Here is a 72,089-nt window from a genome sequence, read left to right on the forward strand (position 1 = left end):
AGAATTCAGAGAAGAACCAAATAATATTCATAGATAATCAAGTTCATAAATCCACAATTCATCGGATCTCGGCAAACACACCGCAAAAGAGTATTACATCGAATAGATCTCCAAGAACATCGAGGAGAACTTTGTATTGAGAATCAAAGAGAGAGAAGAAGCCATCTAGCTAATAACTATGGACCCGAAGGTCTGTGGTAAACTACTCACACATCATCGAAGAGGCTATGGTGTTGATGTAGAAGCCCTCCATGATCGATTCCCCCTCCGGCAGATCGCCGGAAAAGGCCCCAAGATGGGATCTCACGGGTACAGAAGGTTGCGGCGGTGGAAAAGTGGTTTCGTGGATCTCCTGGATGTTTTTAGGGTATAAGAGTATATATAGGCGAAAGAAGTACTTCGGTGGAGCTCCATGGGGCCCATGAGGGTGGGGGCGCGCCTACCCCCCCTGGGTGCCCCCTGCCTCGTGAAACTTCGCGGACTTCCAGACTTGTACTCCAAGTCTCCAGGGTTGTGTTTGTTCCAAGAAAGATCCTTGAGAAGGTTTCGTTCCGTTTGGATTCCGTTTTATATTCCTTTTCTACGAAACACTGAAATAGGCAAAAAACAGCAATTTGCACCGGGCCTTCGGTTAATAGGTTAGTCCCAAAAATAATATAAAAGTGCATATCAAAGCCCATTAAACATCCAAAACAGATAATATAATAGCATGGAACAATAAAAAATTATAGATACGTTGGAGACGTATCACTCGCGGACCAGAGGGAGGTCGCCAGTGTCGACGCTCGTCTGGGCTGCTCCGGCCATCTCCTGTGATGCCTCGGCCATCGGAGTGACCAGGAGAGCAAGCCGCACCCGTCCCCGCACCATACGGATGCCGTGGAGCTCGGGAATGAGACGAACGCGGTCTGCGGCGGAGGAGGGCTTCGGCCGAAGGCGAGGTCGTGGCAAACTGCCACTATAGGAGGAGAAGAGGTGTTGGGGTGTCTCCGGGGTGAGGATGGAGGTCTCTGGTGGTGGTGGAAGTGAGGGAGGTGCTCTAGGTTTCGTGCCAATTTAGGCGGAGGGAACTGGCGGCCATAGAGGTCGAGGAGGGGCTCTGGTACTCGGGGAATAGGATGGGTGGGCTAGAGGAGGTGCAGGAGACTAGTGGTGAGGTCAAGAGGCCTCGGGGTGGGCTTATATAGCCAGGGAGAGGCGGTTGGGCGAGGGCCGGGGTCATGTGCCGCCGCTCGAGCTCGGCCAACGCTCTGGCGCGCTCAGCGAGAACGGGCGGGCACGGCAACACGACGAGGGGTCAATGCAGAGGTCACGGAGAAGAAACCGACGCCGGGGGACAGAGGAAGCGGACGGGAGGAGGACCGGGTCAAGCGGGGCATAGTGCACCCGTGGTCGTGCATTGGCTAGCTCCGGCGAGGAGGCTTCGGGATGGGGCAGGGGGGTCGAGGGCGATGTGAGAGGGGAGGGAAGTCTGGTCGGCATGTCCAGACGCGCGGAAACCGCCGATGCTGGACTGGCCGGCGCGTCTCGACGCCCAGAGCGCGGCCAACGCTGCCAGAGCACGTGAAACGCCATGCCAAGGGGATAGTCACGACGGGCACTGGCACGAAGAGGACGAGCGAGGCTGCGAGGAGTTGTCAAGTGACTAGTCTCTGCATCACTGAGGTTGTGGGAGGGGAAATATAAGTAGAAGAAGCCATAGACAGTTGGGGTTGATCGAGAGAAGTTTGCTGCATCAAACTTGGTAGTGTACTAGTGATCAACAGGAAACTGATTGGGTCAAATGGAGTTGTCTGAAGTGATTATCTTAGGAAGGACTATAATCCTGGAGAGTTTGAGGAGAAATGGATCAAGTATTAATATAGTTGCTTTGCAACTGACATATGGGTCCAGAAACTTGATCAGGAAGGTGCACTCACATGGAGTATCAACTTGAGCTGAAATTGGGTAGATCATGATGATTTGGGCAGGTGATGATGTTGTAAAAATTTCATACCAATTGGACAAGCCAAAATGGTACTTGCTTCACAAACATCCTTACTGACCAGAAACTTGGAATAATTTTGGAGAAATATTGGCTTGATGAAATGGTCCTAAATTTGGTGGAGAGATGTTATAAGGGTAGGATCACGATCTGGTAATTTCTCAGAATTAATGAAGCAATAAAAATTACACTTGTTTGACAACCTAAAAATATTAGCAGAATCAAAGATTTGATGCTGTGCTCACATAGCTGATAGGATGGAGCTAAAACTTGGAGGACTGTGCTAATATGAGCACATGAAGAAGTGCAAAATTTCAACTCATTTGAATAACCCTAGCTATTATTCCTTCACAAAGTCTTTTGTCTGACAGAAACTTTGAAAAATCACTAAGGAAGATTGGCTAGGCAAATAAAGTAGAATTTTTGCATGAGGCAATTATTTGGACATAAAAGAATGCCTAAAAAGTTTGGGAGGAAACAAGATTGGATAGGTGGCACTTCCTTCACAGAAAGCCACACTGGACATAAATGAAGAACAATTATTGGGGAATTATTCTTGGGCTAGGGCAGGAAAGTTTGGTCATATTTGAGCAACATATGACCCGAAGAAATTTTGAGAATTATTTGGGAATTTTTGGATGGACAGAAATATAGGTTGCTTCACAACCTAGGGCACTTGAGGTTATTCCTTTAATAGAAAAGGAATTTTCCCCAAGAAAAAAGAATTATGGAGTTGGGCTAGAATGGAAATGGAATGATATCGGGAAAGTTTTGAGAATCATGAGCCACTTGGAAGAAGATATGAGGATGATCTCCCAGGTTGCAAGGCCACAGAACCACTCCAAAAGGAAAATCCGAGTAAAAACAAATAACTCAAAAAGGAAAAAAGAAAAGGGCCAAAAGCCAGGTTGTTACAAACCTTCCCCCCTTAAAGAAATCTCATCCTCGAGATTTGGTTGCTCAGGGAACAAGTATGACTTGAGGACACCGTTTCCAACTTGTGTATCCATTTCCTTTATTTATTGTTCCCTCGAGAATTTTATATGATTTTCTTACCTTGCTCTGGGGTGGTTTGCATCACCTTTCCAAATTCTGACAGGTCTTTGCTCATATACCAAATCCTCTTGCTGACATTGATTCTCCCATATCTGTGCTGGTATCCAAAGGATCTGAGCATAAATTTCCTTTTTCATGAAAACCTTTTTACTACTGCCGTGTGAACGTCGACTACATGACACTTCACCATATTTCGGTCTAAGAGAATGCATTGTGGAGTAGTTATTATATGATGGGTTGCGAGAGTGACAGAATCTTAAACCCTAGTTTATGCGCTATTCCATAAGGGACCGATTGGATCCAAAAGTTTAATGCTATGGTTAGAATTTATTCTTAATACTTTTCTCGTAGTTGAGGATGCTTGCGAGGGGGTTAATAATAAGTAGGAGGTTTGTTCAAGTAAGAATAGCACCTAAGAACCGGTCCACCCACATATCAAATTATCAAAGTAGTGAACACGAATCTAATCAACATGATAGTGACTAGATGAAATTCCCGTGTACCCTCAAGAACGCTTTGCTTATTATAAGAGACCGTTTTGGCCTGTCCTTTGCCTCAAAAGGATTGGGCTACCTTGCTGCACTTTTGTTACTACTATCATTACTTGCTCGTTACAAATTATGTTGCTATCAAACTACTCTGCTTCTTACAATTTCAGCGCTTGCAGACATTACCTTACTGAAAACCACTTGCCATTTCCTTCTGCTCCTTGTTGGGTTTGACACTCTTACTTATCGAAAAGGCTACAATTGATCCCATATACTTGTGGGTCATCAGCAAGTAATATACCGATGGACAAAGGGAATTATGTATGTTGTCATAACAGTTCGACCGATAAAGATCTTCGTAGAATATGTAGGAGCCAATATGAGCATCCAGGTTCCGCATAGTTCTCGAACCCGTAGGGTCCGCACGCTTAACATTCGATGACGATATAATATTATATGAGTTATGTGATTTGGTGACCGAATGTTGTTCGGAGTCCCGGATGAGATCACGCACTTTACGAGGAGTCTCGAAATGGCCGAGAGGTAAAGATTGATATGTAGGACAATAGTATTTGGACACAGAAGTGTTTCGGGGGGTACCGGGTACTTATCGGGTCACCGGAAGGGGTTCCGGGTACCCCCGGCAAAAGATATGGGCCTTATGGGCCAACAGGGGAAACGCACCAGCCACCAGGGGCTGGTGCGCCCCCCATATGGGCCAAACCAGAGGAGAAGGAAAGAGGGGAAGGGAGAAGGAAAGGGGGGATTTGGCCTCCCCCTTCCTTCCCTCCTCCCTCCTCTTTCCTCCCCCCTCCAGCAAATAAGGAAGGGGGGCACCGGCCATGGGGAGACCCCAAGTAGGAGTCGGCCTACTTGGGCGCCTCCTGGCTGCCTCCCCTCTCCCTCCCACCTATATATATGTGGGGGAGCCCCTAGCACACACCAGACAATTGCCTAGCCGTGTGCGGCGCCCCCTCCACCGTTTTCTACCTCGGTCATATTTTCGTAGTGCTTAGGCGAAGCCCTACGGAGATCACTTCACCATCATCGTCGCCACGTCGTTGTGCTGGCGGAACTCATCTACTACCTCGATGTCTTGCTGGATCAAGAAGGCGAGGAACGTCACCGAGCTGAACTTGTGCAGAACTCGGAGGTGCCGTACATTCGGTACAAGATCGGTGGAGCACGAAGAAAGTTCGACTACATCAACCGCGTTGTGAGACGCTTCCGCTTACAGTCTACGAGGGTACGTAGACACACTCTCCCTCTCGTTGCTATGCATCTCCATGGATAGATCATTGCGTGTGCGTAGATTTTTTTTTGTTTTCCATGCAATAATTCCCAACAATGGCAACTATACAAATACGTGACATGTCCCTTTCTGTCACTGGGATTGAGCACCGCAAGATCGAACGTATCACAAAGCACCTCTCCCATTGCAAGAAAAATCAATCTAGTTAGCCAAACCAGATCAATAGATCGGAGAGAAATACAAAGCTATAATAATAATGCATAAAAGAGTTCAGAGAAGACTCAAATAATATTCATAGGTAATCTAATCATAGACTCACAATTCGTCAGATCCCAACAAACACACCGCAAAAATTATTACATCGAAAAGATCTCCAAGAACATCAAGGAAACATTGTATTGAAGATCAAAGAGAGAGAAGAAGCCATCTAGCTACTTGCCATGGACCCGTAGGTCTGTGGTAAACTACTCACACATCATTAAAGGGGCAGCAAGTTTGATGTAGAACCCCTCCATGGTTGATTGCCCCTCCGACAGAGTGCCAGAAAAGGCCTCAGATGGGATCTGTCGAGAACAGGGACTTGCGACGATGGAAAAAAATATTTAGGGTGGCTCTCTGTTGGTTTCCTGATTTTGGAATGAGGTCAAAAGGGTGAACGTGAGCCCCATAAGCCATCAGGGCGTGCCCTGGTGCCTTGTGGGATACTCCTTCATATTTTGGCCCTCTCCCGAAGCTTCCAGGGTCTCTTCTGTTCAGAAAAAGAATCTCCAAAAAGTTCCGTCGCATTTGGACTTCGCTTGGTATTGATATTCCGAAAAACCGAAAACAGGCAAAAAACATCAACTGGCACTTGGCACTAAGTTAATAGGTTAGTCCCCAAAAATAATATACCAAGATTGATACTATAATAGAATGGAACAATCAAAAATTATATATACGTTGGAGACATATCAAACAGAGACGGCAAGGGGTGGACGGATCAGCAAAAGATTATAGTGGACGAGGGTGGATTGACGAGGACGACGTCCTGCTGTAAATCGAGTGAACTGGTTAGGGTTGCGAGATGCAACAGAAGGTAGTGGGAAGGAGAGGCAAAGGAGAAGCCTTACCTGCGGCGAGAGGGACAGGAAACCTTGACGTTGGGGTATCCTTAAGATTTTGCCTTGAGACCTTGCTAGAGGAGAGGACCTCGCGGAGGAGAGGGAGTGAGACGTGGTGACCTTGGTGGGGGAGAGGAAGCGAGACAGGGCGACAGTGGCGGAGGATAGGGAGAGGGGCGACCATGGCGGAGGAGAGGGAGCAGGGCAGAGTGACCTTGTCGGAGGAGAGGGAACCTGGGAGGGAGACCTCGCCGGAGGAGAGAGTGGTGGCGGGGTGGATTAGTTGGCATTCAGAGAGGGGTCAGGATAGGAGAGTTGCGTCAGGGATTTCAGTCTAAGTGTCGTACCTATCCACTGGATTTGAGAAATGAATTCCAAGGTCCAATTTCGTGACAGCCAAACTAGTTGGGGTCGAAATTCAAAAATGAAATCCGTAAATTTCAGCCCAAATGACAGGAGCCAAACGACCTGTAATAGTTTGCAAAAAATCATTGGTTTTGGAGTATATATTTTTCGTTGCCGAAAATGCAAAACCCTTTACGGGAATGTAATTGTGATTCCGTCCCCTCTACGGGCTAAACCCTTTGGCTTATATATACGCTAGGTAGGTTATCTAGGGTTACATAGTCGGTATTCAGGGGATCACATGGAGGCGCTAGGAGATGTCTTGGATTGTATGTCAAGTCTTCGGTGGACGTAGCCTTGATCCGCTGTGTAGCTACCGGAGTCCATCTCGAAGAGAACTAGGGCCCATCGCTCCATCTGAGGACTACGGGTCGACGGTGAGGAAGAGAAAAAGCTACCATTGCGGAAATCGACAGAGGGACAAAGAGAACGTCTTCAACCACTTCGATTGGGGTGGAGAAGAAAACCCTAGCCATCGGGCCAAGGGATCCGAAATAATCACGTCTACCTTCACTAGCTACTCATTACGAGGCAATGGAGATCTCGCGGAGACATGCTCGTGGAGAGAGGAGAAGACGGCGGTGTTGTGGCTAGGCCACAACAGCAGGCGGCGACGCCCAACCCTAGATTACAAGGTCTACGGCTCTGAAATTGCTTTGGGGGGGTCTGAAATTGCCCAAACATGAGCTAGCAAAGCATGAACCAATGGGCTCATTCAAATTCAAATTCAAATAAATTGCAAAAAGACACCACAATTCCGTCAAGTAGTGCGGAAAGCCATAAAGCACTAAGAGCATCTACAGCCGTAGACAGCAAATCCGACCCCTCAGATCCGTTGCAAGAGCGGACACGCACTTGTGCGAGATGCAGCTCCCGGCGAGGTAGGGCCGCGGGCATCGATGCTACAGATGAGTGTGCAGCCGGCCGGAACCGGGGGTCGTGGCGGTGCTGCAACATGGGGTCGATGACGCTCCGTCCATGCTTCAAGAGAGCAACACGGTGGCTCGCCGTTTTTTTCAACAACACCCTTGCTGCCACCCCGGGCTGCGTGGTGCTCCGGCCGAGTTGCAACGAGCGCCGGTGAGGTGGAATGAAACGCCCCGGGAGCTGCAGTGAAGCATCGTGGGGGTCGTTGGAGCTCCGACGAGGTTGAAATGAAGCACCGCCATGCATCGCTGGAGCTGCAGTGAAGCACCACGGGGGTCATTGGAGCTCCGGCGAGGTTGCAATGAAGCGCTGGACGCCGTCGGTGCTACCCATGGGAGCTGCCTAATTGTACGGCTGCAGTTTGATCGGACGGTTTTAGACTAAAATCATACGGATGATAGTATCCGCACCCTAAAAAAAGATTTGTAGTATCCGCCATATTTTTCTTGTTGCCGAAAACGCAAAACACTCTGTTGATGGCTTTTTGACACAAAAATCTGAGAGGGGGCGGCTCTCATCAGTGCTGACATGGCAAGTAAGAGCAACTCCAATGGGGCGACCCATTTCGTCCGTGGCCGTCCGTTTGGGTCGGCGCGGACAGAAAAGGTGGCCCAACGCGCTGACCAAAACGGACGCGCGTCCGTTTTTCGTCCGCGGGCGACCCATTCCCAGCCCATTTTTTAGCCTGATTTGCGTCGGCGCGGACACACGACGGACGCGCGGGCGGTCGCCTACTCCTGTCCCCGGGCCCGCTGGTCTGTGGCACATTGGCCTCCCTCCCCCCGGCCAACAAGCAACCCTCGCCCCCGCCTCCTCCGTCACCGACGCCGCCGCCCATTTTTGCGGCGACTCTTCCAGCTGCCGCCGCCTCCACATCCGCCCAGCAACGCCGCCCTGCCCCCAGTCGCCCGCCGCCGTCGTTTTGCCGCCGGGGAGCAAACTGGTTCCCGCCGCCGCTTCCCCCACCGCACAGCCGCCCGCGACCAATAAGACGCCTCGCCGCCCTCGCCACATACGACCGGCACGCTCGTCGGACGCCGTCAGCGCAGCTAGCTGGTCTGTGCGTGCCGCGTCTCCCCTCACCAGCCGTCTCCTTCTTCGACGCCCGCAAGCTGTTCGACAGTTTGCCAAGGTACGAAAATGGACTCCGCCGACGAGTTCTTTTTCCACAATTTCATTTGCGACTCCGACGATTCGTCGTCCGTCGACGAGGAGGAGATATTGGCTGCCGTGTTGGTCCATCACCACCTCAACAACCAGCAGCCGTTGTTCCGTGGCTCCATTCCAGGCCACCTTCCGGCGTTGGATCGTAACCGAGAGAGTGGGCATTTCCTTCTCTGGAAGGACTACTTTGATACAACAAACTCGTTGTTCAAACATCACAAATTCCGCCGCCGGTTCCGTATGAGTAGGCATGTTTTCAACCGTATTAGAGAGGGAGTGGTCGGCTATGATGACTACTTCGAGTGCAAAGAGGATGCCGTCGGCAAGATTGGTTTCTCCTCTTATCAAAAATGCACTCCCGCCATCCGGATGCTTGCATACGGAGTGCCCGGTGATCTCATTGACGAGTACGTCCGTATGAGCGAGTCTACATGCCTAGAGTCCCTGTATAAGTTCTGCAAGGCTGTGATTGCTGTGTTTGGCCCTGAGTACTTGAGAGAGCCGACGGCTGCAGATACAGCCCGTTTGTTGGCGATGAATGCTAGCAGGGGCTTCCCGGGGATGCTTGGCAGCATAGACTGCATGCACTGGGAGTGGAAGAACTGCCCTTCTGCTTGGCAAGGGCAGTATAAGGGACATGTCAGGGCTTGCACTGTCATACTAGAGGCCGTGGCGTCTCAAGATCTCTGGATCTGGCACTCTTTCTTTGGCATGGCTGGATCACACAATGATATCTACGTGCTTCAGCGCTCGTCGGTGTTTGCTAGGCTTGCCGAAGGCAACAGCCCACCGGTGAACTTTACTCTCAACGGCCACAACTACGACAGAGGGTACTATTTGGGTGACGGTATCTATCCTCAGTGGACCACTATTGTAAAGACAATACCCAACCCTGTTGGAGAGAAAAGGAAAAGATTTGCCCAAGAGCAAGAGAGCGATAGAAAGGAGCGTGCCTTTGGTGTTTTGCAATCTCGATGGGGCATCATTCGGTATCCTGCTAATACTTGGAGCACGCAGAAACTATGGGAGGTGGTGACTGCTTGTGTGATCATGCACAATATGATCGTAGAAGACGAGCGCCCGGAACGTCTGTACGATCAAGGCTTTCAGTTTCAGGGTGACAATGTTGTGCCTGAGCATAGAGTAGCGGCAACATTTGAGCAGTTCACTCAGTTTCATGAAGACATGCGTGATTGGGAAACTCACGTGCAACTGCAAAATGATTTGGTTGAGCATATGTGGACTCATGTTGGCAACCAATAGATGTATCTTCTTTTATTCGTTTGCAAAACTATGTGAAACATTTTTATTTTTATTTGGCCTGTAAAACTATACTATTTATTTGGGCGGACTATTTTGTTTGTTAAATTTTCATTTCACAATATTTTGAATGCAATGCAAAATTGGGCGGCCAGCCGGCCACGCCTGCACATATGGGTCGGCGCGTTGGGCGCGCTGCCAACCCATATGAAAAACAGGGTGGACGCCGGGCGGGCGGCCGACCCAAACGGACAAAAAACGGACGAAATGGCCGTCCGTTTGGGTCGGCCCGTTGGAGTTGCTCTAAAACCCGCAGCGTTAGGTTGCTGTAGAGAAGAGTCCACTGGTGAGCATCTTAGAGCATCTCCAGCCGTTGAGCCCCCCAGGAGGCATTTTTTTTGCCACCTGGGGGGCTGCCGGCAAATTTTTTTCATAGGAACGAGAAAATGTCCACTCTTTGCCCCCCCCCACGCACTTATCCACTCGTCACCGCAGGGCAGGCCGCCTTCGCCTCGCCTGCCGCTCGCCGCCTCCGCCCTCGGCCCTCCTGCTCGCCGCCCTCGCCACGGCGCTGCTCGCCGCCACGGACAGCAGCGTGGACTCCATCCCCTTCGCGGGAGACCAGGCGCTCCTGTTGGGTAACGTAGCAGAAATTCAAAATTTTCTACGCATCACCAAGATCAATCTATGGAGTAATCTAGCAACGAGGGGAAGGGGAGTGAATCTACATACCCTTGTAGATCGCGATGCGGAAGCGTTGCAAGAACGCGGATGAGGGAGTCGTACTCGTAGCGATTCAGATCGCGGTTGATTCCGATCTAAGCACCGAAAGAACGGTGCCTCCGCGTTCAACACACGTGCAGCCCGGTGACGTCTCCCACGCCTTGATCCAGCAAGGAGAGAGGGAGAGGTTGGGGAAGACTCCATCCAGCAGCAACACGACGGCATGGTGGTGGTGGAGGAGCGTGGCAATCCCGCAGGGCTTCGCCAAGCACCGCGGGAGAGGAGGAGGAGGGAGAGGGGTAGGGCTGCACCGAAAGAGAGACGTTCTCATGTCTATGGCAGCCCCAAAACCTCAATATATATAGGGGAGGGGGAGGGCTGCGCCTCCATCTAGGGTTTCCCCCCTCAAGGGGTGCGGCCAGCCCTAGATGGGGCTTGGGGGGCGGCCAAAGGGGGGAGGAGTGCCTCCCAAGTCAAGTGGAGGCCCTCCCCCTTAGGGTTTCCCCTCTCCCATGCGCATGGGCCTTGGGGGTGCTGGTGCCCCTGGCCCATTAAGGCTAGGGCGCCCCCTTGCAGCCCATGCTGCTGTATTGGACGTGGTGGAACATTTTCCGGACATCCGGACCCCTCCGGAATCCTCCGGAACCTTCTGGAAGCTTCCCGGTACAATACCGAAAAAACCCGAAGTTTTCCCGGAACCCGAACAACAACTTTCCATATATAAATCTTTACCTCCGGACCATTCCGGAACTCCTCGTGACGTCCGGGATCTCATCCGGGACTCCGAACAACATTCGGTAACCACATATATACTTTCCCTATAACCCTAGCGTCATCGAACCTTAAGTGTGTAGACCCTACGGGTTCGGGAACCATGCAGACATGACCGAGACGTTCTCCGGTCAATAACCAACAGCGGGATCTGGATACCCATGTTGGCTCCCACATGTTCCACGATGATCTCATCGGATGAACCACGATGTCGGGGATTCAATCAATCCCGTATGCAATTCCCTTTGTCCATCGGTATGTTACTTGCCCGAGATTCGATCGTCGGTATCCCGATACCTTGTTCAATCTCGTTACCGGCAAGTCTCTTTACTCGTTCCGTAACTCACATCATCCCGTGATCAACTCCTTGGTCACACTGTGCACATTATGATGATGTCCTACCGAGTGGGCCCAGAGATACCTCTCCGTTTACACGGAGTGACAAATCCCAGTCTCGATTCGTGCCAACCCAACAGACACTTTCGGAAATACCCGTAGTGCACCTTTATAGCCACCCAGTTACGTTGTGACGTTTGGCACACCCAAAGCATTCCTACGGTATCCGGGAGTTGCACAATCTCATGGTCTAAGGAAGTGATACTTGACATTAGAAAAGCTCTGAGCAAACGAACTACATGATCTTGTGCTAGGCTTAGGATTGGGTCTTGTCCATCAAATCATTCTCCTAATGATGTGATCCCGTTATCAACGACATCCAATGTCCATGGTCAGGAAACCGTAACCATCTATTAATCAACGAGCTAGTCTCCTAGAGGCTTACTAGGGACATGGTGTGGTCTATGTATCCACACATGTATCTGAGTTTCCTATCAATACAATTCTAGCATGGATAATAAACGATTATCATGAACAAGGAAATATAATAATAACCTATTTATTATTGCCTCTAGGGCATATTTCCAACAGTCTCCCACTTGCACTAGAGTCAATAATCTAGTTCACATCACCATGTGATTAACACTGACAGGTCACATCACCATGTGACCAACACCCAAGAGTTTACTAGAGTCAACAATCTAGTTCACATCTCTATGTGATTAACACTCAGTGAGTTCTGGTTTGATCATGTTATGCTTGTGAGAGAGGTTATTAGTCAACGGGTCTGAACCTTTCAGATTCGTGTGTGCTTTACGAATATCTATGTCATCTTTGTGGATGCTACCACACGCTATTTGGAGCCATTTCAAATAATTGCTCTACTATACGAATCCGGTTTACTACTCAGAGTCATCCGGATTAGTGTCAAAGTTCGCATCGACGTAACCCTTTACGACGAACTCCTTTCCACCTCCATAATCGAGAAAATTCCTTAATCCACTAGGTACTAAGGATAAGTTCGACCGCTGTCATGAGATCCTTTCCCGGATCACCATTGTATCCTCTTGACCAACTCATGGCAAGGCACACTACATGTGCGGTACACAGCATAGCATACTATAGAGCCTACGTCTAAAGCATAGGGGACGACCTTCGTCCTTTCTCTATCTTCTGTTGTGGTCAGGTCTTGAGTCTCACTCAATACTCACATCTTGTAACACAGCCAAGAACTCCTTCTTTGCTGATCTATTTTGAACTCTTTCAAAATCATGTCAAGGTGTGCGTTCTTTGAAAGTATCATCAGGCGTCTTGATCTATCTCTATAGATCTTGATGCCCAATATGTAAGCAACTTTATCCAGGTCTTACTTTGAAAAACTCCTTTCAAACAACCCTTTATGCTTTCCAGAAATTTTACATCATTTCGGATCAACAATATGTCATGCACATATACTTATCAGAAATGTTGTAGCGCTCCCACTCACTTTATTGTAAATACAAGTTTCTAACAAACTTTGTATAAACCCAAAAACTTTGATCACTCCATCAAAGCGTATATTCTGACTCCGAGATGCTTGCTCTAGTCCATGGAAGGATCGCTGGAGCTAGCATACCTTTTAGCATCCTTAGGATCGACAAAAACTTTCTGATTGTATCACATACAACCTTTCCTTACGAAAACTGGTAAGGAAACTTGTTTTGACATCCATCTGCTAGATTTCACAAATGCAGATAATGCTAACATGATTCCGATGGACTTAAGCACCGCTACGGATGAGAAAATCTCATCGTAGTCAACTCCTTGAACTTGTGGAAATACTCTTTGCCACAAGTCGAGCTTCATAGACGGTAACATTACCGTCCATGTCCGTCTTCTTCTTAAAGATCCATTTACCTCAACAGCCTTACGACCATCAAGTAGTGCTCTCAAAGTCTATACTTTGTTTTCATACATGGATCCTCTCGGATTTTATGGCTTCTAACCATTTGTCGGAATATGGGCCCACCATCGCTTCTCCATAGCTCGTAGGTTCAGTATTGTCCAACAACATGATATCTCAGACAGGATCACGTACCACTCTGAAGTAGCACGCATCCTCGTCGTCCTACGAGGTTTGGTAGTGACTTGATCCGAAGTTTCATGATCACTATCATAAGCTTCCACTTCAATTGGTGTAGGTGCCACAGGAACAACTTCCTGTGCCCTGCTACACACTAGTTGAAGTGACGGTTCTATAACCTTATCAAGTCTCCACCATCCTCCCACTCAATTCTTTTGAGAGAAACTTTTCCTCGAGAAAGGACTCGTTTCTAGAAACAATTACTTTTGCTTCCAGATCTGAAATAGGAGGTATACCCAACTGTTTTGGGTTTTCTATGAAGATGTATTTATCCGCTTTGGGTTCGAGCTTATCAGCCTGAAACTTTTTCACATAAGCTTCGCAGCTCCAAACCTTTAAGAAACGACAACTTAGGTTTCTCTAAACGGTGTCGTCTCAACGGAATTGCGTGGTGCCCCTTTTAAAGTGAATGCGGTTGTCTCTAATGCCTAACCCATAAACGATAGTGGTAATTTGATAAGAAACATCATGGTATGCACCATATCCAATAGGGTGCAGTTATGATGTTCGGACACACCATCACACTATGGTGTTCCAGGCGGTATTAATTGTGAAACACTTTCCACAATGTCTTAATTGTGTGCCAAACTTGTAACTCAGATATTCATCTCTATGATCATATCATAGACATTTTATCCTTCTTGTCACGACGATCTTCAACTTCACTCTAAAATTACTTGAACCTTTCAATAATTCAGACTTGTGTTTCATCAAGTAAATACACTCAGCATCTACTCAAATTATCTGTGAAGTAAGAACATAACGATATCCACTGCATGCCTCAGCACTCATTGGACTGCACACATCAAAATGTATTACATCCAACAAGTTGCTCTCTTGTTCCATCTTACTGAAAAACGAGGACTTTCAGTCATCTTGCCCATGTGGTATGATTTGCATGTCTCAAGTGATTCATAATCAAGTGAGTCTAAACGATCCATCTGCATGGAGTTTCTTCATGCATATATACCAATAGACATGGTTCGCATGTCTCAATCTTTTCAAAAACGAGTGAGTCCAAAGATCCATCTACATGGAGCTTCTTCATGCGTTTTATCCCAATATGACTCAAATAGCAGTGCCACAAGTATGTGGTACTATCATTACTTTTGGCATGAACATGTGTATCACTACGATCGAGATTCATTTTAGGTGCGAGACCATTGAAGGTATTATTCAAATAAACAGAGTAACCATTATTCTCCTTAAATGAATAACTGTATTGCGATAAACATGATCCAATCATGCTTAACGCAAACACCAAATCTCGATGGTAGAGGGAGCATGCGATGCTTGATCACATCAACCTTGGAAACATTTCCAACACATATCGTCATCTCACCTTTAGCTAGTCTCCATTTATTCCACAGCTTTTATTTCGAGTTACTAACACTTAGCAACCAAACCAGTATCTAATACCCTGGTGCTGCTAGGAGTACTAGTAAAGTACACATTCATATAACGTATATCCAATATACTTCTGTCGACCTTGCCTGCCTTCTCATCTACCAAGTATCTAGGGTAGTACTGCTTCAGTGACCGTTCCTCTTATTACAGAAGCACTTAGTCTCGGGTTTGGGTTCAACCTTGGGATTCTTCACTAGAGCAGCAAACGACTTGTTGTTTCATGAAGTATCCCTTTTTCCCTTGCCCTTCTTAAACTAGTGGTTTTATTAACCATCAACAATTGATGCTCCTTCTTGATTTCTACTTTCGCGGTGTCAAACATCGCGAGTTGCTCAAGGATCATCATCTATCCTTGATATGTTATAGTTCATCACGAAGCTCTAATAGCTTGGTGGCAGTGACTATGGAGAACCATCACTATCTCATCTGGAAGATAAACTCCCACTCGATTCAAGCGATTGTGGCACTCAGACAATCTGAGCACATGCTCAACGATTGAGCTTTTCTTCCTTAGTCTTCAGGCTTAAGAAACTTGTCAGAGGTCTCATACCTCTTGACGTGGGCACTAGTCTGAAATCCCAATTTCAGTCTTCGGAACATCTCACATGTTCTGCGACGTTTCAAAAACGTCTTTGGTGCCACAATTCTAAACCGCACTGAACTATCACGTAGTCATCAAAACGTGTATGTCAGATGTTTCGTAACATCTACAGACGACGCTGAGGTTTAGCACACCGAGCGGTGCATTAAGGACATAAGCCTTCTGTGCAGCAATGAGGACAATCCTTAGTTTACGGACCTAGTCCGCATAATTGCTACTACCAACTTTCAACTAAATTTTCTCTAGGAACATATCTTAACCAGTAGAACTAAAGCGCAAGCTATGACATAATTTGCAAATACCTATTTGACTATGTTCATGATAATGAAGTTCATCTGATTATTGAACTCCCACTCAGATAGACATCCCTCTAGTCATCTAAGTGATTCATGATCCAAGTCAAACTAGGCCGTGTCCGATCATCACGTGAGACGGACTAGTCATCATCGGTGAACATCTCCATGTTGATCGTATCTGCTATACGACTCATGTTCGACCTTTCGGTCTCTTGTGTTCCGAGGCCATGTCTGTACATGCTAGGCTCGTCAAGTCAACCTAAGTGTTTTGCTTGTGTTCCGAGGCCATGTCTGTACATGCTAGGCTCGTTAACACCCGTTGTATTCGAACGTTAGAATCTATCACACCCGATCATCACGTGGTGCTTCGAAACAACGAACCTTCGCAACGGTGCACAGTTAGGGGGAACACGTCTCTTGAAATTATTATAAGGGATCATCCTACTTGCTACCGTCGTTCTAAGCAAATAAGATGCAAAAACATGATAAACATCACATGCAATCAAATAGTGACATGATATGGCCAATATCATTATGCTCCTTTGATCTCCATCTTCGGGGCACCATGATCATCTTTGTCACCGGCATGACACCATGATCTCCATCATCATGATCTCCATCATTGTGTCTTCTTGAAGTTGTCACGCCAATGGTTACTTCTACTTCTATGGCTAACGCACTTAGCAATAAAGTAAAGTAACTTACATGGCGTTATTCAATGACACGCAGGTCATACAAAAAATAAAGACAACTCCTATGGCTCCTGCCGGTTGTCATACTCATCGACATGCAAGTCGTGATTCCTATTACAAGAATATGATCAATCTCATACATCACATATATCATTCATCATATCTTCTGGCCATATCACATCACATAGCACTTGCTGCAAAAACAAGTTAGACGTCCTCTAATTGTTGTTGCAAGTTTTTACGTGGTTTGTAGGTTTCTATCAAGAACGTTTCTTACCTACGTAAGACCACAACGTGATATGCCAATTTCTATTTACCCTTCATAAGGACCCTTTTCATCGAATCCGTTCCGACTAAAGTAGGAGAGACAGACACCCGCTAGCCACCTTATGCAACTAGTGCATGTCAGTCGGTGGAACCTGTCTCACGTAAGCGTACGTGTAAGGTCGGTCCAGGCCGCTTCATCCCACAATGCCGCCGAAACAAGATAAGACTAGTAGCGGCAAGAAGAATTGACAACATCGACGCCCACAACTACTTTGTGTTCTAATCGTGCATAGAAACTACGCATAGACCTAGCTCATGATGCCACTGTTGGGTAACGTAGCAGAAATTCAAAACATTCTACGCATCACCAAGATCAATCTATGGAGTAATCTAGCAACGAGGGGAAGGGGAGTGAATCTACATACCCTTGTAGATCGCGATGCGGAAGCGTTTCAAGAACGCGGATGAGGGAGTCGTACTCGTAGCGATTCAGATCGCGGTTGATTCCGATCTAAGCACCGAAAGAACGGTGCCTCCGCGTTCAACACACGTGCAGCCCGGTGACGTCTCCCACGCCTTGATCCAGCAAGGAGAGAGGGAGAGGTTGGGGAAGACTCCATCCAGCAGCAACACGACGGCATGGTGGTGGTGGAGGAGCGTGGCAATCCCGCAGGGCTTCGCCAAGCACCGCGGGAGAGGAGGAGGAGGGAGAGGGGTAGGGCTGCACCGAAAGAGAGACGTTCTCATGTCTATGGCAGCCCCAAAACCTCAATATATATAGGGGAGGGGAGGGCTGCGCCTCCATCTAGGGTTTCCCCCCTCAAGGGGTGCGGCCAGCCCTAGATGGGGCTTGGGGGGCGGCCAAAGGGGGGAGGAGTGCCTCCCAAGTCAAGTGGAGGCCCTCCCCCTTAGGGTTTCCCCTCTCCCATGCGCATGGGCCATGGGGGGGCTGGTGCCCCTGGCCCATTAAGGCTAGGGCGCCCCCTTGCAGCCCATGCTGCTGTATTGGACGTGGTGGAACATTTTCCGGACATCCGGACCCCTCCGGAATCCTCCGGAACCTTCTGGAAGCTTCCCGGTACAATACCGAAAAAACCCGAACTTTTCCCGGAACCCGAACAACAACTTTCCATATATAAATCTTTACCTCCGGACCATTCCGTAACTCCTCGTGACGTCCGGGATCTCATCCGGGACTCCGAACAACATTCGGTAACCACATATATACTTTCCCTATAACCCTAGCGTCATCGAACCTTAAGTGTGTAGACCCTACGGGTTCGGGAACCATGCAGACATGACCGAGACGTTCTCCGGTCAATAACCAACAGCGGGAGCTGGATACCCATGTTGGCTCCCACATGTTCCACGATGATCTCATCGGATGAACCACGATGTCGGGGATTCAATCAATCCCGTATGCAATTCCCTTTGTCCATCGGTATGTTACTTGCCCGAGATTCGATCGTCGGTATCCCGATACCTTGTTCAATCTCGTTACCGGCAAGTCTCTTTACTCGTTCCGTAACTCACATCATCCCGTGATCAACTCCTTGGTCACACTGTGCACATTATGATGATGTCCTACCGAGTGGGCCCAGAGATACCTCTCCGTTTACACGGAGTGACAAATCCCAGTCTCGATTCGTGCCAACCCAACAGACACTTTCGGAAATACCCGTAGTGCACCTTTATAGCCACCCAGTTACGTTGTGACGTTTGGCACACCCAAAGCATTCCTACGGTATCCGGGAGTTGCACAATCTCATGGTCTAAGGAAGTGATACTTGACATTAGAAAAGCTCTGAGCAAACGAACTACACGATCTTGTGCTAGGCTTAGGATTGGGTCTTGTCCATCAAATCATTCTCCTAATGATGTGATCCCGTTATCAACGACATCCAATGTCCATGGTCAGGAAACCGTAACCATCTATTGATCAACGAGCTAGTCTCCTAGAGGCTTACTAGGGACATGGTGTTGTCTATGTATCCACACATGTATCTGAGTTTCCTATCAATACAATTCTAGCATGGATAATAAACGATTATCATGAACAAGGAAATATAATAATAACCTATTTATTATTGCCTCTAGGGCATATTTCCAACAGCTCCGCCCTGGGCCGCAGCAGGAGCAGGACCAGCGCGGCCTGCCGGGCGTGTCGAGCAACTCGACCAGCCATGGCTTCTGGACCTGGCGCATGGCGCCCGTCCCACCAGCGCTTGAGCGGGCCGCCCGCGTACTCGGCGGCGAGCGATGGCGCCGACCGGGTCCGCCGGAACGCCCACTCGGCGGACGCGGAGGAGATGGGCTGGATCTTGCAAGGATGGTGGCCATGGGCCCAAGCGAGGAGGAAGGAGATGGTCCGCGAGCCCTGCCCCGGCCATGCGCGCTGTGTGGAAGGAAAGGGAGAGGAGAAGGGAAAGAAAATAAAGAAAGGGGAGGGGAGAGGAGAGAGGGGCTGACGAGTGGCCCTGTGCATGCAAAAGTCATCTGCCGGCGTCCCCAGCTGCCCCCCGGGGGGCTGGGTTTGGGGTGGTAGCGCCGGCCGTAAATCTTGCGAAATCCGGCGAAAAACGTGTCTCTGAGGGCCCGAGTGGGGCGTTTTTTGCGCGCCGACGTCCAAAAAGTGGCTTGGGGAGGCTTGCTGGAGATGCTCTTAATCCTCATCTGTCACATTTGATCAAGCACCTTCCGCGCTCTGCCGGCGGCCACTGCGCGCCATGAAACTGAGCGGAGACGAACAGAGTGTGCGCTGCGGTATTGCCGGACGGCACAGCGGCAGCGAGCTGGAGCGGCGGATACGGGCGTCCTTAGGCATGGGAGCACTGCAGAGCACGGAATGCGGCCGCGCGGTGACCTCGCCGTCCATGGGCACGAAGAGGAAATCGAGCACGGAGCATCGCGGGGAGCTCGGACTCGCCGGAGCGCAGGAGCCCGGTCTCGGCGGCGACCAAATCGAGGCGAGAACCGCAGCCAGCGCAGGGACCTCGGCCTCGCCGGTGCGGGGCGGGCAGAGAAAACCGGAAGAAGGTGATTCTCTGCACTGAGAGGGGTCGGAGTGAAGCCAGAATCATCCTTACATTCACATTGATCGATTGATTGGGCTCCTGCGGAAGCGGACATGCCACATTGGTTGGGCTTCCGGTTTGTAGCAGGGCCGGCAGGCGGGGCGGGGCTTGGGCAGTAAACAGGGCCGCCGCCGGCGGTTGGGCCCCGCGAGACCAAGAACGCAACGGTTCTTGGTTTCTTGAAGTCGGCGCCATCTCCCGCCCCTTCTCTTAGGCCTACATATACCCCACCCAACCGGAACGGAACCGATTGTAACCGCCGCATCCACCCTCCACCGACGACAGCTGACCGGAGCTTCCTTCGCCCCCACCAGAGACGAGAGAGAGAGAGAGAGCACCGAGAGCCAGAGCAGCGCGCGGGCGGGCACGATGCCGCCGCTCGAGATCCAGTCGCTGTGGCACGCGCGCCAGCTGCTCAGCGCGGGCCGGCGCCGCCGCGTCGTCTCCGTGAGCGGGGCGGAGTCCCTCGGTGAGGTCGCCGCCCTGGGACGGCTGCTCCGCCGCGCTCGCGACTGCATCCTCCCGAAGAGCCGACGGTGGGACGTGCTGGGCTACCGGCGCATCCTCAATCTCGCCAGCATCAGCGGCACCCTCGCCAGCCTGCGCCGACGCGACCTCCCCAGGCTCTACGCCCAGCCTTTCGACCAGGCGCGCATCCAGCGCGCCCAGCGCGTGCGCGCTCTCTCCTCCCGCGTCGGCGGCGGGGCTCCAGGCTACCGCAGCCTCGTCCTCGCCGACCGCCTCCTCCTCCTCGTCGACGACGCCGACCGCCTCCGCCTCATCGCCGACGACGCCGACGCCCGGCTCCTCGCCCTCGACCCCTTGCGCCAGCGCATCGAGGACGACTGCGAGGCCGTCAGGGAGGAGCTCGAGCGCGCCGTCGACATGAGCGAGCCCGCTCACTGATGCGCCTCCGGTTGGTAACTTCGCACGGAATCAACACCGACCTCGACTTCGCCCGCGTGTGCTGTTGATTCTTTAGATTTTTTGGCATTCGTTCGTTCGTTCGGGTCGTGCTCTGAGATTGCAGCGTACGTGGTAGAGAAACTTTCGAGTCGGAAATGTAAACAAACATCTGTTTGTTCGTCCAAATTAAACTCCAGATCCATGAACAAATTCTTTTGATTGGCACTCAGAAGATACACAAGTTCTTTCGATACTCTATTCTTGTTCATTTCTCTTTTTTGTTTCTATTCTATACGTTTTTTTGTCATGGTTCGCATATACAAAATCCATACGTTTGTATGTGATTTAGTACACATTCTTTTGGCACATTTCCCGTGATCCAGTGCAATGCAATGTGAAGAAGACCCACGTACAATTCAATTCAGTTATATATATCCTTGCAGTCCAACCAAAGGTTGGTGTCAAAAACATACTGTATTTCCCCATAGGATAAGACGAATCGAATAGGCTTGCATTCTACCATGGTCCTATCTTGACAGGATAGACCAAACCTTCATATCCAAAGCTATTGAATAGTCAAATGAGTTCAACTCAAAACTAACTGTAAACACATCCATATGTCCAACAAGTTTTTTTTCTTAAAGTCATACGTACTGTACTACTCCCTCCGCCCGGAAATATTTATCGGATAAATTGATGTATCTAGAGGTATTTTAGTTCTAGATACATCCATTTTTATCCATTTCTCCGACGAGTATTTCCGGACAAAGAAAGTAGTACTATATAAGAACTTGTTAATTAATTGGCCATTGCATTCTGTATCAAATGCACATCTAAACAAACAAAGATCCGGATCCTCAAAAAAAAAATCTAAACAAACAAAGGATTTGCTTCACGCCACATCCTACCAAAGGTGTAAACCACATTGTCATATTTTGACATATAGAAACACAGTGTTGCAAAGGTCTACACGTGTCTAAATTTTCACAAACCGGGCATTAAATCTGGGTGTCCGGACCAGCGCCACATACTCGTCCAACAATACGGCCCCACTTAAAAACATCTTCAACACAATGACCGGTGTGCTCCAACCTTCTTTCCGGACAGGCACCGCATTCAAGCCGGTCCAGAGCGGACGCGACCACTCTGCAGCATGTCGGGCATTCAAGGGGCACGCCCGAGAGCGTCGCCCACGTCGCGTCCGCTCACTCGCTATCTGCGCCGCGTGCAATGCCGGCTCAGAGTAGCACGACCAGACTGGGCGACGGGACGGCCTCCTACTGCATTGAAGCCGGCTGTTTATCCGTCCGTCTGCCCGGACAAGGCTGTACAACACACCAACTTCAAGAAGAAGAATGACAAGAAGAAAGGTGTTTGTTATGTTTGCGGAGATCCTGACCATTGGGCTCCTAGTTGCCCTAATCTTTATGACAAACGTCATTTTGGGAAAGGCGGCAAGACCGCTAATGTTGTCATTGGTGACACTGACATGAAGGATGCTGGGTATGGTATATTTCCCACTATTCTTTCAGTGTGTCATTCTCCCAATTGGTTGATTGACACGGGTGCTAATGTGCATGTATGCGGTGATATTTTCATGTTTTTGTCTTATCAGACCGCAGGGACTTTCCCGTGCTGATGGGCAATAGTTCAAGTGCTTCTGTTCGTGGTGTTGGCACGATCGATCTGAAGTTTACTTCGGGGAAGATCGTGCGGCTGAAGAACATGCATTATGTCCCCTTCGTCATTAAAAATCTTGTTAGCGGATCTCTTTTGTGTAGATGGTTGCAATCTTGTCTTTAAGTCGAATAAATTTGTAATATTCAAATATGAAATTTTTGTTGGTAAAGACTATAAATCAGAAGGCCTGTTCAGTGTAAAGACCCGTGCAAAATGTTGACGTCCAAAATATATTTCCGATAGGACGAATCAAATAGGCTTGCATTGTACCATGGTCATATCTTGACAGGATAGACGAAACACTCACATCCAAAGCTATTGAAAAGTCAAATGAGTTAAACTCGAAATTAACTGTAAACACATCCATGTGTCAACAAGTTTTTTTTTTTGACTTCCCAAATATCAACAAGTTCATGTCAAAGCTTCACTGATTACGCCTTTCTAAGCGCTGTCGGTGTTCCTTAAAGTCATATTTACTGTACTACTTCCTTCATACGGAAATATTTATCGGAGAAATATATGTATCTAGAGGTATTTTACTTTTAGATACATTCATTTTTATCCATTTCTTCCAGAAGTATTTTCGGATGAAAAAAGTACTATATAAGAACTTGTTAATTAATTGGCCATTGCATTTTGTATCAAATGCACGTCTAAACAAACAGAGACCCCTAAAAAATCTAAACAAACAAAGGATTTGCTTCACGCAACATTCTACGGAAGGTGTAAACCACATGGTCATATTTTGAGAGATAGAAACACAGTGCTACAAAGATCCGCACGTGTCTGAATTTTCACAAACCGGCATTAAATATGGGCGTCCGGACCTCCGCCATGTACTCGTCCAATAATACGGTCCCACTTAAAAACCTCTCCAACACAATAATCGGTGTGCTCCAACCTTCTTTCCGTGAACAGGCACCGCATTCATGCCGGTCCAGAGCGGACGCGACCACTCTACAGCATGTCGGGCATTCAAGGGGCACACCTGAGAGCGTCGCCCACATCGTGTCCGCTCGCTCGCTATCTGCATCGTGTGCAATGCCGACTCAGAGTGGCACGGCCAGACTGGGCGACAGGACGACTTCCTGTTGCATTGAAGCCTGTTGTCTGCCCAACATTGAACATGTGCGGTGGTCAAAACTCACTCTGGCATGCAATAACGGCAAGTGACAACATGATTTTAGAAGCGGCTCTTGCCGGCACATAAGCACAAGATGGCATCCCTTGCAAACGGCTGTCAGGCCCGACGTTCCCGACATATAGACGCCAGCTTGCATCCAAGCTCGCGAGAGGAGAGCTCGGAGGATGACGAACGGATACATGATTAACATGGTTTTTACTTGTTTTTTTATTCTTTTTTATTTGTTTATTCTCTCACCCTTTTTTTTGCTTTTGATGTCAACCTTTTTACATACACATCCAACATTTTTTTCACACATCAGGAACATTTTTAATATACAAAATTAACATTTAACATTTACCAAATACATGATTAATATTTTTTGAAAAAATATATTTTTTGACATCCACCTTCATACACACTGTATATTTTCTAATACATCAGCAATTTTTTTATGTAAATCTTTAACATTCGAAATTCATGATTAACAATTTCTAAAACTCATATGTTTTTATGTCTACATTTTTTTTATACAGCAGGAACATTTTATATGTACACGTTTAACATGTCTCAAATACATGATTAATGTTTCTTTAAACGTATATTTTCAATTTCTACTTTTGTCATACACATTGTACATTTTGTATACATCAGGAAAAAATTTATATACAAGTTTAACATTATGCACTATTAATATTTTTGAAACCTTTTATTTTCATGTCTGTTTTTTCATACACATTGTACATTTTTATACACCAGGAAATTTTTATATAGACGTTTAACATTTTTAAAATACATAATTAACATATTCCTTTTTGATGTCTACTTTTTCTATAAACATTGTACATTTTTTCTACACAGTTGGAACATTTTTCTAAACAATATTTTTTTTAAATATATGACTAACATTATTTAAAACTTAATTTTATGTCTACATTTTGCATAAACATTGTATATTTTTCATACACAATAGAAATATTTTTTATACATGTTTAATATTTTTGAAATACGCAATCAATAATTTTCAACTTTCTTATATCTTATATTTATTATCCTCTATAACACTAAGCTCCTTAGTTTTAAAGAACTCACGTTCAATCGAGGTCCTCACATTCATAATTTCTAAGGTCTCACAATTAATTAAGGTATTCAATTTAGAACTTGGTCATCTGATTTTGACTGGATCAACAATTTCTCAACCACTCCCATTCAATTCTATTAATTCACTATATTTCAAAATTTTGAAGCTCTTTCATTCAGTCGAGGTATTCAATTTTGATTTGGTTTAGGATTTTGACTGGGCCAACGATTTTTCAAATCAATCAACAACAACCGACTTATAAAACATTTCAATCCCGCGCATCCTCCCACCATCTAGAAAAAAAAAAGCGTCACCATGTGATATAGTAGTATCAATATAGTACAGGCAACCACCGACACCAAAATTTTCTCACATAAATATAGGTTGGTTAGCGGACAACACAGAATCTCGCCGGCACAAAAGCACGAGATGGCATCCCTTGCAAACGGCTGGCAGGCCCGACGTTCCCGACATATAGATGCCAGCTTGCATCCAAGCTCGCCGGAGGAGAGCTCGGAGGATGACGACCAGATGATGGAGGAGCCGTTCGATGACGAGACCACGTCAGTTGCCGACTTCACCATGGCGCAAGCACGGGTGCACTTCGAGCCCATCATGGCACAAGAGGAGCATCCGGAGCAGTCTGTGACCTCGATCTCAGTGTTCCGGATGCTGCAAGAGGAGCAACGGTACGTATAACCTGCACCTCCTCGAGCAGCAGCGGCTCCTTAATTCAAATTAGTTGGGATGCTCTAGAGAACATATCTATCACTAGTGTGAATTTGCCCTAATGTTCTACAAACTAGTTTATTTGACAGTCATCAATATGTTTCTCTCATATCTATCACCATTGTGAATTTGCATAACGAACAGAACATAAGTCATGTCTCAGATGAGGCACATTATGCCTATTGTGGAAGAGCCCCAAGCTTCCTCCTGAACTTAAAGTGGTCTCTCCCACACACTCCAATCCAAACCGAAGTAGCTGAACCTAGAACAGGATCTCAAAGAGAAGAGAATCTGAAGAGATGTTGCTAGTTGTATCACACGTGAAGCTCATAACTGTATGTACCCAACATAGAATCAGATAATACTTTCATAGCCATGATCAACAAATGATATACTTACCACCCTTGGTTATTGTGTGCTTGAGCCATCAACAACATTGCAGAGCTAGAAAGTAAATACATATATACAAAGACTTCCATTACATATTTTTTTAGAAAAGCAGGATGACCCCCGGTCTCTGCATCTGGGCGATACACGCAGCCATTTTATTAATTATTCACAAAGACCTTACAAAATAATACATCAGTAAGTCTAAAGCCACCATCATGGCAACATTTGTCGCAACTCCTAACCACTTGATGAAGGGGTGCCGAAAGTCTGAGCCGAATACCAAACAGACCTCGCACCAAAACCTAACATCTAAAGCCGGAGGCTCCAACCAAGCCTCTTGGCGGGTCTGGGACACACACCGGTCCGGCGCACTCTGAGAGGCCACCGGCGCCGTCTTCCATCGATCCATCTTCAGAGCAGGTACTGACGCATTGACCTTGGCAGGTTTGCCGTCGACGCTGATCGAGAAGATGAACAAGTTCTTTGGTTTGACACTCAGAAGATGAACAAGTTCTCTTCATCATTACTCTCTTCTTTTTTTGAGCATACCTTTTCTTGTTTTTTCTTTTCTCTTCTTTGTTTCTATTCTACAATTGCCACGTGACCCCTACACTTTTTGGCATGGTTTACATGTACAAAATTCATACATTTGTATGTGATTTAATAGACATTGATCCAATGCAATGTCAAGACCCACGTACAATTCAGTTATATCCTTGCAGTCCAACCAATTTTGGTGTCAAAAATATATTTCCCATAGGACGAATCGAATAGGCTTGCATTCTACCATGGTCATATCTTGACAGGATAGACGAAACCTTCACACCCAAAGCTATTCAAAAGTCGAAACTAACTGTAAACACATCCAAATGTCAACAAGTTTTTTTTTAAAAAAAAAAGCTTCGCAAATGTCAACAAGTTCATGCCAAAGCTTCACTCATTACTGCCTTTCTGAGCGCCGTCGGTGATTCTTAAAATCATACTGTACTAGTAGTATATAAGAACTTTTACAAACAATGTCACATTTTAATTGCCTATTGCATTCTGTATCAAATGCATCTGTGAACACAGAATCTGATCACCAACAAATGTAGCATACACTGCTTCCATCGACATGGTAAGTGAAATAGCAGGATGATCGAAATTATAGTCTTAGCACGTGCAGATTCTTCCACGGTTCAGGCACGGTACAAAATTACAAGCCAAATAGAAATCCACTAACCACGACAGTATATGTAATTTACAGTGCCGAGACGAATCCAGGGGCATCATCTCTCGGACCAGCGAGTGTCCTGTAGACATACAGCTTCTCCACCTTCTTTGCATCGTTGGCGCCTCCATCTGCCTGGCTGATGACCTCGACGTTGAGGCCTGGCATGGCTGCCGCGAGGGACCTGCAGCCACCCAGGGTGATGTCGCACGACGACATCCAAAGCGAGCGCATCGCCTCGTACCTGTGCGTGCCTGCAAGAAGCGCGGTGTTGCCAAATGGGCAGTTCCTGATCTCCAGCTTCCTGAGATTCTTGCAGCCGTTGAGCACATAGATCATGCCATCATCACTATCTCCTGCAAACGCGACAGAGAGAGTCTCCAGCCTCTCGGCGTACATGCCGATGTACAGGAACACGCTGTCCGTGAGAAGGCCAGACATAGATAGACGCCTGAGGCCCTTGCATGACCGGACGATTGCCCCAAAACCCTCGTCCAGTGGCTGGCCTGTCACGGCATCTACTGACCCATGCAGGCAGATATGCAGTCTGAAGGACGTGATTCGCGAGCAGTTCTTTGCCACCGTAATCAGAGCAGAATTAGTCATTCGACTGCAGGAATAGAGCACAGAGTTTAGCTTCCGACATCCTGAAGATACTGCAACCAGCCCTTCCTCTGTCACACCAGTGCTTGCTAACACATTTGCATTCGCAGGAAATATCCTCAACTCTTGCAGCTCCAGGCAAGAAGAGGCTACAACCTTCAATCCTGCATCGCCAATGTGATCTAGTACCTACAACCATTAAGCCGAAGTGAATAAAACATTTTATAACATGAAATAACCAGCAAGGACGAAACGCAAATGAAAGAAACATATGAACAACAAAGGTTTACTCTAAGAATTTTTTTATCAGAAGTGTTCTGCTCTAACTATTCAAGTAACCTTCCAACACTAGTTACAGAGCTGTTAAGGCCTTTGTACAATGCAAGGTGCTTAGAGGTGGTGCTTAGAAAAATAAATTGGTTTTTCTTAAGCACCGGCGCTTATTTATAGAGGGTAGACGCTTAATTAGGCACCCCTCCTACAGAAATAAGCACTGGTGCTTGAGAAAAGCTCGGATTATTTTACTAAGCACCTCCCCTAAGCACCTTGCATTGTACAAGGCCTAAAACACCCACACAAGGACCTTCTCTGGGATTAGAAACACCCAACAAAGAGACGTTAAAACACCCAAAATTATGTCAGCTCTTTGTGTGGGTGAGCGCGTTAAGTAACACTGACAATTAAGTACAATAGCTATTAGACAATGTTTCCCTAACATCAATGAACCCCATATCAGTTACTCCCTCCGTCCCAAAATTCTTGTCTTAAATTTGTTTAAATACGGATGTATCTAGTTATGTTTTAGTGTTAGATACATCCGTATCTAGACAAATCTAAGACAAGAATTTTGGGACGGAGGGAGTATTACTAAATCATCATTTTGTCTTGGTCATTCTCAAAATACAGTACCATGTTGACAGAATTTTCACGCCTACAACTTCTCCTTGTGCACAGCAAGGCTAGAAATGCATACTATAAAGTATATTGTAGCATTACTGAAGATGCCAAGAGAGGTAAAAAGGGTCTACTCCCAAAATTCGCTGACATTTTTAAGATTATCATATATTGCCACATTCGCAGGGTCTGATATTTTCAAATGTCTATACTGGTACAAACTAGATCGTTAAACAAGTCAACAGATAAACGTGTGTTCTTAACTTCTTATGCAGCCTCTGTTAAAGAGTAACGCATAAGAAGTTGAACTAAATGCATTTTGTGTGTTAAATATACAAAATTCTTGCCTAGTAAGTACAACTTAAAACAGCATATTGGGCAACATTTTCATTACTTGCTAATTGCACTACAGCAGGGTTGACAAAAGCAGAACTTCCAAATACGTAAACATCTCATTTCATAGTCTTGAAGTGAAACAACATCCAACAAAGTAAAGATCTAGTAACTGCATGAAGTAATTTAACATAATAAGAAACAGGCTAAATTTCCATAACACCAGTGCTACTAAACCTTACCCACAAGTGTCGGAGATTCTGACATTGGTGAATAGTTCCAATAAGATCAACTGTCCGAAACATTGGAGCATAGCTAAGGTTCAAGTATGTTAGGTTCTTGCAAATATAATGTATTATTGGAGTAATCCAACGTTGAGAATCCCAAAAGCCTGATAAACTATTCAGAGAAGTGCATTGCTGAATAGCACTGTAGAGACTGGGGAGTGCACCAGCATTATTGCTTTGAGCAACCAATCCTGTACCTAAATCCACCAGCTTAGGAGCGGAAGTAAGAATTTTGGCTAAAACAGCTGGTGGAACTGCACGATTTAACCTTAAGCTTTTAAGATTTGGACTCCTTGCAACAAGACTTTCCAATGCATTAGCACTCACTGCTCCATCCAAGCAAGCAAAATTCAAGGATTCTAATGATGTCAAAGGCTTGGGGAAACAACTCAACCAATGACGGCCTCGAAACTCCACCTGACTCCCTTGTAAGTCAAGTTCCTTGAGAAACCTGCAATGAAGAGTTACAAATTAAGCAATATGACTTGCAATTACTGAAAGAACTTTTCTGAAGCAACACTTAACAAACTGAAAAGAGGCTGAGATGAATTAATCTTCATAGAACAGAACATGTGTATGAGAAAATAACTTCTAAGATACACAAAATTTTGCCAGGTATTAACATTCTAATTGTTATCAACATAATCTGGTTTACGAATGACATCATTGTTGGTGACTCCTGATGCAAACGACCTACCAGTTCTAAAGAAAACAAACGGACAGTGCGCAAACTATTGAATTGCCTTAAAGATGGTATCACCAAATATGTGTCACATAAATTATAATAATTCAATCTGGAGTCACATGGAAATGATGCTTTATGAATAGACATGAGAAAATATGTAAATATGACTGGGAATGTAATAATAGCTGTAATTGTTAATAATAAATATGAAACAACTTTTGAGTGCCTTACGTACATACAGGCTTTACAAATGTCATGGGTGGAGATCAGCACGTGGGGCCTTGGGCCTACATTAAGTGGGCTGCACAATGCAAGTCACAACCATGTACACCTAAGATTAATGAGAAGATATTTTCCACTATCTTAGCCTTCCAAGTCGCGAGAACCGAGCGGTGTTTGGTTGGCTAGAGCACACGCCTGTGAGCTCCCCCACCCGCATTTGAGGCACAGCCTCCGTAGGTGCCTCACTTTTACCTCAACAACGCACAGTTTAGAGAGGGAACCCTTTAACCACTTTTTCTTATCTTTCAAGTTGCGATCTCCAGGTTTCGTTGTGTGTGAGACTAAGGAGTTCCATTGTTTAAGAGGGCAGGCTCACCAATATAAGGCATGCCGTATGACACAGCAACTAAAAATGAAGAACCAATTTGTTATCTCCTACAAAGTTCATTGCCCGCACCTAGGATCTGACTTTATCCTTACCAAGCCGACACTGCCAGTACAAGCTACCCTTCGTTAGTGTTTCCCTGTTGCATACATTGGTAACAAGGATTTGCAATTTATATTGCTGAAATTCCCTAGCCTTAGTAAATACCAATCCGTGGGCACGTGAATCCACCCGCAGAGCTACCAAATTATGCAAATACAGCAACAAGTTTGTGGTGAGATTGAAAACTGAGAGTAAAAAATACGTACGATGATTATGGGTAAGAATAGTGAATAATTACCATTATTCACCTAATTAAGAGTTGGTAGCACTTCAAATGTGAGCCCTTCAAGAGGCTATGGGAGTGGACGTACAACCCACCACCTAGGTTCAAGTCCTCATGGACGTGAATTTATATTCCTAATTTCCTATGTATACTGTAAGGGTTTCCGACAGTTTTCTTAAAAAAAAAGGCGAGCGCTTGTCGAGCCTGCAGTTGCGACTAGTCGCGACTCACGACCCGAGTCGACACGAAGTTGAGTCGACATTTTTTTGCGACTCATCGACTAGTCGACGACTAGTCGCGCAACTCGAAATCCATGCTTCGATTATATTGATGGGAGGGTCGAGAGACTCTAGAGGCATATTTGAAATTGGCAATAAATTACTGGTGAAAGAACCCTTGAGTATTCTAATCCTCCTTTAAATTGGAATGATATGACATAACCAACATTACTACATTAGTGCCTCCCTCTCTTTCCGATGTTATGGTAATGCCACATTGCTATATGTAAATCACCGACAGTCCACATATGTCTTTTAAAGTTACTGATGAAAGAGCTCTCAAGATTCCACTTATATAAGTGCAGCATACCAAACTTTTTTATATTGATCAGATCTCGAAATGTATACATGCAGTCATGAAGATTATATAACACTGGAACCATGGATTGACCCAGTATGCAATGCATTCACAATCTCACAAACAGGTTTGAAGAAACATCCCTTAACTTTAATAAACTGAAATGCATCCACAATCTCAATCATTATTGTTTATCAGAACTCATGGAAAGGGAGATAGAGCAATGGCAACTGCCAAGGACTTATCAAGGTTTTTCTGTAGGATCATTTAAATGTCATTGATAGTTTCTCGGTTTCCATTCTAGGTATCCAAGATTCAAACAATTGTACAAGGATAAACAAGCTTCCATGATCTGGTACAAAATTGTAGAGCATCGAGATAAACTGGGTATGGCAAGAAGGTTGAATATGAATTGCAGTTTATGAGGCGATGCTGGTGATAACCCATTTTACATTCAACGTCTAATGGGAGACACCCACACTCAGTACCATTATCATAACATGAAAAGTAAAAGACTTCCAAGCTTGTAGCATTCTGACCTGCAATTGGTGGCAATAGTAGCAAGGCCATCAGTGCTGAACCCCTCACAGCTAACAAGGACTAGTGACCTCAAATTGGGAAATGAGTGAGCAAGGTGATTGAGGCAACCATCAGTGATAACCATCCGCTTCAGGCGGAGCTCTTCAAGGCCAGGGCATGCACGGGCACACGCATCCACCCATGGCTCCGCTGAGGCACCCCACCCCGCAGGGACAAGGTTGAAGTCAGCAAAGCGTGGTTTGCCCTTCACGGTCAGTGAGCGCAGGCAGGGGAAACGTGTGTGCACACGCTCTGGGCGCACCGCATAGCAATTGGAAATGAACACGGAGCGGCGAGTGAGGCCCTCGATGCGGTACCACGCGTGGCACACGAGAGATGCAGCATCGCGGTCACGGTGCGACGATACGAAGCCAAGGATGTGCTCCACCACTTCATCTGGGAAGTAGGGCATGTTGCCGCCTCCCAGAATCCTAATAAGCCGCCCTTATTTTCTGCAGCTTCCGGTTGTGACCTGTTCACAGTCACACACACACAAGAAACGGAACATTGTGTTAGGACTGGGTATCACTTTAGGACCATTTGCTTGAATTGTTACCCGACTCTTTGCTATGTGCTATATACTCACTCAAAGAAGTATTTGATCATAAATTCCCAAGAATTAACACAAGTTAGAGCGGGTTCCGGACAGAGTACAGTAAACTAAGCAACCGGTCACATGAAATTTTGCGTCTTTCTATAAATAGAAAAGTAGTCGGAAGAAAAAGCACGCCATGAAACTGAGAGAAAATACCCAAGGTCGTTGAGAAATCAGAACACTGAAGACGAATCCAAAACCCGGGAAAGGGATAGAAGTTGTCAGCTCCAAGATCGAAATCGACGGACCGAACCGCAGAAAGATGTCCTCTGTGGGGTTCGGCTGGACTGGAACCCCAAATTTCCTTGTATTTTTTGTTTTTCTTTTGGGGAAAGGAACTCGCTGCTATCTATCATCAGCTCACCAGGAAGCAAAAGAATCCGCGGGTGGATTCGAGTGTCTGGGTTAGATTGATCACATAAAGGAAAGAAAAGACGAGATCGAAATCATCCGGACAGTAATAAAAGCAAGTTAGGGTTGGTCACCAGCAAGGAACCGGTCCCCGTCCGGCCGGACGGATCGCCAGTCGAGCGGAGCGGAGAAGATGGCGGCGGAGGAGGACGGCGACGGCCGTGGAGTGAGAGGAGAGTTCCTTGGAGGCGGCGTTCCTCGGAGGGAGGAGACCTTGACCTGGGGGTGCTCGGCCGGACCGTCAGAGGGGAATGAACGAGGGGGATGGAGCTATGTTATTATCGAATCGTTTTTTTTATTCGCTTTATTATTATCTCACCCACCCCGCCTCCCTCTCACTAACAGGTGGGCCCTCACTGACAGAGCCCTCTCCAGCGCCTCTCGCTCCCTCTCTCTCACGCGAGTCACCAACAGAAGAGCGGCGGCGGCGAGGTGCTGCCCCTCTCCTCTCTCTCTCCATCTCTTCCCCTTGTGGCTGCTCTGCCCCGTCTCTCTCGGACGTCCTCATGGGTGGCCGACGGCGGCGGGGCGGCGGATGCCCTCTCTCCCTGCTCTGGTTCCCCCTCTCTCCCCTGATCTGTTTTTCCTCTCTGGGCTGCAGCGCAAAAGAGGACAGGGACGAGCGGCAGGTCGGCGACCAGCAGCACCTCTCTCTTCTTCGTTGGTGGTTTGCCCCCCAGGTATAAATAACCCTATCTACCTGTTCGATCAGCTTGGGCAGTAGATTGGCTGATTGTGTGCGTGCTGATCTGAAGTGCTGTTCGTTTGTGATTTGTGTGTATGCGATGGCTCGTGTTTATACCTTTTTTGTATGGCATGCTTCTTTCTAATTGGTTGGCTGCAGTTTGTAGGACGACATGGTTCAGTTTTGTGCATGTCATATCTTCAAGTTACTTTTTCTCTGGTTTCAATTTTCTGTTGTAGATGGACAGTAAGGGCCAGTTCTTTTGGCTCAATTGTGAAGAATTACTGCCCTGCCCCAGGAATTGCCCACGATCATCTCACAACTCCAAGTGTAATCTAGAATGACCAATTTCTGGCAAAATAAAACTGTTCGTTTTAAACAAGTACTCTACCGCTATTGGGCACTGAAATTACGGCCAAAATGCCACTCCCCGACCCAACAGACCCGAGCGCAACTCCTTCCTCCTGTCCTGTGCCCGCAAACTCCTTTCGTCCCCAACCTTCCTTCTGCTAGGGTTGGCGCCGCCAGGCTGCTCCCCGCCGCCGCTGCTCACCACGGAAGCCCCTCCCCAAGTCCTTCCCCGCCCGACCCGAGCTCCAACGCGAACCGCCCCGACCCGGCCGGCCCTCCCTTCCCTCCGCCCGGAAGCAGGCCGCCACCACCGCGCCCAGCTGCCCCGTCTCCTCTGCGGCCAGCCACCACCGCGCCCGCTGCTGGTGAGTTCCCCTCTGTCTCCCTCGAATATGGATTGATGGATGCAGTAAAAAAATTAGAAAGGTTTGGATATGCTGCCCCTCTGTCTCCCTCGAATGTATCTAAGTGCCTCTTTTCTTCTCTCTATTATTCGAATATGGATTGTTGGCTGCAGTAAAAAAATTGGAATAGGTCTACTGGTTAGTTAAATTGTACGTTAACTTGTTAGTTAAAGTGTATTCGAATTCGAATATGCCCCTCTGCCCAGACACCACCTATTTGGAATGCAGTAAAATAATTGCATGTTAACTTGTTAGTTAAATTGTATTTACTGGTTTGGATATGCAACATTTAGCAAAAAACAATCTGTAAGGAATGTACTTCTTTAGATTAAAACATTGACATGTGAATGTTGTAGATGGATAAAGGGAAGCAGAAAGCAATTTGGGATGCTGCTGCTCATTCCATATATATATGGATGTGTGCGTAGAGGAGGTGCGAGCAAACCACCGCGCCATAGGAAACACCACTTTATCCAATGTAGGACAAGCTAATTTGTTTACTAAGTTCAATGAGCGCTCCAAGGGAAACTATTGTAATATTATATATTTTATTGATGAGATTTGCAGCTCGTTTTCGTGTTCATGTTAGACATCAAACTGACCGAAATAATTAAGTGTTACCAATTCATCACTCACTTCAATCTAGGGGCATTACAGACATTTCAATAGACAACTCATACAACAATCACAGGCTAGAATCACAGAAAAGAACTGGACAGGCAATTCTGTAGGCAGTTTCCTAGAATTATAATTCTCCAGAATTATGAGGCGGAAAGAACTGGCCCTAAGAGGAAGATGCTAATTTAAGCAGCTGTGTCACATGTTCTTATTTCCATGTCACACATGTTGCTACTATAACTAAGCTCGGCTAGAACAATAAATATGCAGGGATGCAGACTATCTGTAAAGAAAAAGTAGCCAAATGGCCTAAATCAAAATATGCACTGCTCAGTTCTTGATTTAGGCCGTTTGGTTTATATCAAATATATACACATACACCATATATACAAGAGTCTTCTGGTTATTCAGTTCTTATACATTTTCCTTTGATTTCTTGGCTTGCTCCTCGATTCCATGTCAATCCCTAGCGGGATCTGACACTGCTGCTGCTGCTGACTCAGATGGCTGAATAGTGGATCGATGCCTCTCATCTCTGTATCGTTCCAATTTTAGCGGATGTCCCCGAAGGAACGATACCTCTCATCTAGTTACCACCCTTTGTATAGCCTGAGGTTACAGAGAGTAACTTGAAAATAGAAATAATAACTGCCCATGTAGAATCGCCCATGTAGCTGCTGAAGTCATATTTCTATGCCCGTCTGCATACAATGCTAACTTCTTTTTTAACCCAAGTGTTCTAGTGCCCAAAAATGACCACAATGAGTCGAGGATTTTAAAGTACTAGTACCATTTATAATCTCTCTGCAATCATGTGACCGAACCTTTTTTTGGATGTGTTGCTCCTGCTATATTGCAAACTTGGAATAATTGTTATGATAGGTCCTACATTAATCATGGTGTATGCTTTCTTAAGGAAATCATGGCGAATGTTGATCATGATTTTGTAAGTAATATTTTTGAGAGGTGAATGCTGATCATGTTTTTGTAACTTACGCGTATCTGTTGAGGAAATGGATGTTTCTTTCATGGTTAACATCTGGAAAGCCGATAATAGATATGTATTACTATTTCGTCCCTTTTGTCTGATGACCTTGCGTGCGATTACAGGTTGGAAGGATGAGGAAGGGACTACATCCTCAGATGCAGTGGATCTCATACGTGACGCAGAGCGGCAGGCTGATCAACATCATGATGACCAAGGTGAACCACACCGGCAAAGTGTACCACATGAGGGCGAAGCGGCAGATGGCTCAGAGCCTGGGGCAGATCGCCAAGTTCAAACGCCGATACGAGCAGGACGCGCCGGAGGAGAACCAAGACAAGTAGGGCATTGCTGTTTGCAAAGGAGATATACATTCTCCTTAGCCTTAAGTTGCATCGTCAGATTTTAGTTAATGAACTTTATTCGTGGAATTTTGTTTCCATTCTCAGGGATAATGCTGTTTAAACCTCTGCAAGTTCGTGTCACTTGCATGTTGGGATTCTCAGAGCCATAAAACAAAAGGAAATTTTGAACCCAATTAGTTTCTGTTTTGGCATCAGTTAATGGTTGGGCATGACAACGTGTCTTTGATTTAGTTCTGTTTCTACTGTATTACTAGTTTGTTTCAGAACATGTCTTTGAGAGATCAACTGGTATTGGTATCGTTGCTTGAAATCCTTGCTGTAGTTGAGAGATCGATGTGAACAAAGCTTGGGGGTTCTTTGTGCTGCTTAGCTTGCAGGCTTTGCACAACGTGAGCCTCTGAGGACCGAGTTCAACAGCTTTGGTTACTTCAAGATGATGAGTTTTGCCAGGATGGTGATTGGCTAAATTTTGATTTAGTTTAGCCTGGAGGAGGAAGATGAAGAGAAGACACAATTATACGAGAACAATTGGTAAAACATCCATCAGTAAAACACGCTGGCCTCTTCTAATATCGTTCATTTCCTGTTCATTTTCGAACGTGAAATGAACAAAATCTTGCGTAACAGCCAGCACATGTTCATTTTCCCCACTTTATCTGTCTACATGAAACATTAGCACAATTTCACATCATAAAAACATTCGGCACTTGTGTTGTGATAAATTTTAAGAAACAAAGTACGGCTATCAAATTTCACACAACTATCGTTGGCCCATTCTGATAGTTTGGAATTAACGCATCATAAACAATACACTTTGGCATGATTCAACATTGCACATTGCCAATTAGGCATCTAAATGTTATTTCAAAAGGCATCTAAATGTTCAACAGCATGGCACCGACTGCAAGGCTCCACGACTTTTAGCACGACTCTTGACGGAACCTTCCCCTCGACGTGTGTTCTGATAGCCAAAAGCACCCTGGGAGCCTCCATGACCATGAGGATATCCCTCCCCATAGGGAGGCATCTGTCAGGTGGGGCCCAAGTGCGGATACTACTCCCTGTATAGTACACTCTCCGATATTTATTGACGCTACACCCTCCAGAACTGTGACAGCCATGAGTGGTGTCCAAAGTGAGGCGCTCCAGCGATGACGCGTTCTCCACAATGTGGCATGTTAGCTCAACCAAGCTCTTCGCGGAACAGAAGCCGACGATCGTCACACTCCTTAGGCTGTTGTGGTGGTATTGCGGTAGCCGCTTCAGACACGAGGTGTCCCCGATAACTGAATCATGCTTCATGTCAGGTTGCCGTACCTATAGAGAAAGCCAAGATGCTCGCATCAGCTATTCCACAATTGGCACTAGGTATGATTGCAAGATGAAACGTAACTTACTTCGAAGATGAAAGTCTCCAGGCAAGGAGAAGCTTCAAGAAAAGAAGCCAGAGAAAGGTAATCATAATCTGGTGAAATAGCTTCATCTCCAATTAGAGAAATATGCAAGTACTTTGAGGCGGCAGAATTTGCTAGGTAGCATTGGCGTGCTGATCATCTGTTGGAAATATGAGCAATTTACCAAATGATTTTATTAACAGAAAAACTAGATAAAGCATGACTAATATAGTAGAGATAAAATAAGTCATGCGTTCTAACAGAGAGAAGGTAAATGGCATATGTAAATATGAACTGTAGCCTAGCAAATCTAGAGCAGACAGTAGAGGTAGTTGCATATACGATGTAGAACCTAATATATCTAGGGCAAACACCAGAACAAAGTACTGTAGCAGAACCTCGAACAGGAAGGAGAAGATCACATACGGGACAGCAGCAGCAGTACTGGACTTGGGGTCAACATCCTTGCCAGCCATGTCGTCGAGAAGGTTGTCGACGTTGGGGAAGAAGTCGTCGTCGGGGAAGTAGTCGTCGGAGTCCAGAGCGTCCGTGACGAAGGAGTCAGTAGTCGCGCAGAGCGCTCCCCAAAAACCTTATCACCCTTCTCCCATACAGGACTCAAAAGGTGCGGTTTCGGAGGCCTACTGTCCCGAGCTACGGTGCACGCCGCAAGCCGGGATGGGGAAGATCGTAGCAGCAGCGCAGTGCTCAGGAACCTTGTGGCGAGAGGAAGAGGATCTTCTGGTGTGTCCCTCTGGAGAGGAGCGACCTCTCTTATATAGGCACAGGAGAAGGACGCGAACAGGCTGCGGCGGGAGGTGAAGCAATGGAGGGAGACGAAGCGAGCAGGCAGAACGCGAAGAGGTGCGCCGTTCGTATTCAGTCTCCACTACAGCAAAACGTTTCAGCTCCCGTGTGACCGTTCGTATACCTGTCGTGCGTAGCAAAAATTTAGACATCGGCTCGTTCCCGCAACCCGCGGCGCGTCGTGACGAGGCGAGGCGAGGCGGGCGGCGGAGGAGGAGCGCGCGTGGATGTCCCTCTTGTTCTCATGCTCATACATGTGGGGAAAGAACCTCCCTTATAAAGAGGTCCAACTCCCTCTAAACTAGCAATGTGGGACTAAACTTTAGTTCCACCTCTTGCCTTGCACGAATGGGCTGCGTGGGCCTCTAGGATTTATTAGGAATTTCTGAAACTGCTATTGGGCTGGCCCAAAATAGACAAAATTCCAGCAATCCCCCACCAGATCCCAGAGGCACACAAAATTTGCCTTTGGTTCCAAAAACACTGTTTTATATACCGGTACTGCAGTGGAGACTGTTAAGTTGAACTTCCACCTAGAACTCTATGCTACACTAGTAAGCAACTTGAACAGTGGACTGGGCCTTGAACTGCAAGTTTTCTGCTAATCTAGCTTCACATAAAGTCTTGACCGATACGTGGCTACCGTGGGTCTTCCCCGCGGGTAGAGCTTATGCGTCATACTCTGAGACGTTTCATGAGTTTACTAGAGAGAACCCTACTCTCATAGATTGCGACGTTTAACAATCAGACTCATATAGGTGTGTTCTTCAAAAGATGTTCTGCAGGACAACATCTCTGCTTCAATGAGCCACTTAGAACACATTAAGATATACATCAACCTGCCATGCAGATTAGGAGAGTATTGCATCTTCATGGAGTGGTATTGTTAATAGTAAGGATACTCTCCTCTCAGTTGACCAACAGCTTGTCTTCCACATCTAATTCACGGGATCTCCGATCACAAAGAATAGGTTACCACTGTGAACAACTCATATTGTGGGTCTCATACCCATCTCCTTTGATGCATTATCTATCACATTACGTGATAGACCCTTAGTAAAAGGATCTGCCAGATTTTTAGACGTTTGGATATAATCCAATGCAATAACTCCGGAGTTTCTCATTTTCCTGACAGACTTTAACCTTCTCTGAACGTGTCTTGATGACTTCATGTTATCCTTTGAGCTGCTCACTTTCGTGATCACAGTTTGATTGTCGCAGTTCATAAGGATACCCGGTACAGGTTTCTCAACAACCGGCAAGTCATTCAAGAGCCGACGAAGCCAATCTGCTTCGACCGTAGCTGTATCTAGTGCTGTGAGTTCTGCTTCCATTGTTGACCTCGTTAAGATGGTCTGCTTGCAAGACTTCCAAGAAACAGCGCCACCTCCATGAGTGAATACATATCCGCTCGTGGCCTTTATCTCATCAGCATCTGAGATCCAGTTTGAGTCACTATACCCTTCAAGCACCTTTGGGTGCCCGGTGTAGTGAATTCCATAATTCGCAGTGCCTTTCAAATAACGCAAAACTCTCTCTAGAGCTTTCCAATGCACATCTCCTGGTTTTGAGACAAACCGACTCAGTTTGCTAACAGCAAAAGAGATGTCAGGTCTTGTAGCACTGGCTAAGTACATAAGCGAGCCAATAATCTGAGAATATTTCAATTGATCTCTAGCAATTCTTCGATTCTTTCGAAGTAACACACTCGCATCATATGGTGTTGGAGAGGGCTTGCAGTCACTATAGCCAAAGCGACTCAAGATCTTTTCCACATAGTGAGATTGAAGCAATGTAATCCCACCATCATCGTCTCTCAACAACTTGATGTTCAGAATGACATCAGCCACTCCTAAATCCTTCATCTCAAAACAACGAGATAGGAAATCCTTGACCTCCTTAATAACATTCAGATTTGTTCCGAAAATCAGTATGTCATCAACATACAAGCAAAGGATAACTCCCTCGCCCCCACCATGGCGATAGTACACACATTTGTCAGCTTCGTTTACAACAAAGCCTGCAGCTGTTAAAGTTCTTTCAAACTTCTCATGCCACTGTTTGGGTGCTTGCTTGAGTCCATACAAAGACTTCAGCAACTTGCACACTTTTCCTTCCTGACCATCTAGTACAAACCCATCTGGTTGTTCCATATAAATTTCCTCGTCCAACTCTCCATTTAGGAAAGCAGTCTTAACATCCATTTGATGAACGAGAAGACCATGTGAGGCAGCTAGTGAAAGTAGAACTCGAATAGTGGTCAGTCGAGCCACAGGTGAGTAAGTATCAAAGAAGTCTTCACCTTCCTTTTGGGTATAACCCTTAGCCACGAGCCGAGCCTTGTACTTTTCAATAGTACCATCAGGCCTAAGCTTCTTCTTGAATACCCATTTGCATCCTATAGGTTTGCACCCATAAGGACGATCAGTTATCTCCCAAGTTTCATTCGCCAAGATGGAATCCATCTCGCTACGAACCGCTTCCTTCCAGTAGTCAGCATCTTCAGATGCATAGGCCTCTGAAATAGAACTGGGAGTGTCATCTATGAGATACACAAGAAAATCATCACCAAAGGACTTTGCAGTCCTCTGTCTCTTGCTCCTAAGTAGAACTTCATTGTTCTCCTCCACAGGACTTTCAAAGTGTTCCATCGAAATGGCAGGTTCGGTAATTGTAACTGTTCCCTGATTCGATGAACTAGGCATCTCCTGATTAGATGAGGTAGCCATATCCTCATGGGAAAGATTCTTCTAGAAAGTCGCATCATTCGACCCATGATTTACCGCATGCATGTCAGTACCTCAGATTTACAACAGAATCTATAGCCAATGCTATGAAAAGCATATCCCAGGAAAACACAATCCACAGTCTTTGGTCCAAGCTTCCGCTTCTTTGGAATTGGAACATTGACTTTCGCCAAACAACCCCATGTTCGTAGATAAGAGAGTTTTAACCTTTTCTTCTCTCATTCCTCGAATGGAGTTATCTCTTTGTTCTTTGTGGGGACTCAGTTTAGGACATGATGTTGGGGAACGTAGCAGAAATTCAAAATTTTCTACGCATCACCAAGATCAATCTATGGATTAACTAGCAACGAGAGAGAGGGGAGTGCATCTTCATACCCTTGAAGATTGTGATGCGGAAGCGTTGCAAGAACGCGGTCGGTGGATTCGTACAGGAAGCGATTCAGATTGCGGCCGAATCCGATCTAAGCACCGAACAACGGTGCCTCCGCGTTCAACACGCATACAGCCCGGTGACGTCTCCCGCGCCTTGATCCAGCAAGGGAGAGGAAGAGGTTGGGGAAGACACCGTCCAGCAGCAGCACGACGGCGTGGTGGTGGTGGAGGAGCGTGGCACTCTAGCAGGGCTTCGCCAAGCACTGCGAGAGACGAGGAGGGAGAGGGGTAGGGCTGCGCCAAGAGAGAGGGAAACTCGTGTCTTCTGCAGCCTCAAAACCCCCACTATTTATAGGAGGAGGGGAGGAGGGTGCGCCCCCTCTAGGGTTCCCACCCCTAGGGGTGGCGGCCAGCCCTAGATTGGATGGAGGGGGCGGCCAAGAGGGGAGAGAGGGGGGCGCGCCCTAGGGTGGGCCTTAGGCCCATCTGCGCCTAGGGTTTCCCCTTTTCCCTTCCAAGCTGCGCCTTGGGCCCTAGTGGGAGGCGCACCAGCCCACTCAGGAGCTGGTCCCTTCCCATTCTTGGCCCATGCAAGCCTCCGGGGCTGGTGGCCCCTCCCGGTGGACCCCCGGAACCCTCCGGTGGTCCCGGTACATTACTGGTGACGCCCGAAACTCTTCCGGTGGCCAAAACCTCACTTCCTATATATTCTTTCACCTCCGGACCATTCTGGAGCTCCTCGTGACGTCCGGGATCTCATCCGGGACTCCGAACAACATTCGGTACCACGTATATCTATTTCCCTATAACAACCTAGCGTCATCGAACCTTAAGTGTGTAGACCCTACGGGTTCGGGAACCATGCAGACATGACCGAGACGTTCTCCGGCCAATAACCAACAGCGGGATCTGGATACCCATGTTGGCTCCCACATGTTCCACGATGATCTCATCGGATGAACCACGATGTCGGGGATTCAATCAATCCCGTATACAATTCCCTTTGTCAATCGGTATGTTAGTTGCCCGAGATTCTATCGCCGGTATCCCAATACCTCGTTCAATCTCGTTACCGGCAAGTCACTTTACTCGTTCTGTAATGCATGATCCCGTGACTAACTACTTAGTCACATTGAGCTCATGATGATGCATTACCGAGTGGGCCCAGAGATACCTCTCCGTCATACGGAGTGACAAATCCCAGTCTCGATTCGTACCAACCCAATAGACACTTTCGGAGATACCTGTAGTGCACCTTTATAGCCACCCAGTTACGTTGTGACGTTTGGTACACCCAAAGCATTCCTACGGTATCCGGGAGTTGCACAATCTCATGGTCTAAGGAAATGATACTTGACATTAGAAAAGCTCTTAGCAAACGAACTACACGATCTTGTGCTATGCTTAGGATTGGGTCTTGTCCATCACATCATTCTCCTAATGATGTGATCCCGTTATCAATGACATCCAATGTCCATGGTCAGGAAACCATAACCATCTATTGATCAACGAGCTCGTCAACTAGAGGCTTACTAGGGACATGTTGTGGTCTATGTATTCACACATGTATTACGGTTTCCAGTTAATACAATTATAGCATGAATAATAGACAATTATCATGAACAAGGAAATACAATAATAACCATTTTATTATTGCCTCTAGGGCATATTTCCAATAGTCTCCCACTTGCACTAGAGTCAATAATCTAGTTCACATCACTATGTGATTGTAATGAATCCAGCACCCATGGGGTTTGTTCATATCTCGCTTGTGAGAGAGGTTTTTAGTCAACGGGTCTGAACCTTCCAGATCCGTGTGTGCTTTACAAATCTCTATGTCATCTTGTAGATGCAGCTACCACGCGCTACTTGGAGCTATTCCAAATAACTGCTCTACTATACGAATCCGGTTTACTACTCAGAGTCATCCGGATTAGTGTCAAAGTTTGCATCGACGTAACCCTTTACGACGAACTCTTTTACCACCTCCATAATCGAGAAAATTCCTTAGTCCACTAGTTACTAAGGATAAGTTCGACCGCTGTCATGTGATCCATTCCTGGATCACTCTTGTACCCCTTTGAAAGATCATGGATGTCACCTAGAGGGGGGGGTGAATAGGCGCTTTAAAATAATTACGGTTTAGGCTTGAACAAATGCGGAATAAACCTAGCGGTTAATTTGACAAGCACAAAACCTACAACAACTAGGCTCACCTATGTGCACCAACAACTTATGCTAAGCAAGATAAACAACTAAGTGATAGCAAGATATATGACAAGAAACAATATGGCTATCACAAAGTAAAGTGCATAAGTAAAGGGTTCGGGTAAGAGATAACCGAGGCACGCGGAGACGACGATGTATCCCGAAGTTCACACCCTTGCGGATGCTAATCTCCGTTTGGAGCGGTGTGGAGGCACAATGCTCCCCAAGAAGCCACTAGGGCCACCGTAATCTCCTCACGCCCTCGCACAATGCAAGAAGCCGTGATTCCACTAAGGGACCCTTGAGGGCAGTCACCGAACCCGTACAAATGGCAACCCTTGGGGGCGGTCACCGAACCCGTACACTTTGGCAACCCTTGGGGGCGGTCACCGGAACCCGACAAATTGCTCGGGGCGATCTCCACAACCTAATTGGAGACCCCGACGCTTTCCCGGAGCTTTACACCACAATGATTGAGCTCCGAACACCACCAACCGTCAAGGGCGCCCAAGCACCCAAGAGGAACAAGCTCAAGGGCACCAAGCACCCAAGAGTAATAAGCTTCTCAACTTGTAACTTCCACGTATCACCGTGGAGAACTCAAACCGATGCACCAAATGCAATGGCAAGGGCACACGGAGTGCCCAAGTCCTTCTCTCTCAAATCCCACCGAAGCAACTAATGCTAGGGAGGAAAATGAGAGGAAGAACAAGAAGGAGAACACCAAGAACTCCAAGATCTAGATCCAAGGGGTTCCCCTCACATAGAGGAGAAAGTGATTGGTGGAAATGTGGATCTAGATCTCCTCTCTCTTTTCCCTCAAAAACTAGCAAGAATCCATGGAGGGATTGAGAGTTAGCAAGCTCGAAGAAGGTCAACAATGGGGGGAAGAACACGAGCTCAAAGGATAAGGTTCATTGGGGAAGAAGACCCCCTTTTATAGAAGGGGAAAAATCCAACCGTTATGTGCTCAGCCCGCACACGAGCGGTACTACCGCTCCACGAGCGGTACTACCGCTCTGGCGGAAGAAGCAGGGAAAAAGGAGCAACCAAACATGAACCTTGGGGCGGTAGTACCGCTTATAAGCGGTACTACCGCTGGAGGAGCAGAACACGGGACCAAAAAATGCAGTAGCGGTACTACCGCCCGACCGGAGCGGTACTACCGCTTACAGGCGGTACTACCGCCCATCGGGGCGGTACTACCGCTTATAGGCGGAACTGCCGTGCCTTACTGCCGTGCAACTACTGCAAAACTCGACACGAAAAATGCAAGACCCAAAATCGAGGCGGTACCAGCGCGGAACCGTAGCCGTACTACCGCTTATGGCCATAGGCGGTACTACCGCTTTGGACAGCGGTACTACCGCTGTTGGGGAACGTAGCAGAAATTCAAAATTTTCTACGCATCACCAAGATCAATCTATGGAGTAATCTAGCAACGAGGGGAAGGGGAGTGAATCTACATACCCTTGTAGATCGCGATGCGGAAGCGTTGCAAGAACGCGGATGAGGGAGTCGTACTCGTAGCGATTCAGATCGCGGTTGATTCCGATCTAAGCACCGAAAGAACGGTGCCTCCGCGTTCAACACACGTGCAGCCCGGTGACGTCTCCCACGCCTTGATCCAGCAAGGAGAGAGGGAGAGGTTGGGGAAGACTCCATCCAGCAGCAACACGACGGCATGGTGGTGGTGGAGGAGCGTGGCAATCCCGCAGGGCTTCGCCAAGCACCGTGGGAGAGGAGGAGGAGGGAGAGGGGTAGGGCTGCACCAAAAGGAGACTTTCTCGTGTGTGTATGGCAGCCCAAACCTCAAGTATATATAGGGGGGAAGGGGGCTGCGCCCCCCTTAGGGTTTCCACCCCCAAGAGGAGGCAGCCAGCCCTAGATCCCATCAAGGGGGCGGCCAAGGGGAGGAGAGGGGGAGGCGCCCCACTAGATGGGCCCTAAGGCCCATCTGGACCTAGGGTTTGCCCCCTCCCACTCTCCCATGCGCCTTGGGCCTTGGTGGGGGGGCGCACCAGCCCACCTGGGGCTGGTCCCCTCCCACACTTGGCCCACGCAGCCTTCTGGGGCTGGTGGCCCCACTTGGTGGACCCCCGGGACCCTCCCGGTGGTCCCGGTACATTACCGATTTCACCCGAAACTTTTCCGGTGACCAAAACAGGACTTCCCATATATAAATCTTTACCTCCGGACCATTCCGGAAGTCCTCGTGACGTCCGGGATCTCATCCGGGACTCCGAACAACATTCGGTAACCACGTACATGCTTTCCCTATAACCCTAGCGTCATCGAACCTTAAGTGTGTAGACCCTACGGGTTCGGGAACCATGCAGACATGACCGAGACGTTCTCCGGTCAATAACCAACAGCGGGATCTGGATACCCATGTTGGCTCCCACATGTTCCACGATGATCTCATCGGATGAACCACGATGTCGGGGATTCAATCAATCCCGTATTCAATTCCCTTTGTCTAACGGTATGTTACTTGCCCGAGATTCGATCGTCGGTATCCCTATACCTTGTTCAATCTCGTTACCGGCAAGTCTCTTTACTCGTTCCGTAACTCACATCATCCCGTGATCAACTCCTTGGTCACATTGTGCACATAATGATGATGTCCTACCGAGTGGGCCCAGAGATACCTCTCCGTTTACACGGAGTGACAAATCCCAGTCTTGATTCGTGCCAACCCAACAGACACTTTTGGAGATACCCGTAGTGCACCTTTATAGCCACCCAGTTACGTTGTGACGTTTGGCACACCCAAAGCATTCCTACGGTATCCGGGAGTTGCACAATCTCATGGTCTAAGGAAGTGATACTTGACATTAGAAAAGCTCTGAGCAAACGAACTACACGATCTTGTGCTAGGCTTAGGATTGGGTCTTGTCCATCACATCATTCTCCTAATGATGTGATCCCGTTATCAACGACATCCAATGTCCATGGTCAGGAAACCGTAACCATCTATTGATCAACGAGCTAGTCTCCTAGAGGCTTACTAGGGACATGGTGTTGTCTATGTATCCACACATGTATCTGAGTTTCCTATCAATACAATTCTAGCATGGATAATAAACGATTATCATGAACAAGGAAATATAATAATAACCTATTTATTATTGCCTCTAGGGCATATTTCCAACAGTCTCCCACTTGCACTAGAGTCAATAATCTAGTCCACATCACCATGTGATTAACACTCATAGGTCACATCACCATGTGACCAACATCTAAAGAGTTTACTAGAGTCAACAATCTAGTTCACATCACTATGTGATTAACACTCAATGAGTTCTGGTTTGATCATGTTATGCTTGTGAGAGAGGTTATTAGTCAACGGGTCTGAACCTTTCAGATCCGTGTGTGCTTTACGAATATCTATGTCATCTTGTGGATGCTACCACGCGCTATTTGGAGCCATTTCAAATAATTGCTCTACTATACGAATCCGGTTTACTACTCAGAGTCATCCGGATTAGTGTCAAAGTTCGCATCGACGTAACCCTTTACGACGAACTCCTTTTCACCTCCATAATCGAGAAAATTCCTTAGTCCACTATATACTAAGGATAAGTTCGACCGCTGTCATGTGATCCATTCCCGGATCACTATTGTACCCCTTGACCAACTCATGGCAAGGCACACTTCATGTGCGGTACACAACATAGCATACTGTAGAGCCTACGTCTGAAGCATAGGGGACGACCTTCGTCCTTTCTCTCTCTTCTGCTGTGGTCAGGTCTTGAGTCTTACTCAATACTCACACCTTGTAACACAGCCAAGAACTCCTTCTTTGCTGATCTATTTTGAACTCTTTCAAAATCATGTCAAGGTGTGCGTTCTTTGAAAGTATCATCAGGCGTCTTGATCTATCTCTATAGATCTTGATGCCCTATATGTAAGCAGCTTTATCCAGGTCTTCCTTTGAAAAACTCCTTTCAAACAACCCTTTATGCTTTTCAGAAATTTTACATCATTTCGGATCAACAATATGTCATTCACATATACTTATCAGAAATGTTGTAGCGCTCCCACTCACTTTATTGTAAATACAAGTTTCTAACAAACTTTGTATAAACCCAAAAACTTTGATCACTCCATCAAAGCGTATATTCTGACTCCGAGATGCTTGCTCTAGTCCATGGAAGGATCGCTGGAGCTAGCTTACCTTTTTAGCATCCTTAGGATCGACAAAACCTTTCTGATTGTATCACATACAACCTTTCCTTACGAAAACTGGTAAGGAAACTTGTTTTGACATCCATCTGCCAGATTTCATAAATGCAGCTTATGCTAACATGAATCCGACGGACTTAAGCATCGCTACGGATGAGAAAATCTCATCGTAGTCAACTCCTTGAACTTGTGAAAATACTCTTTGCCACAAGTCGAGCTTCATAGACGGTAACATTACCGTCCATGTCCGTCTTCTTCTTAAAGATCCATTTATCTCAATGGCTTGCCGATCATCGGGCAAGTTCACCAAAGTCCATGCTTTGTTCTGATACATGGATTCTATCTCGGATTTCATGGCCTCGAGCCATTCGTCGGAATATGGGTCTACCATCGCTTCTCCATAGCTCGTAGGTTCATTGTTGTCTAGCAACATGACTTCCAAGACAGGATCACGCATTACTCTGAAGTAGTGCGCATCCTCGTCATCCTACGAGGTTTGGTAGTGACTTGATCCGAAGTTTCATGATCACTATCATAAGCTTCCACTTCAATTGGTGTAGGTGCCACAGGAACAACTTCCTGTGCCCTGCTACACACTAGTTGAAGCGACGGTTCAATGACCTTATCAAGTCTCCACCATCCTCCCACTCAATTCTTTTGAGAGAAACTTTTCCTCGAGAAAGGACTCATTTCTAGAAGCAATTACTTTTGCTTCCAGATAGGAGGTATACCCAACTGTTTTTGGGTATTCTATGAAGATGCATTTATCCGCTTTGGGTTCGAGCTTATCAGCCTGAAACTTTTTCACATAAGCATCGCAGCCCCAAACTTTTAAGAAACGACAACTTAGGTTTCTATAAACGGTGTCGTCTCAACGGAATTGCGTGGTGCCCCTTTTAAAGTGAATGCGGTTGTCTCTAATGCCTAACCCATAAATGATAGTGGTAATTTGATAAGAAACATCATGGTATGCACCATATCCAATAGGGTGCAGTTATGATGTTCGGACACACCATCACACTATGGTGTTCCAGGCGGTATTAATTGTGAAACACTTTCCACAATGTCTCAATTGTGTGCCAAACTCGTATCTCAGATACTCATCTCTATGATCATATCACAGACATTTTATCCTCTTGTCACGACGATCTTCAACTTCACTCTGAAATTGCTTGAACCTTTCAATAATTCAGACTAATGTTTCATCAAGTAAATACACTCAGCATCTACTCAAATCATCTGTGAAGTAAGAACATAACGATATCCACTGCATGCCCCAGCATTCATTGGACTGCATACATCAAAATGTATTACTTCCAATAAATTGCTCTCTTGTTCCATCTCACTGAAAACGAGGCCTTTCAGTCATCTTGCCCATGTGGTATGATTTGCATGTCTCAAGTGATTCATAATCAAGTGAGTCCAAACGATCCATCTGTATGGAGTTTCTTCATGCATATATACCAATAGACATGGTTCGCATGTCTCAATCTTTTCAAAAATGAGTGAGTCCAAAGATCCACCTACATGGAGCTTCTTCATGCGTTCTACACCAATATGACTCAAGTGGCAGTGCCACAAGTATGTGGTACTATCATTACTATCTTATATCTTTTGGCATGAACATGTGTATCACTACGATCGAGATTCATTTTAGGTGCAAGACCATTGAAGGTATTATTCAAATAAACAGAGTAACCATTATTCTCCTTAAATGAATAACCGTTTTGCGGTAAACATAATCCAATCATGTTCAACGCAAACACCAAATCTCGATGGTAGAGGAAGCATGCGATGCTTGATCACATCAACCTTGGAAACACTTCCAACACATACCGTCATCTCACCTTTAGCTAGTCTCCATTTATTCCGCAGCTTTTATTTCGAGTTACTAACACTTAGCAACCGAACCAGTATCTAATACCCTGGTGCTGCTAGGAGTACTAGTAAAGTACACATTCATATAACGTATATCCAATATACTTCTGTCGACCTTGCCTGCCTTCTCATCTACCAAGTATCTAGGGTAGTACTGCTTCAGTGACCGTTCCTCTTATTACAGAAGCACTTAGTCTCGGGTTTGGGTTCAACCTTGGGATTCTTCACTAGAGCAGCAAACGACTTGCTGTTTCATGAAGTATCCCTTTTGCCCTTGCCCTTCTTAAACTAGTGGTTCTACTAACCATCAACAATTGATGCTCCTTCTTGATTTCTACTCTCGCGGTGTCAAACATCGCGAATAGCTCAAGGATCATCATAACTATCCTTGATATGTTATAGTTCATCACGAAGCTCTACTAGCTTGGTGGCAGTGACTATGGAGAACTATCACTATCTCATCTGGGAGAATAACTCCCACTCGATTCAAGCGATTGTGGCACTCAGACAATCTGAGCACACGCTCAACGATTGAGCTTTTCTCCCTTAGTTTGCAGGCTTAGGAAACTTGTCAGAGGTCTCATACCTATTGACGTGGGCACTAGTCTGAAATCCCAATTTCAGTCTTCGGAACATCTCACATGTTCTGCGACGTTTCAAAAACGTCTTGGGTGCCACAATTCTAAACCGCACTGAACTATCACGTAGTTATCAAAACGTGTATGTCAGATGTTTCGTAACATCTACAGACGACGCTGAGGTTCAGCACACCGAGCGGTGCATTAAGGACATAAGCCTTCTGTGTAGTAATGAGGACAATCCTCAGTTTACGGACCCAGTCCGCATAATTGCTACTACTAACTTTCAACTAAATTTTCTCTAGGAACATATCTAAACCAGTAGAACTTAAAGCGCAAGACATAATTCGCAAAGACCTTTTGACTATGTTCATGATAATGAAGTTCGTCTGATTAATGAACTCCCACTCAGATAGACATCCCTCTAGTCATCTAAGTGATACATGATCCGAGTCAAACTAGGCCGTGTCCGATCATCACGTGAGACGGACTAGTCATCATCGGTGAACATCTCCATGTTGATCGTATCTGCTATACGACTCATGTTCGACCTTTCGGTCTCTTGTGTTCCGAGGCCATGTCTGTACATGCTAGGCTCGTCAAGTCAACCTAAGTGTATTGCGTGTGTGCCGAGGCCATGTCTGTACATGCTAGGCTCGTCAACACCCGTTGTATTCGAACGTAAGAATCTATCACACCCGATCATCACGTGGTGCTTCGAAACGACGAACCTTCGCAACGGTGCACAGTTAGGGTGAACACTTTCTTGAAATTATTATAAGGGATCATCCTACTTGCTACCGTCGTTCTAAGCAAATAAGATGCAAAAACATGATAAACATCACATGCAATCAAATAGTGACATGATATGGCCAATATCATTTTGCTCCTTTGATCTCCATCTTCGGGGCACCATGATCATCTTTGTCACCGGCATGACACCATGATCTCCATCATTGTGTCTTCATGAAGTCGTCACGCCAACGATTACTTCTACTTCTATGGCTAACGTGTTTAGCAACAAAGTAAAGTAATTTACATGGCGTTATTCAATGACACGCAGGTCATACAAAATAATAAAGACAACTCCTATGGCTCCTGCCGGTTGTCATAATCATCGACATGCAAGTCGTGATTCCTATTACAAGAATATGATCAATCTCATACATCACATATATCATTCATCACATCTTCTGGCCATATCACATCACATAGAACTTGCTGCAAAAACAAGTTAGACGTCCTCTAATTGTTGTTGCAAGTTTTTACGTGGTTTGTAGGTTTCTAGCAAGAACGTTTCTTACCTACGTATGACCACAACGTGATTTGCCAATTTCTATTTACCCTTCATAAGGACCCTCTTCATCGAATCTGTTCCGACTAAAGTAGGAGAGACAGACACCCGCTAGCCACCTTATGCATCTAGTGCATGTCAGTCGGTGGAACCTGTCTCACGTAAGAGTACGTGTAAGGTCGGTCCGGGCCGCTTCATCCCACAATGCCGCCGAAACGAGATAAGACTAGTAGCGGCAAGAAGAATTGACAACATCGACGCCCACAACTACTTTGTGTTCTACTCGTGCATAGAAACTACGCATAGACCTAGCTCATGATGCCACTGTTGGGGAACGTAGCAGAAATTCAAAATTTTCTACGCATCACCAAGATCAATCTATGGAGTAATCTAGCAACGAGGGGAAGGGGAGTGAATCTACATACCCTTGTAGATCGCGATGCGGAAGCGTTGCAAGAACGCGGATGAGGGAGTCGTACTCGTAGCGATTTAGATCGCGGTTGATTCCGATCTAAGCACCGAAAGAACGGTGCCTCCGCGTTCAACACACGTGCAGCCCGGTGACGTCTCCCACGCCTTGATCCAGCAAGGAGAGAGGGAGAGGTTGGGGAAGACTCCATCCAGCAGCAACACGACGACATGGTGGTGGTGGAGGAGCGTGGCAATCCCGCAGGGCTTCGCCAAGCACCGTGGGAGAGGAGGAGGAGGGAGAGGGGTAGGGCTGCACCAAAAGGAGACTTTCTCGTGTGTGTATGGCAGCCCAAACCTCAAGTATATATAGGGGGGAAGGGGGCTGCGCCCCCCTTAGGGTTTCCACCCCCAAGAGGAGGCAGCCAGCCCTAGATCCCATCAAGGGGGCGGCCAAGGGGAGGAGAGGGGGAGGCGCCCCACTAGATGGGCCCTAAGGCCCATCTGGACCTAGGGTTTGCCCCCTCCCACTCTCCCATGCGCCTTGGGCCTTGGTGGGGGGGCGCACCAGCCCACCTGGGGCTGGTCCCCTCCCACACTTGGCCCACGCAGCCTTCTGGGGCTGGTGGCCCCACTTGGTGGACCCCCGGGACCCTCCCGGTGGTCCCGGTACATTACCGATTTCACCCGAAACTTTTCCGGTGACCAAAACAGGACTTCCCATATATAAATCTTTACCTCCGGACCATTCCGGAAGTCCTCGTGACGTCCGGGATCTCATCCGGGACTCCGAACAACATTCGGTAACCACGTACATGCTTTCCCTATAACCCTAGCGTCATCGAACCTTAAGTGTGTAGACCCTACGGGTTCGGGAACCATGCAGACATGACCGAGACGTTCTCCGGTCAATAACCAACAGCGGGATCTGGATACCCATGTTGGCTCCCACATGTTCCACGATGATCTCATCGGATGAACCACGATGTCGGGGATTCAATCAATCCCGTATTCAATTCCCTTTGTCTAACGGTATGTTACTTGCCCGAGATTCGATCGTCGGTATCCCTATACCTTGTTCAATCTCGTTACCGGCAAGTCTCTTTACTCGTTCCGTAACTCACATCATCCCGTGATCAACTCCTTGGTCACATTGTGCACATAATGATGATGTCCTACCGAGTGGGCCCAGAGATACCTCTCCGTTTACACGGAGTGACAAATCCCAGTCTCGATTCGTGCCAACCCAACAGACACTTTCGGAGATACCCGTAGTGCACCTTTATAGCCACCCAGTTACGTTGTGACGTTTGGCACACCCAAAGCATTCCTACGGTATCCGGGAGTTGCACAATCTCATGGTCTAAGGAAGTGATACTTGACATTAGAAAAGCTCTGAGCAAACGAACTATACGATCTTGTGCTAGGCTTAGGATTGGGTCTTGTCCATCACATCATTCTCCTAATGATGTGATCCCGTTATCAACGACATCCAATGTCCATGGTCAGGAAACCGTAACCATCTATTGATCAACGAGCTAGTCAACTAGAGGCTTACTAGGGACATGGTGTTGTCTATGTATCCACACATGTATCTGAGTTTCCTATCAATACAATTCTAGCATGGATAATAAACGATTATCATGAACAAGGAAATATAATAATAACCTATTTATTATTGCCTCTAGGGCATATTTCCAACAGTCTCCCACTTGCACTAGAGTCAATAATCTAGTTCACATCACCATGTGATTAACACTGACAGGTCACATCACCATGTGACCAACACCCAAGAGTTTACTAGAGTCAACAATCTAGCTCACATCTCTATGTGATTAACACTCAATGAGTTCTGGTTTGATCATGTTATGCTTGTGAGAGAGGTTATTAGTCGATGGGTCTGAACCTTTCAGATCCGTGTGCTTTACGAATATCTATGTCATTTTTGTGGATGCTACCACGCGCTATTTGGAGCCATTTCAAATAATTGCTCTACTATACGAATCCGGTTTACTACTCAGAGTCATCCGGATTAGTGTCAAAGTTCGCATCGACGTAACCCTTTACGACGAACTCCTTTCCACCTCCATAATCGAGAAAATTCCTTAATCCACTAGGTACTAAGGATAAGTTCGACCGCTGTCATGAGATCCTTTCCCGGATCACCATTGTACCCTCTTGACCAACTCATGGCAAGGCACACTACATGTGCGGTACACAGCATAGCATACTATAGAGCCTACGTCTAAAGCATAGGGGACGACCTTCGTCCTTTCTCTATCTTCTGCTGTGGTCAGGTCTTGAGTCTCACTCAATACTCACACCTTGTAACACAGCCAAGAACTCCTTCTTTGCTGATCTATTTTGAACTCTTTCAAAATCATGTCAAGGTGTGTTGTCTTTTGAAAGTATCATCAGGCGTCTTGATCTATCTCTATGGATCTTGATGCCCAATATGTAAGTAGCTTTATCCAGGTCTTCCTTTGAAAAACTCCTTTCAAACAACCCTTTATGCTTTCCAGAAATTTTACATCATTTCGGATCAACAATATATATACTTATCAGAAATGTTGTAGCGCTCCCACTCACTTTATTGTAAATACAAGTTTCTAACAAACTTTGTATAAACCCAAAAACTTTGATCACCCCATCAAAGCGTATATTCTGACTCCGAGATGCTTGCTCTAATCCATGGAAGGATCGCTGGAGCTAGCATACCTTTTAGCATCCTTTAGGATCGACAAAACCTTTCTGATTGTATCACATACAACCTTTCCTTACGAAAACTGGTAAGGAAACTTGTTTTGACATCCATCTGCCAGATTTCATAAATGTAGCTAATGCTAACATGATTCCGACGGACCTAAGCATCGCTACGGATGAGAAAAACTCATCGTAGTCAACTCCTTGAACTTGTGAAAATACTCTTTGCCACAAGTCGAGCTTCATAGACGGTAACATTACCGTCCACGTCCGTCTTCTTCTCAAAGATCCATTTATCTCGGATTTCATGGTTTCTAACCATTTGTCGGAATATGGGCCCACCATCGCTTCTCCATAGCTCGTAGGTTCAGTATTGTCCAACAACATGATATCTCAGACAGGATCACGTACCACTCTGAAGTAGCACGCATCCTCGTCGTCCTACGAGGTTTGGTAGTGACTTGATCCGAAGTTTCATGATCACTATCATAAGCTTCCACTTCAATTGGTGTAGGTGCCACAGGAACAACTTCCTGTGCCCTGCTACACACTAGTTGAAGTGACAGTTCTATAACCTTATCAAGTCTCCACCATCCTCCCACTCAATTCTTTCGAGAGAAACTTTTCCTCGAGAAAGGACTCGTTTCTAGAAGCAATTACTTTTGCTTCCAGATCTGAAACAGGAGGTATACCCAACTGTTTTGGGTTTTCTATGAAGATGTATTTATCCGCTTTGGGTTCGAGCTTATCAGCTTGAAACTTTTTCACATAAGCTGCGCAGCCCCAAACTTTTAAGAAACGACAACTTAGGTTTCTCTAAACGGTGTCGTCTCAACGGAATTGCGTGGTGCCCCTTTTAAAGTGAATGCGGTTGTCTCTAATGCCTAACCCATAAACGATAGTGGTAATTTGATAAGAAACATCATGGTATGCACCATATCCAATAGGGTGCAGTTATGATGTTCGGACACACCATCACACTATGGTGTTCCAGGCGGTATTAATTGTGAAACACTTTCCACAATGTCTTAATTGTGTGCCAAACTCGTAACTCAGATATCTCTATGATCATATCATAGACATTTTATCCTCTTGTCACGACAATCTTCAACTTCACTCTGAAATTACTTGAACCTTTCAATAATTCAGACTAGTGTTTCATCAAGTAAATACACTCAGCATCTACTCAAATTATCTGTGAAGTAAGAACATAACGATATCCACTGCATGCCTCAGCACTCATTGGACTGCGTACATCAAAATGTATTACTTCCAATAAGTTGCTCTCTTGTTCCATCTTACTGAAAACGAGGACTTTCAGTCATCTTGCCCATGTGGTATGATTTGCATGTCTCAAGTGATTCATAATCAAGTGAGTCTAAACGATCCATCTGCATGGAGTTTCTTCATGCATATATACCAATAGACATGGTTCGCATGTCTCAATCTTTTCAAAATGAGTGAGTCCAAACCCCCAAGAGGAGGCAGCCAGCCCTAGATCCCATCAAGGGGGCGGCCAAGGGGAGGAGAGGGGGAGGCGCCCCACTAGATGGGCCCTAAGGCCCATCTGGACCTAGGGTTTGCCCCCTCCCACTCTCCCATGCGCCTTGGGCCTTGGTGGGGGGGCGCACCAGCCCACCTGGGGCTGGTCCCCTCCCACACTTGGCCCACGCAGCCTTCTGGGGCTGGTGGCCCCACTTGGTGGACCCCCGGGACCCTCCCGGTGGTCCCGGTACATTACCGATTTCACCCGAAACTTTTCCGGTGACCAAAACAGGACTTCCCATATATAAATCTTTACCTCCGGACCATTCCGGAACTCCTCGTGACGTCCGGGATCTCATCCGGGACTCCGAACAACATTCGGTAACCACGTACATGCTTTCCCTATAACCCTAGCGTCATCGAACCTTAAGCGTGTAGACCCTACGGGTTCGGGAACCATGCAGACATGACCGAGACGTTCTCCGGTCAATAACCAACAGCGGGATCTGGATACCCATGTTGGCTCCCACATGTTCCACGATGATCTCATCGGATGAACCACGGTGTCGGGGATTCAATCAATCCCGTATTCAATTCCCTTTGTCTAACGGTATGTTACTTGCCCGAGATTCGATCGTCGGTATCCCTATACCTTGTTCAATCTCGTTACCGGCAAGTCTCTTTACTCGTTCCGTAACTCACATCATCCCGTGATCAACTCCTTGGTCACATTGTGCACATAATGATGATGTCCTACCGAGTGGGCCCAGAGATACCTCTCCGTTTACACGGAGTGACAAATCCCAGTCTCGATTCGTGCCAACCCAACAGACACTTTCGGAGATACCCGTAGTACACCTTTATAGCCACCCAGTTACGTTGTGACGTTTGGCACACCCAAAGCATTCCTACGGTATCCGGGAGTTGCACAATCTCATGGTCTAAGGAAGTGATACTTGACATTAGAAAAGCTCTGAGCAAACGAACTACACGATCTTGTGCTAGGCTTAGGATTGGGTCTTGTCCATCACATCATTCTCCTAATGATGTGATCCCGTTATCAACGACATCCAATGTCCATGGTCAGGAAACCGTAACCATCTATTGATCAACGAGCTAGTCAACTAGAGGCTTACTAGGGACATGGTGTTGTCTATGTATCCACACATGTATCTGAGTTTCCTATCAATACAATTCTAGCATGGATAATAAACGATTATCATGAACAAGGAAATATAATAATAACCTATTTATTATTGCCTCTAGGGCATATTTCCAACAACCGCTTGGGGCGATACGCGGTACTGCCGCTCTGGCCGCGGTACTACCGCTAGGAGACCAAAACTGCCATAACTTCTGCATATGAGCTCCGAATTGAGCAAACTCAAGCTTGTTGGATTGAGAAAGACGAGTAGCATCAAAACAGGCAGGGGAGGTATGCCAAAAATATAGGAGTGAAACCTCCAACCGAGAAGAACCGGCATAACCTCCAACATCATAGAAGATGCGAGTGAACTCCGTTTTCGATGAACTCGAGCTTGTCATCAAGATGACCATAAGCTCCAAAACTCACAAAGAGAAGAACCAAACAAGAACCAACAAAGATGATGCAAGGATGCAATGGTTTGAGCTCTCTATGAACGATACGATCAAGCTACTCATCGAGAGCCCCCCCTTGATAGTACGGCAATCGATCCTATAACCCGGTCTCCCAACTACCATCATGAGACCGGTAAAATAGAAAACCTATCAAGAGCAAACCTTTGCCTTGCACATGGTCCACTTGAGCTAGGTGATGACGATCTTGACTCCCTCAAGTTGGACCACCTTTCTTGGTTGTGTTGGCTCGATGAAGACTAGTTGATTGCTCCCCCATACTCCACTATGGGTGAGCCACTCTTCCGCACATCTTCACAAGTCCATTGTCACCACAATGGACGGCAAGCTTCAAGCATTTGATCTCTTCATGATGCTTCACTTGAACTTGCACACCGCAACATCTTCACAAGTCCATTGTCGCCACAATGGACGGCAAGCTTCAAGCATTTGATCTCTTCATGATGCTTCACTTGAACTTGCACACCGCAACCTAACCCCACAAAGAACTCTCACGAAGATCATGGGTTAGTACACAAAGCGTAATTGACAATGCTTACCACACCATGGGATCGCTTGATCCCTCTCGGTACATCTTGTGCGCTTTGTGTGTTGATCAACTTGATTCACTCTTGACTTAGTCTTGATCAACCTTGACTCTTTCCAACTCTCTTCATTTGGATGATGTCTTGAAGGTAAACATGAATGATCACACAATCTTCTTCTTCAAGACATGCTTGCAATAAGCTCTACTCTCACATGACCAATCTTTGGATAATTCCTTAATAACACCTTGGTCACCACATAAACTCCTTGAAACCAACACATGGACTTCAAGAAAAGCCTATGGACAAATCCTTCAAATATAACTCAAGGCAACCATTAGTCCATAGGGATTGTCATCAATTACCAAAACCAAACATGGGGGCACCGCATGTTCTTTCACCCTTGACTGACTCATGGCAAGGCACTCTTCAGGTGCGGTACACAGCATAGCATACTGTAGAGCCTACGTCTAAAGCATAGGGGATGACCTTCGTCCTTTCTCACTCTTCTGCCGTGGTCAGGTCTTGAGTCTTACTCAATACTCACACCTTGTAACACAGCCAAGAACTCCTTCTTTGCTGATCTATTTTGAACACCTTCAAAATCTTGTCACGGTATGTATTCATTTTAAAGTACTATTAAGCGTTTTTTATTTATCCTTATAGATCTTGATGCTCAATGTTCAAGTAGCTTAATCCAGGTTTTCCATTGAAAAACACTTTTCAAATAACCTTGTATGCTTTCCAGAAATTCTACATCATTTCTGATCAACAATATGTTAACAACATATACTTATCAAAAATTCTATAGTGCTCCCACTCACTTCTTTGGAAATACAAGTTTCTCATAAACTTTGTAAAAACCCAAAATCTTTGATCATCTCATCAAAGCGTACATTACAACTCCGAGATGCTTACTCCAGTCCTTAAAAGGATTGCTGGATCTTTGCATACTTGTTAGCATCTTTCAGGATTGACAAAACCTTCTGGTTGTATCACATACAACCTTTCCTCAAGAAAATCGTCGAGGAAACAATGTTTTGACATCCTATCTGCAAGATTTCATAAATAATGCAGTAACTGCTAATATAATTCCAACAGACTCTTAGCATCGCTATGAGTGAGAAAGTCTCATCGTAGTCAACTCCTTGAACTTGTCAGAAAACATCTTAATGACAAGTCGAGCTTTCTTAATGGTGATACTTACCATCATTGTCCGTTTTCCCTTTAAAATCCATCTGTACCCAACAACCTTACGACCATCAAGTAGTTCTTCCAAAGTCTATACTTTGTTTTTATACATGGATCCTCTCTCGGATTTTATGGCCTCGAGCCATTCGTCGGAATCTGGGCCCACCATCGCTTCTCCATAGCTCGTAGGTTCATTGTTGTCTAGCAACATGACTTCCAAGACAGGATTACGTACCACTCTAAAGTAGTACGCATCGTTGTCGACCTACGACATTTGGTAGTGACTTGATCCGAAGTTTCATGATCACTCTCATAAGCTTCCACTTCAATTGGTGTAGGTGCCACAGGAACAACTTCTTGTGCCCTGCTACACACTAGTTGAAGTGACGGTTCAATAACCTCATCAAGTCTCCACCATCCTCCCACTCAATTCTTTCGAGAGAAACTTTTCCTCGAGAAAGGACTTGTTTCTTAGAAACAATCACTTTGCTTCCAGATCTGAAATAGGAGGTATACCCAACTGTTTTGGGTATTCTATGAAGATGCATTTATCCGCTTTGGGTTCGAGCTTATCAGCCTGAAACTTTTCCACATAAGCGTCGCAGCCCCAAACTTTTAAGAAACGACAGCTTAGGTTTCTCTAAACCATAGTTCATACGGTGTCATCTCAACGGAATCGCGTGGTGCCCTATTTAAAGTGAATGCGGTTGTCTCTAATGCCTAACCCATAAACGATAGTGGTAATTCGATAAGAGACATCATGGTATGCACCATATCCAATAGGGTGCAGTTATGATGTTCGGACACACCATCACACTATGGTGTTCCAGGCGGTATTAATTGTGAAACACTTTCCACAATGTCTTAATTGTGTGCCAAACTCGTAACTCAGATATTCATCTCTATGATCATATCATAGACATTTTATCCTCTTGTCACGACGATCTTCAACTTCACTCTGAAATCACTTGAACCTTTCAATAATTCAGACTTGTGTTTCATCAAGTAAATACACTCAGCATCTACTCAAATCATCTGTGAAGTAAGAACATAACGATATCCACTGCATGCCTCAGCACTCATTGGACTGCACACATCAAAATGTATTACTTCCAACAAGTTGCTTTCTTGTTCCATCTTACTGAAAACGAGGCCTTTCAGTCATCTTGCCCATGTGGTATGATTTGCATGTCTCAAGTGATTCAAAATCAAGTGAGTCCAAACGATCCATCTGCATGGAGTTTCTTCATGCATATATACCAATAGACATGGTTCGCATGTCTCAATCTTTTCAAAAACGAGTGAGTCCAAAGATCCATCTACATGGAGCTTCTTCATGCGTTTTATACCAATATGACTCAAATGGCAGTGCCACAAGTATGTGGTACTATCATTACTATTTTATATCTTTTGGCACGAACATGTGTATCACTACGATCGAGATTCATTTTAGGTGCAAGACCATTGAAGGTATTATTCAAATAAACAGAGTAACCATTATTCTCCTTAAATGAATTACCGTATTGCGATAAACATAATCCAATCATGTCTATGCTCAACGCAAACACCAAATAACAATTATTTAGGTTTAACACCAATCTCGATGGTAGATGGAGCGTGCGATGTTTGATCACATCAACCTTGGAAACACTTCCAGCACATATCGTCATCTCACCTTTAGTTAGTCTCCATTTATTCCGTAGCTTTTATTTCAAGTTACCAACACTTAGCAACCGAACCGGTATCTAATACCCTGGTGCTACTAAGAGTACTAGTAAAGTACACATTAATATAATGTATATCCAATATACTTCTGTCGACCTTGCCTGACTTCTCATCTACTAAGTATCTAGGGTAGTTCTGCTTCAGTGACCGTTTCCCTCATTACAGAAGCACTTAGTCTCAGGTTTGGGTTCTACCTTGGGTTTCTTCACTAGAGCAGCAACTGATTTGCCGTTTCATGAAGTATCCCTTCTTGCCCTTGCCCTTCTTGAAACTAGTGGTTTTACTAACCATCAACAATTGATGCTCCTATTTGATTTCTACTTTCGCGGTGTCAAACATCGCGAATAGCTCAAGGATCATCATATCTATCCCTGATATGTTATAGTTCATCACGAAGCTCTACTAGCTTGGCGGCAGTGACTTTGGAGAACCATCACTATCTCATCTGGAAGATTAACTCCCACTCGATTCAAGCGATTGTAGTATTCAGACAATCTGAGCACATGCTCAACGATTGAGCTTTACTCCCTTAGTTTGCAGGCTTAAGAAACTTGTCGGAGGTCTCACACCTCTTGACATGGGCACGAGCCTAAAATCCCAATTTCAGCTCTTGGAACATCTCATATGTCCGTGACGTTTCAAAATGTCTTCGTGCCTTAATTCTAAACCGTTTAACATTACGCACTGAACTATCACGTAGTCATCAAAACGTGTATGTCAGATGTTCGCAACATCCAAAGACGACGCTCGAGGTTCAGCACACCGAGCGGTGCATTAAGGACATAAGCCTTCTGCGCAGCAATGAGGACAATCCTCAGTGTACGGACCCAGTCCGCATAATTGCTACTGTCAACTCTCAACTAAATTTTCTCTAGGAACATATCTTAAACGTAGAACTAAAGCGTAAGCTATGACATAATTTGCAAAAACCTTTTGACTATGTTCATGACAATTAAGTTCATCTGATTATTTAATGAACTCCCACTTAGATAGACATCCCTCTAGTCATCTAAGTGATACATGATCCGAATCGACTAGACCGTGTCCGATCATCACGTGAGACGGACTAGTCGTCAACGGTGAACATCTCCATGTTGATCGTATCTACTATACGACTCATGTTCGACCTTTCGGTCTCTTGTGTTCCGAGGCCATGTCTGTACATGCTAGGCTCGTCAAGTCAACCTAAGTGTTTCGCATGTGTAAATCTGGCTTACACCCGTTGTATGCGAACGTTAGAATCTATCACACCCGATCATCACGTGGTGCTTCGAAACAACGAACCTTCGCAACGGTGCACAGTTAGGGGGAACACATCTCTTGAAAATTTAGTGAGGGATCATCTTATTTATGCTACCGTCGTTCTAAGCAAATAAGATGTAAACATGACAAACATCACATGCAAATCATAAAGTGACATGATATGGCCAATATCATCTTGCGCCTTTTGATCTCCATCTTTGAGGCGCGGCATGATCACCTTCGTCACCGGCATGACACCATGATCTCCATCATCATGATCTCCATCATCGTGTCTTCATGAAGTTGTCTCGCCAACTGTTACTTCTACTACTATGGCTAACGGTTAGCAATAAAGTAAAGTAATTACATGGCGTTTTTCATTAACACGCATATCATACAATAAATTAAGACAACTCCTATGGCTCCTGCCGGTTGTCATACTCATCGACATGCAAGTCGTGATTCCTATTACAAGAAGATGATCAATCTCATACATCACATATATATAATTCATCACATCCTTTTGGCCATATCACATCACATAGCATACCCTGCAAAAACAAGTTAGACGTCCTCTAATTGTTGTTGCATGTTTTACGTGGCTGCTATGGGTTTCTAGCAAGAACGTTTCTTACCTACGCAAAAGCCACAACGGTGATATGCCAGTTTCTATTTACCCTTCATAAGGACCCTCTTCATCGAATCCGATCCGACTAAAGTGGGAGAGACAGACACCCGCTAGCCACCTTATGCATCAAGTGCATGTCAGTCGGTGGAACCTGTCTCACGTAAGAGTACGTGTAAGGTCGGTCCGGGCCGCTTCATCCCACAATGCCGCCGAATCAAGATAAGACTAGTAATGGCAAGAAAATTGAACAAATCATCGCCCACAACTACTTTGTGTTCTACTCGTGCATAGAATCTACGCATAGACCTAGCTCATGAGGCCACTATTGGGGAACGTAGCAGAAATTCAAAATTTTCTACGCATCGCCAAGATCAATCTATGGATTAACTAGCAACGAGAGAGCTGGGAGTGCATCTTCATACCCTTGAAGATCGCGATGCGGAAGCGTTGCAAGAACGCAGTCGGTGGAGTCGTACACGAAGCGATTCAGATCGCGGCCGAATCCGATCTAAGCACCGAACAACGGTGCCTCCGCGTTCAACACACATGCAGCCCGGTGACGTCTCCCGTGCCTTGATCCAGCAAGGGAGAGTGAGAGGTTGGGGAAGACTCCGTCCAGCAGCAGCACGACGGCGTGGTGGTGGTGGAGGAGCGTGGCACTCTAGCAGGGCTTCGCCAATCACTGCGAGAGACGAGGAGGGAGAGGGGTAGGGATGCGCCAAGAGAGAGGGAGACTCGTGTCTTCTGTAGCCCCAAAACCCCCCACTATTTATAGGAGGAGGGGAGGAGGGTGCGCCCCCTCTAGGGTTCCCACCCCTAGGGGTGGCGGCCAGCCCTAGATTGGATGGAGGGGGCGGCCAAGAGGGGGAGAGAGGGGGGCGCGCCCTAGGGTGGGCCTTAGGCCCATCTGCGCCTAGGGTTTCCCCTTTTCCCTTCCAAGCTGCGCCTTGGGCCCTAGTGGGAGGCGCACCAGCCCACTCAGGGGCTGGTCCCTTCCCAGTCTTGTCCCATGCAAGCCTCCGGGGCTGGTGGCCCCTCCCGTTGGACCCCCGGAACCCTCCGGTGGTTCCGGTACATTACCGGTGACGCCCGAAACTCTTCCGGTGGCCAAAACCTCACTTCCTATATATTATTCTTTACCTCCGGACCATTCCGGAACTCCTCGTGACGTCCGGGATCTCATCCGGGACTCCGAACAACATTTGGTAACCACGTATATCTATTCCCTATAACCCTAGCGTCATTGAACCTTAAGTGTGTAGACCCTACGGGTTCGGGAACCATGCAGACATGACCGAGACGTTCTCCGGCCAATAACCAACAGCGGGATCTGGATACCCATGTTGGCTCCCACATATTCCACGATGATCTCATCGGATGAACCACGATGTCGGGGATTCAATCAATCCCGTATACAATTCCCTTTGTCAATCGGTATGTTACTTGCCTGAGATTCGATCGCCGGTATCCCAATACCTCGTTCAATCTCGTTACCGGCAAGTCACTTTACTCGTTCTGTAATGCATGATCCCGTGACTAACTACTTAGTCACATTGAGCTCATGATGATGCATTACCGAGTGGGCCTAGAGATACCTCTCCGTCATACGGAGTGACAAATCCCAGTCTCGATTCGTACCAACGATGTAGTGCACCTTTATAGCCACCCAGTTACGTTGTGACGTTTGGTACACCCAAAGCATTCCTACGGTATCCGGGAGTTGCACAATCTCATGGTCTAAGGAAATGATACTTGACATTAGAAAAGCTCTTAGCAAACGAACTACACGATCTTGTGCTATGCTTAGGATTGGGTCTTGTCCATCACATCATTCTCCTAATGATGTGATCCCGTTATCAATGACATCCAATGTCCATGGTCAGGAAACCATAACCATCTATTGAGAGCTCGTCAACTAGAGGCTTACTAGGGACATGTTGTGGTCTATGTATTCACACATGTATTACGGTTTCCAGTTAATACAATTATAGCATGAATAATAGACAATTATCATGAACAAGGAAATACAATAATAACCATTTTATTATTGCCTCTAGGGCATATTTCCAACACATGACATGCTGTCAATATCGCCTCCCCCCACCATGCCTTGGAGAGACCCGATGTGTCTAACATGGCATTAACCAAATCAGTTAGAGTACGGTTCTTTCTTTCGGCCACCCCATTTGACTGAGGTGAATAGGGAGGCGTCCTCTCATGGATTATACCATGTTCCGCACAAAAAGCATCAAATTCATTGGAAAAATACTCTCCACCACGGTCGGACCTAAGCCTCTTGATTTTTCGATCAAGTTGGTTTTCCACTTCAACTTTATAGATCTTGAAAAAGTTCAAAGCCTCATCCTTAGATTTCAGAAGATACACACGGCAGTATCTAGTGGAGTCATCAATTAACGTCATGAAATATTTCTTTCCACCTTTTGTCAAAACACCATTCATTTCACATAGATCTGAATGTATGAGCTCTAGTGGTGCAAGATTTCTCGTTTCCGCAGTCGTGTGAGACTTACGAGGTTGCTTAGCTTGCACACACACTTGACACTTAGATCCCTTGACAGTGGTGAAACTAGGGATTAAGTTCAACTTCGCTAGTCGTGACATGCAACCAAAGTTAACATGACAAAGACGTGAATGCCACACATTTGATTCACTATTGTTGCAAATATGATTAACAACTTTCTTGCAAACGTCTGATAAGGATAAACGAAACAGGCCTCCTGACTCATAACCTTTACCAACAAAGGTTCCATACTTGGATATTACAAATTTATTCGACTCAAAGACAAGCTTGTAGCCATCTCTACACAGAAGAGATCCGCTAACAAGATTTTTATTGACGGAGGGAACATAATGCACGTTCTTCAGTCGCACAATCTTCCCCGAAGTAAACTTCAGATCGACCGTGCCAACACCACGAACAGAAGCACTTGAACCGTTGCCCATCAGCACGGTTGAAGTCCCTGCGGTCTGATAAGACGAAAACATGGAAATATCACCGCATACATGCACATTAGCACCCGTGTCAATCAACCAATCAGGAGAATGACATACTGAAAGAATAGTGGGAAATATTCCATACCCAGCATCCTTCATGTCAGTGTCTCCAATGACAACATTAGCGGTCTTGCCGCCTTTCCCAGGATGACGCTTGTCATAGCGATTAGGGCAACTAGGAGCCCAATGATCAGGATCCCCACACACATGACAAGCATCTTTCTTCTTGTCATTCTTCTTCTTGAAGTTCGTGTGTTGCACAGCCTTGTTCTTCCCATCAAACTTTGCTTTACCATCAAACTTGCCCTTGTTCTTGAACTTGTGGGGCTGGAAGTTCTTCTTCTGTACCAGATTGGCACTAGATCCTCCCTCAATACCTCGAGCACGTGTGTCCTTTGCTCTCGCCTTTTCTTCCACATCAAGAGTACCAATGAGATCCTGGATGGAAAACTCCTGTCTCTTATGCTTTAGTAAGGTAGCAAAGTTCCTCCATGAAGGAGGAAGCTTAGTGATAATACCTCCGGCAACAAACTTATCCGGTAGCATACAATTGAAGTGCTCAAGTTCTCTAGCAAATGACTGTATCTCATGAGCTTGCTCAACCACGGAGCGCTCTTCAGTCATCCTGTAATCATAGAATTGCTCCATGATGTACAGCTCAGTGCCAGCATCCGAGACCCCAAACTTGGCCTCGAGTGCGTCCCACATATCTTTTCCATTATCAATTGACGCATAAGCATCAACTATGTTCTCACCAAGAACACTCAAGAGAGCAGCCTTAAACAGAGTATCCATTTTCTGAAAAGCTTATGCCTGTTGAGCATCAAGCTCTCCTTCAGGTTTGCCAAGAGTGGCGTCATAGCAACTCATGGTTTGAAACCATAAGACTGCTCTCACGCGCCACCTCTTATAGTGGATACCCTCAAACATAGGAGGTTTCATGGAAGCAGCAAAACCACTCGGGGTAAATTGCCTATAATAAGGTTTTTGGATTGTTGGAAATATGAGCAATTTACCAAATGATTTTATTAACAGAAAAACTAGATAAAGCATGACTAATATAGTAGAGATAAAATAAGCCATGCGTTGTAACAGAGAGAAGGTAAATGGCATATGTAAATATGAACTGTAGCCTAGCAAATCTAGAGCAGACAGTAGAGGTAGTTGCATATACGATGTAGAACCTAATATATCTAGGGCAAACACCAGAACATCACATACGGGATAGCAGCAATAGTACTGGACTTGGGGTCAACATCCTCGCCAGGCATGTCGTCGAGAAGGTTGTCGATGTTGGGGAAGAAGTCGTCGGAGTCCAGAGCGTCCGTGACGAAGGAGTTAGTAGTCGCGCAGAGCGCTCCAGACGAAGCGAACAGGCAGAACGCGAAGAGGTGCGCCGTTCGTATTCCCGCAACCCGCGGCGTGCCGAGGCGTGGCGGGCGGCGAAGGAGGAGCGCGCGTGGATGTCCCTCTTATTCTCATGCTCATACATGTGGGGAAAGAACCTCCCTTATAAAGAGGTCCAACTCCCTCTAAACTAGCAATGTGGGACTAAACTTTTGTTCCACCTCTTGCCTTGCATGAATGGGCTGCGTGGGCCTCTAGGATTTATTAGGAATTTCTGAAACTGCTATTGGGCTAGGCCCAAAATAGACAAAATTCCAGCATCATCTGCATAAAGATAATCAGATTAATTATATGACAACACATGGCATAAATACTGCTATATGCAAATAGCTAGTCTATATTCATCTAAGCTTTCAGAATATACCTCATTAGGTGAGGATATCGCAAGTGTTTCAACATTTGGTGCATAGGACAGAAGCTTCGTGCGAGCATGCAAGACAATGTTGAACTGACCGAATTCTTAACACTCTACCTTTGAAGTGAAAAGTGGAGATATTTGGAGCACTGCTGTCTATCACTTGCAGATTTCTGCATAGAGACACTCTCAGGAACGTAAGCCGCTGCAGCATACGAGGTACCTTCAGGCAAACGATCTCACGGCAATTCAGGAGTCTCAAAAGCTCCAATGCAGGACAATTGGAAAGAAGGCCCTCTAGCTCATCGTCAGCAATCCGTACATTACTCAGACATAACCGTGTCAAGCTTCTCCAGCAACCAAGCTCGGCTGTGGGACAGAAGGCACAGATGGCTATGTGAAGATACCGAATTGAGCTTTCACTCCCATTAAATAAAAGCGAGCATGGTAAATTGTATGGTTCCCTAGGAATATGAGGCAGAAAAATCTCGAGTTCTTCAATTCCTGCTGTAACAACAATATGAAGCCAACTATTAATATAATAGGAATCAACCTTGTTACACTCAACAAGTTCAAGTCTTAGTTTCTTCATGCCGACGCCTGAGTGGTTTTTTAAGAATATGATCAACTTTGCTGACGAGATCCCTTGTCATTGCATCCTTAATGGAACCTGTGATGTAAACAAGCAGGGTGGGACTATTAATAAGCAGGGTGAAACTATTAATTGAAACATGTGATGAAATAACAAACGAACGAAGCTAGGCAGGAGGGTCTGCAACGCCCGCGAAGGCCCAGCGGGGTGACCAGAAGACAAGCAAGCGGCGTTGAATAGGTTTTTCTCATTTATTTTTGGACTGCAGGTTTCTTTTCATAAAGTGAAGGGTTTTTCTGTAAAAGTGCATGACGTACTATCAGAAGCAATAAGCTCTTTATTATTAGGTAAAGATACCACAGTCACTTTGAAAAAATGGGCTATGTGAACTATCAGGACAATTTCAATAGTTGTCTGACGCAGCATGGAGCGGCATCTCGTACTTCTTCGGCAATTTCTTTTGTTTTTGGGCTCGCTAGACGCAAGAGACGAGGAGACGGTCAAACAAACGAATCGGTGGATATTTTTTTATTTGATATATCTTTATCTTTAATCTTTAACTAATAATAAATGGACTATTGATTCTGACCGCACATCAAGAAAATTGCGCCCGAAGTTGCCACGAATTACTCACTATGCCATCCATAAGTAAAAAAATGTGTTCTTTTCTTTTTACAAGTCGCTGCACCGAACAGGGTTTATTACCCAGCGGTCCACAATTTGCTACACTTTTTTGTTTATTTTTTAATCGAGCATATTTAAATATTTTTAAAAATATTCATATCTTTTTAATCCTAACTCAAAATCTGGCATATTATATATGAAAATTTCTTAGAAAACTGTGTAAATTTCAAATATGCTATCGTCTTGTTAATCATTTCTAAAGTTTGATTTAAAATGCAATCTTAATTAATACCTTCTTTATATGGGGTATTCTGAAAATGACTATTATATATCTTCATATACCATTTAAATTAGCACAAAAGCTATTACTGGCACAATAGGGGATGTTGATTCCAATCAGCTACCATATGCTAAAGGTTACAACAAGTATATAATTATTCTCTCTACTTCGCACAGTGCACAATAACCGATCCATATACGATGATGTACACTAAACTACTAATATATTTGCAACTAAATTAAATCTTGACTTAGATTGCAGTTGCAAACGCATATATCAGCAAGAAAAAATGATATGCACAAGTTATCGTTGAATACTAAAATGTACTGTAGTACTCCCTCCAAATATGCTTTTATATTAGTTTACGGAGGAAGTACTTTTTTATTTTCATCCTAATGCAAAAATTTATTGGGGGAGGAACGACAACAAAGGCATTCAGGGAACCGACTAGGACTCCATCTATATATACCTGGTGAACCGTGCAATCTGGATCGACCCGGCTCCCCATTTAGGCAGCCCCGCATTTAATCCCCCTCCAAGACGTCCCATCGCCGCAGTTGGTAGCCCTCCACCGCCTCTCGCGCTCAAGGCCGCCCGCAGCCCTCCGCCGCCACCCCGCGCTCAAGGCCTGCGGCAGCTCTCCGCCGCCTCTCGCGCTCAAGGCCGCCGGGAGCCCTCCGCCGCCAAGCCGCGCTCAAGGCCTGCGGCAGCCCTCCGCCGCCTCTCGCGCTCAAGGCCGCCGGGAGCCCTCCGCCGCCAAGCCGCGCTCAAGGCCTGCGGCAACCCTCCGCCGCCTCTCGCGCTCAAGGTCGCCGGCAGCACACCGTCCCCAACCCGCGTCTCTCAAGGCAGCTCTACCATGGGTGGGCCGTTCAGCGACCCCACCTTCTTCTCCTTGGAGCAGGCCAAGGCGTTCGTCGGCTTGAACCCGAATCTCTCGGGGGCTCGGATCACCGTGAGCGGCGTACACGTGCGGGAGTGTCAGCTATGGTGGGTTTGCTGAGCGAGAAAGAAGAGAGCTATGGATGGGAGATCGAGAACTGCCATCGTCTGTACAGCGAGGGAGATCGAGAACTGCCATTGACTGCCAACCATGTACGTGTATGGAGCCAACTGATTCTTCGACGCCAACCATGTACGTGTATGGAGTGAGAACTTTATATCTTTCTGTGCAATGTCATAGCATGTATGTTGTGAGGTCAGATCTTCCTTTTAGAAGGTCAAACTTTATTAACTCAGCGCAATGCATGCTTACCAGATGGGTGATCTTTACATCTCGATCTCTATGCAATATCATAGCATGTATGTTCTATGTTGTGAGGTCAGATCTTCCTTTTAGAAGGTCAAACTTTATTAACTCAGCGCAATGCTTACCAGATGGGTGATCTTTACATCTCTATGCAATGTCATAGCATGTACTCCCTCCGTTCGGAATTACTCGTTCAAGAAATGAATATATCTAGATGTATTTTAGTTGTAGATACATCCATTTTTGTGACAAGTAATTCCGAACGAAGGGAGTATGTTGTGAGGTCAGATCTTCCCTTTAGAAGGTCATCATGCCTAAGGCATAACTTTATTAACTCAACGTAATGCTTACCATATGGATTAATTACTGCGATGATCTCACTAGTAGAAAAAGGTCAAATGTGAAGCACATTAGTGCTGGTTTGATTTTGAGCCGGCACTAATATGTCCATTAGTGCCGGTTCCAACGGCTAGGCGGGAGGAGCTCTTTAGTACCGGTTCGTGGCAAACCTTTAGTACCGGTTCGTGCCATGAACCGGTACTAATGAGGCTGTGGCCCCACGAGCACCTTTAGTACCGGTTCGTGGCATGAACCGGTACTAGAGTTTCTTACTAAGCTGTTTTTTAGTTCCACCTCACGAAGAGAGAGGCACTAGGAGCGGTTTATAAGCCCTGAGTGCAGAGACGATGAACAAGAGGCGCAATGCTCACCTTCACGTTGCTTAGCTTCAAGCCTTAAGGAATAGGGTAGACTGCATGGAGCTATGTGCAGTGCAGTCTACACTATTCCGAAAGGCTTGAAGCTAATTAACGAGCATTGCGCCTCTTTTTTATTTTTAATAACTTATTACAACTCCGGACTTCTTGTGTTACAGCAAAAACTAGATTATTTTTAATAACTTATTACAACTCCGGACTTCTTGTGTTACGGCAAAAACTGGATGCACTTCGTGTACAAACTGGACAATACGGCAAAAACTGGATGCACTTCGTGTACAAACTGGACAGTCTCTTTCGAAGTATCAGGGCCGGTTTCGGACGAAAACTCATCTGTTTTTTAATAACTTATTACAACTCCGGACTTCTTGTGTTACGGCAAAAACTGGATGCACTTCGTGTACAAACTGGACAATACGGCAAAAACTGGATGCACTTCGTGTACAAACTGGACAATCTCTTTCGAAGTATCAGGGCCGGTTTCGGACGAAAACTCATCTGTTACACCGGCACTT

General features: G+C 46.0%; 2 protein-coding genes and 1 pseudogene across 5 annotated transcripts; 1 reads left to right on the forward strand and 2 right to left on the reverse strand.

The window, feature by feature from the left end:
• Positions 1-26,853: 26,853 nt before the first annotated feature.
• LOC123122036 (transport inhibitor response 1-like protein Os11g0515500) lies at positions 26,854-33,300 on the reverse strand. Of its 2 annotated transcripts, XM_044542162.1 has the most exons (5): positions 33,014-33,300; positions 32,685-32,877; positions 31,894-32,405; positions 29,117-29,612; positions 26,854-27,836 (listed from the first exon to the last, which is right to left on the reverse strand). In XM_044542162.1, exons 3-5 carry the CDS (start codon positions 32,343-32,345, stop codon positions 27,075-27,077), a joined length of 1,710 nt encoding a protein of 569 aa, XP_044398097.1. In that variant the 5' UTR covers positions 32,346-32,405; positions 32,685-32,877; positions 33,014-33,300; the 3' UTR covers positions 26,854-27,074. The 2 variants fall into 2 exon arrangements, with proteins under 2 accessions (XP_044398097.1, XP_044398096.1); XM_044542161.1 differs by lacking the exon at positions 32,685-32,877 and having other exon boundaries at positions 33,014-33,227.
• LOC123122037 (uncharacterized) lies at positions 33,273-36,577 on the forward strand. Of its 3 annotated transcripts, XM_044542165.1 has the most exons (3): positions 33,273-33,371; positions 33,541-33,619; positions 36,108-36,577. In XM_044542165.1, exon 3 carries the CDS (start codon positions 36,117-36,119, stop codon positions 36,324-36,326), a length of 210 nt encoding a protein of 69 aa, XP_044398100.1. In that variant the 5' UTR covers positions 33,273-33,371; positions 33,541-33,619; positions 36,108-36,116; the 3' UTR covers positions 36,327-36,577. The 3 variants fall into 3 exon arrangements, with proteins under 3 accessions (XP_044398100.1, XP_044398098.1, XP_044398099.1); XM_044542163.1 differs by having other exon boundaries at positions 33,358-33,619; XM_044542164.1 differs by lacking the exons at positions 33,273-33,371; positions 33,541-33,619 and adding an exon at positions 34,025-34,340.
• A 30,967-nt stretch (positions 36,578-67,544) lies between these two features.
• LOC123120705 (putative F-box/LRR-repeat protein At3g28410) lies at positions 67,545-68,766 on the reverse strand (annotated as a pseudogene).
• Between the last annotated feature and the right edge of the window lie 3,323 nt (positions 68,767-72,089).

This window comes from Triticum aestivum, chromosome 5D (genome assembly GCF_018294505.1).
Source record: "Triticum aestivum cultivar Chinese Spring chromosome 5D, IWGSC CS RefSeq v2.1, whole genome shotgun sequence".
Classification (NCBI taxonomy): domain Eukaryota; kingdom Viridiplantae; phylum Streptophyta; class Magnoliopsida; order Poales; family Poaceae; genus Triticum; species Triticum aestivum.

Excerpts from the sequence above, each read along its gene's own strand:
- LOC123122036 (XM_044542162.1), bottom strand. The coding sequence starts at position 32,345 with ATGCCCTACTTCCCAGATGAAGTGGTGGAGCACATCCTTGGCTTCGTA. Across the intron at positions 29,613-31,893 it reads ACTATTGCCACCAATTGCAG|GTTTCTCAAGGAACTTGACT; the intron begins GTCAGAATGCTA and ends TCTTCATTGCAG. Across the intron at positions 27,837-29,116 it reads AGAATCTCCGACACTTGTGG|GTACTAGATCACATTGGCGA; the intron begins GTAAGGTTTAGT and ends TAATGGTTGTAG.
- LOC123122037 (XM_044542163.1), top strand. The coding sequence starts at position 33,446 with ATGGGTGGCCGACGGCGGCGGGGCGGCGGATGCCCTCTCTCCCTGCTC. Across the intron at positions 33,620-36,107 it reads GTTGGTGGTTTGCCCCCCAG|GTTGGAAGGATGAGGAAGGG; the intron begins GTATAAATAACC and ends GTGCGATTACAG.